Genomic DNA, 72,089 nt, shown 5'->3' on the forward strand with positions numbered 1-72,089 from the left:
ATCAGACACAATATCCTTTGGAACTCCATATAACCTCACAACATTCTTGATGTAAGCTTTTGCAAGTTGCTCCATCTTCTAGTTCTCCTTCTTTGGTATGAACACTGCAGATTTAGTAAGTCTATCCACCATAAACCAAATGGTATCATTTTCACTCTTTGACTTTGGGAGGCAAGTCTCAAAATCCATCGAAATGCAATCCCACTTCCATCCACGAATTTCTAATGATTGCACGGTTCCTTGCGGTCTCTTGTGCTCTATTTTCACCTTTTGACAAGTTAGACACTTTGCTACAAATTCCGCAACTTCATTCTTCATTCTAGGCCACCAATACATCTTTTACAAGTCTTTGTATAACTTTTCCCCTACTGGGTGTACTGAGTATGGTGTATTGTGACCTTCTTCCATTAATTTTCTCTTTAATTCCTCCCATTTTTGTGGTACACACCATCTACCTTTGTACCTTAAACTTCCATCTTGATGAATTTTGAAATCTGTGGCCTTTCCTTGCTTGATTTTCTCACGAATCCTATCCAACTTTACATCTTCTGCCTGATTTTCCCATATCTCATCAATATTATTGGTTGAATGCTTAGATTCGCAAATATACTCGCTAGTACTCCCCATTCTACCATTTCTAAATTCATTTTCCTCATTTCCCTATACAACTCATCAGCCACTATCAAAGTGTTCAGTCCATGATTGGTATTACGACTTAAAGCGTCTGCTACTACATTTGCTTTCCCTTCATGGTATTGTATGTCCAAGTCATAGTCCGTTGTAGATTCTAACCATCTCCTTTGGCGTGAGTTTAGATCTCTTTAGATGAAAATGTACTTCAAACTTTTATGGTTTGTGTAAATCCTACATTTTACCCCATACAAGTAATGCCTCCAAATCTTTAGTGCAAAAATGATTGGGGCTAATTCTACGTCATAAGTAGGGTAGTTTACTTCATGAGGTTTCAACTGTCTTGATGCATATGCAATCACCTTCCCATTTTGCATAAGCACACATCCTAGACCATTCTTGGATGCATCACTATATATATCACAGGTTCCACTATCATCTGGCAATGTAATTACTGGTGTTGTAATCAACTTTTGCTTCAAGAGTTAAAACGCTTCCTCACACCTCTTATCCCACTCGAATTTCCTGTCCTTCTTCATTGAGAGGTCATAGGCTTAGCAATCTTAGAAAAGTCCTTCACAAAACGCCTATAATACCCTGTTAAACCTAAGAAACTTCTAATGTCAAACACCGTCTTTGGCGTAGGCCACCCTTTCACTGCCTCAATCATTATTGGATCTACTTTTATCCCATCCTTGGACACAAAGTGACCAAGAAAAGCTACTCTCACCAACCAAAACTCACACTTGGAAAACTTCGCATAAAGCTTGTTTTCCCTTAAGGTTTGTAGAATTGCCCTCAAATGTTCTATATGTTCCTCCTTATTCTTTGAATACACTAGTATATCATCTAAGAACACCACGACAAACTTGTCCATGAATGGATGGAACACCCTATTCATCAAGTCCATGAAGATTGCTGGAGCATTCGTCAACCCAAATGGCATTACTATGAACTCATAACGCCCGTACCTTGTTCTAAATGCAGTCTTGGGAATATCTTCGTCTGCGATCCTCAATTGACGGTATCTAGACCTTAAGTCAATCTTGGAAAACACAGATGTGCCCCTCAACTGATCAAATAGGTCATCGATCCTTTGTAATGGGTACTTGTTCTTTATGGTGATCTTATTTAACTCCCTATGATCAATACATAACCTTATACTCCCATTATTTTTCTTAACAAACAACACTGGAGCTCCCCAAGGCAAAGCACTTGGTCTAATGTACCCCTTTTCTAACAAATCCTGCAGTTGCTCCTTTAATTCACTCATTTTTGCAGGTGCCATTCGATATGGTGCCTTAGAAATTGGTGTTATCCCTACGACCAACTCTATTGTGAAATCTATTGCTCTCTTAGGTGGCATTCCTGGAATCTCTTCTAAGAACATGTCTATAAACTCGTTCACCACTTCTATGTCCTCAGGCTTAGCTGCCTCTTCATGTTCTAAGTTCCTCACATTACAAAAATATACTGGATTCCCCTTCTTAATATACTTAGCCAACTTCAACATAGAGATGATCCTTGGGCACTTTGTTTCACCATGCTTCCAATATGTCACCAACTCACCCTCAGCTGTACTTATCTGTACTTTCTGCGATCGGCAACGAATCTCTGCACTATACTTGCTTAACCAATCCACTCCCAAAAAGACATCAAAGTCATTTAACCCAAACTTGATGAGGTCAGACAAAAATACCTTTCCCTTGGTTTCTAGTGGCACATCCTTAAAAGTTTTGGTACACTGCATTACCTCTCTCGTACGAATAACTATGGGTACATCTATGTCATCTACGGTTTTCAGACAGTGTGCCAACTTTGAAACAATGGCTTTTAAAATGAAGGAAAAAGTTGCACCAGAATCAAACAAAACTTTAACAGGAATAGAGTTAATAGAAAAAGTACCAGTAATAACATCCTTCGTTGTATCAGCTTCGTGCCTACTGATCACATTTAGTCTTCCTGGAGCTCCACTCTTCACCTTATTATTCCCATTATTGTTGCCTTTCACTCCATTCTGTTGTGCCCCTTTATTCCCTGAATAGTTGTTGTTCCCTTGAAAATTCTTTTGAACCCCTCCTTGATTATTGCCCTGCTTGTTTCGATTAGAATCTTTGGAGAAGCACTCGTACTCCCTGTGTCCCAACTTGTTGCAAGCGCGACAAGTAACCAAGTTACCATCGCAGTCTCTACTAGGGTGGTCATTTCTACATCTCTTGCAGTAAAAATGCTTTGGTCCTTTGTTATTTCCCTGGAAAGAGTTCTTAGCTCCTCCATTAAAGTTTCGCCCACCTTGGCGATTGTTACTCTAGAAGTTATTGTTGTTGTTGAACTTGTTGTTATGGTAGTACTTTTGCTTCTTGAAGTTGTTCTGGTTACCTTGCAGGTTTCCAGAGTTTTGCCCCATCTCTTTTCTCTTTTCCTTCCCTTCCACCTCAGCTAACTCTTTCTTCTTCTTTAACTCCAACGCATAAAGGTGTGTAGACCTCCCATACACTTCATCCAAGGTTTCGAACACTTGTCCACACAGCTTAGCTGCAAATCAGTGGTCAATCTACTCTCAAACTTCCTAGCCTTTTCCTTTTCTGTAGCAACAGACTCTTTGGCAAATCGTGATAGTTCAATAAACTTGGTATAGTACTCAATGACTGACATATCTCCCATTGCTAATTTACAAAATTCATCAGCTTTTTGTTTCTGTAGGAAACTAGGTAAAACTTGTCCCTAACCTTCTCCTGAAACATAGTCTAGTTAAATCCAGGTAGTGCCTTAATAGTAGCCTCATTTTGTTTCCACCAAAGGTCAGCTTCACCCCTGAGGTAATAGGTAGCACAGCCTACTTTCGAATTCTCTGGGCACCCTACTGCCCCAAACAGTTTCTCGAACTCCCTTAACCAGTTTTTTGGCACTGTTGGATCAGGTTCGCCTTGATAGGTTGGCGACTTGCTTTGCGCCACCTTCTTAAATAGCCCTCCCTGAGCATCCCCCTTGTTGGTCGAGTTTCTGCTAACTGTTGGGCGACCACTGTTCAGCTCATTCCCTTCATTATTGCTCCCACTTCCTCCTGCCATCTTTCTTTGCCTGAATTAAAACAAGGGGTCTTTATTAATTATGGTCATGGTTAGCTCTTAAGTTACGCACCCATCTAACTAACTTATACCTTTTATACACACACATTTAATTTTTAAGCTAACAAATTGAGATTACAAAATTACAATTCCCAAAATTACAGCTTGATCAACCAAATTTTGATTGCTAACCAACCATACATTTAATAAAGCATCATTTTAATAAATAAAAAAAATTTCCATGATTTCTAAGAGTTTAGAAATGGATTATTGGGATATTTGAGTAAGAAATGGCTCATTAGAGTAGTGACATGAAATGAATGATTTTGAAATGAAATGGATTATTTGGCAAGGAAATGAATAAAACTTTTAATGCCGAGTAAGAAAATGAATAGAAAGATGAAATGAAATGAGTTCGAATAACCTACGCAACTCAATAGGTTTATTGAGTCACTGTGGCCATGCCACTTATTACTTTACTGACAAAGGAATTAATTAAAATTGCGGAAATAAAACTAAGAATCCTAAAGGAAATGAAACTACAAAAATCTACTCCTTTCTAACATTGTCCTTCTTGTCTTCCGACTGTTTGTTGCTTCCAGGATCGAATTCAGGGCCATCTTCCTCCTCCATTGGTTCAAGTGTCTCTGGATTTTGCTCTACTTGAATGAACTCTTTATCTTCCTCATCGTCAGATGAAATGTCAATTATAATTGGAGTCGGGGGTGGATTTGGATTTGGAATTTCCATAATTGAATAATCAACATTATGGTTACTCTCATCCATTAGCTCTTCTTCCTCTTTCCCTCCATTCGCTCCTACTTGATTACCCCGTGGTGGAGAAGAATTTCCTGATTGATTGCTAGTGGAAGGGGAATTATTCCCTGCTGGGTTATCATAGTAATAATGTAACACCCCAACAATTCTCTCTTTCAAAACCTGTAAATACCTTTAATAATCTGCAAGAGAATTACTGACGTGCTACCGCCACGTGTTCAAACGTTAAGGCTAGTTCAGAATTTAGAGGCTGAATTTGGCCACGAGAGGGTGGTGCTCACTACCAAAGGTATTGAGTTTTGATTAGAGCGTCGTTTACACACGAAAAACATTAATTTTTTGTAAAAATCGGCGAGTTAGAATCTAAACGTGATTAAAACGTCATTAAAAAAAATTAAGAACGGAGATCAAAGTTGATTACGGAAAACTGAAAATTTGTTTTTATGCTTAATTAATCGATAGAAATTCAATAGGAACAAAAGCCCCAAATTAATTGATCATTAGAACCCTAAAATCCTAATTTAACTAAATTAAAACCCTAGGTTTAAAATTACAAATTCTGAAAATTAAAACAACAATTATAATTTAAAATTATTAGTTTAAAACATCAAAAACATGATTTTGATACTAAATAAACTAATTTCAACAATAAAAACCAAAACCCAAAAATCAATTACATAAGCTTGATGAATATAATAAGAAATAAAGGAGGAAGAAAATAAGACTAACCTTTTTGTGTGGGGGAAAATTTGGGGATTCATGGGATATTTATAGGAGAGAATTGTAGGGTAGAATTGGGCCTCATGAAAATAATGGGCCAATTAAATAAACAAATGGGTTAGGCTTGTTTTTATAATAATGGATTGTAGGATATAGGTTCATAAAATAATTTAGCCTAAAATAATTTTTGACCCAAATTAATAATTTGAAAATTAAATTCTGGAAAATACAAATAAACATTATAAATAAAATAAAATTTCATTTATAAAATATTTAAAAATACGGGGGATTACAAATAATTTGGATATGGAATATGTAAACGCTCGCAGTGATACTTCTCTACTCGAACGAGATAAGAAATCAAGTATCTGTAGTCAGGGTACCACTGTCCATAATAATCTTTATATTTGGAATAGTTGGGAATGTCCCCAAGCAAATAAAAATCAGCAAATTTTGCTTTGACAACAAGATATGGTGGTTCGTCAGGAAGCCAATGAATTATCGTAGCTGAAACATAATCAGGAAGGTCATAATGCTTGTCTCCTAGGACATCGCTCAAATGGGAACAGTAAAAACGAATTTTCTTGACATAGTCAAAAGGATGTTCATATTCTTTCTTAATTAGAGTACCAATTTGAGAGTGTTTGCTAGGAAAGATCAGCATCCTGTAAGGGAAAAGACTTAGAAAATAATTCCCTTCCCAAAGAAAATAAAATACACAGTTCTTGCATGAATTTAGATTTAATGTTCAATCAAACAATTTTACTTATTTCTAGTCACATAATCACATGCTTCCAATCAATCAATTCACATGATCAAACATCACAACCTAAATATTAATGCACACAAGAACATGATTATTTCTAACTTATATGCCCAAGTTCTTTCCTACCCAAACTCACCAACATGCTTTTTAAAGCCTTAACACATAATTCTTACCTTAATTCTTCGCTTTCCTGCAAAATGAACAAACTAAAATATTTTGACTCTTCTTTAAAAAAAAAAAATCGGAAATAAATTCTGAAAAATGCCAAAACATTCGGCCACAAAAAAAAGTCGAACACCCTAATCAAAAAAAAATTCGGATGTTCCCAAGTAAAAAACAAAAAAATAAATTCGGATTTTTCCCCAAAATAAAAAAAAAATTTCAGGCCCCTTTTTTTTTAAAAGAAAAAAAAAACGGTCCTTTTTAATTTAAAATAAAATAAAATAACTCACTTTCAAAATTACTTAATAACACTTGGCCAAATTTAAAACAAAATACTTTAAAACACGTTTTTGGCTTTAGTGGTAATAAAAATCTCAACCAAAACTCCTAGATACCACTTTGTAACACCCTAGAAATTTTCATCCTTTAAAATACCTGTTTTACTCTTTTTAAAATACAAATTAGGAAATTCTAAGACATTACCGCCACCGTGGAAACGGCTAAAGCAATTATCAAAGACTCACAGCGGAAGACTCACTTCAAAAATCATTCAAAACAAGTTTATCTTAAAAAGTCAAACCAAACGAAAGTAAAGTCAAATGAAGTCAACCTACAACTTGGAACCATTGTAGGCCCTTATCAATCCAAAAAGAATTTTAAAAACCTTTGTGTTAGTCTCACAAGAAAAATATATGATAATCAAAACAATAAACCACATCATATTCTTATAGTAACTAAGCATGATTCGCTCTTCACTCTTGTTCATCATGAATATGCTTCATCACCTAAAAAGCTTCTATTTAGTTTATCCCCACTACTCGCCATTAGAAATGGGTAGTCGTAGGGCCAAGATAAAGACAACGCCAAACAAACATACAAACACACAATCAGCAATGCTAAGTACATAAGCGTAAACAGTACACACTAACATGCTTTCATCCTATCAACACACAACTTACCTCGTTGTACCTGTTTACAAGCATACAACACAACCAACCAATACATAGCAAAATAAATTGCTTATTTAATTTGATTACGCATTGAACGGGTTTCCCACCAAATCCCTACCCGAAATAAATTGAGGTAAACTACACCGGGAGCTAATCGGGTAGGCAAATGCCACATGAAAGTGACTGGACGTCCTGCGCATAAAATAAATAAAGGAAAATACAACGCGTCCTATATTCCCAATAGAAATTATGGTCAAATATAAAGTCGCATAACTCCCCCCATATGTTTATACTCGAGGTATATACGTTCCAAGAGTTTTGGTGCGTAATCTCTTTCACTTTACGTGATTTACATATTTTTAGACTTGGTGATGACTCTCAAACCATAATACAATTAATCATAATAAATCATTCAAGCAATCAAACACACCAATTTAATTCTTGAATAATTAGTGACCACATAAATTTAATGTTGAACCCTTTTTAAACTACCCACCGCAAATCCTATCCCCCGGTGTTTAGAATACCTTAAGTGCTCTTAAGCCCCGTAACACATTTTATTCCTGTGTACTAAGACACTTAATAGCTCAATTCCCATGCTTAAAGCATCAATACAAATTATATGAACCATAACAAAATTCCCTTTTTACATTCCAAACTAAATTAAACATTTAGTTTACTAAAACATACTCTCAAACATGCCAATAGTAAAAGTGTGGTTCATATTCAACATGCCAACATAATTAATTCCAATCATCAATTCATCACAAATAATTCATACTTCACAAATCAATCACCAACATTAATCCAATCAACAATCCTAACCAATACCTATCATGATACTACCTTGGTATTAATTAAACAAGGCCTAGCATACTTCTATGCACTTAAATAAATACTGAGTATGCGAACGTACCTCGAATATAATCTCAAGATCGCCACGACTACACGAAATCACTCACTTGGAAATCTCCTATAATAACCCCAAATTACAAAGAGATATTAATACCTATTCAATATAAATTTCCAACAATATATACACTCTTTAAATCACTTATAAACCCTCTAAAACAAGCTGAAAATTAATTTAAAACCCCTACTTTTATTCCCAATTAATGGGTAATTAAAAATCCTTTCAAGAAACATAATACTAACCTTTATATAAATATTCCAGCTTTATAAAAACATGTAAAATTGTTGTAATTATGTTTAAAAACACCTATTTCAATAATTCCAACAAACTACAATTAATTTCCATCAATATACATTAATTTAAAAACCTAGGGTTTTCAATTTGGGGCTTTTAAATTCAAAAACCAAATCTGAAATTTATATACATAATATTCATAATCAAACATCATAAAAATCATCACAACACCCAAAACTAATAATTAAATCAAGGATAGATTAGGATTAAAATAAAAAGATTTTTTTTAAAGTCGCACAGCCACACAACGGGGAGGGGGCGTCTACCGCCCTCCACGCCGGCGGCTGCTGGAGGCTGTGGCCGGCCGGTGGGAGGTGGTGGTGGCAACCGGCCACCTTGCGTGTGCGTGTTGGTGTGTTAAAATAAAGGGGAAGGGGAAAATTAAGGGAGAGAAAATAAGAGGAGAGAGAGAGAGTGTTTACATTTGGGTATTCTCTACCTTGGACAAGATCTAACTTGCTCATAAGATGGTTATTTATACACACTCTCAAAACCCTCATATTCTTAAATTCCCTTTCTACCCTTAATGATCCCTTCTCCTATTCAAACTAATCATTTGACTTTCTTTAAATACCATTGACTTTAAAATTTCCTTTTATAAAATAATATGCCCTAAAGTTTCTAAATAATAAATTAAATATTTTCAAAGCAATTAAATAAATAAAAATGGACCTTTAATTAAAATAAATCTTTTTAAATTAATAAAATACCATAAATAATTCATTTAAAATTGTTTAAATGCTACATAAAATAATGATTTAAATTAAATTACGTATAAAAATACGGGGTATTACAAAACCTATGCAACATATTAGGGAGGTATGAATTGAATGGGATTTATGAGTTTTTCCTAATATTCATTGGCAGCTCTTTATGTAGATGTTACACCCAAATTTAGAATTTCTTAACTTTCGTTGACTATAGTGTTTGACCAATAAAGATTGACTCTGAAATAAAGTTATTTTATTGGAGTAATGTGGTCCAGTGATGGAGAATGTAAAACTTAGTGTCAAGGCCCAAAGGAGAAGCCCAAGAGATTGATAAAACAAGGCCGGTTTGAGCAGTTAAGGATGTTTGAATTCAAAGTAAACTAGTGCCAAGAGCAATAATTGATTAGCAGTTATGGAAGTAAGTGGGAGAAAAACTATAAGCCATTTGCCTATAAATAGAAGAAGAGTTCTAGGAATTCGAGATTAGCAATCAATCAACACAAAGCATTTCATTTTCTTTAAACTTTCTTTACAACTTTCTTAGTTCTCCCTTTGCTTAGTAGCTAAGCGATACGTAGTTTCTTTAGCATGTATTAAAAATTTATCGTTTCTTTCTATTGTATGAACATGGAGGTTACCTTTCCTTCAACTTGTTACAATTGTAGCCTTTCCTTTATCTCTCAATTAGTAGAAAGTATTTGCATCTTTTGTCATATGTCTATCTGCTCGTTTCTTTAGCGATCTAACTTGTCTACACTTCTTTAAGGATAACTTGTTTATTGTTTTGTTGTGTTATGTTAGCAAATTTATCAAACTTGAAACCAGTAACAATAGGGCAATCCCTTAATACTCTAGAATAAGGTATAATATTTGACTTGTTGGTAAAAAACAATATTTATTTTAAAAAAATAGACCAAACACAAAATACAATAAAATTTCGACCATGTAAATCACAAATTAAAGATTACCCACAAAATATACCAAACACATTAATTTAAATACAAATCGGTAATTTACAATGCAAGAGGCTCAATTAAGGGAATATCGGCTTTGTTGTGGAGGATTTATGACCAACCACTGTCGTGCAACGTTCAACTCCTTCACATATAATAATTAAGAGTGAGCTTCTTCTCCAACTATCCAAATTTAACACTCTATTACTTCAACACATGTCAACAATACCTCTTGGAAATTCAAAACCAAAAAACAATATATCCATTTTAAAATACTAATAGTCATTTATATATTAACTTACCCTTCAAAATTTACTATAGGAAGCCATATCTAACATACGCACATATAAAAAACTTCAACACAACTAACCTTTGAAAGAATTCAACTAAGGCCCTGTTCAGTTCACCTTAAAAAATAATTTCAGTTTAGTAAAACTAAGTTTAGTTCAGTAAAATTAATTTCAACTCAGTAAAATTAATTCAGTTCAGTAAAAATCATTAACTCTAAAGAAGAAATATAATAGAGAATCAGTAAAAATAATTTTAGTTCAGCAAATTTAATTTAATTTTAATAAAAATTATTTAACTTCAGCAAAAATAATTTCAGTTTTGTAAAATTAATTTCAGTTCAGCAAAAATAAGGTGAAGTGAACGGGACATAAGTAGTGTTAAACTAATGGTGCCAAAATTCATAAATTTTTGAAGGAAATAATATCGTGCGAAGATGACATTAATTACAATTTGAAGGAATTCAACTTCATCGCTTTTGGATGTTTTCAAAAAAAAAAAATCATCGCTTTTGAACCTAACTTGCTTTTTTTTTTTTTTTTTTTTTGTGTGTGTTTTTTTTTAACCTAGCTTGCTTCTTATTATTTAGTGAGTTGTATGTTGTGTTTATTTATTGGGAGTTTCCAATAATGAAATGACGTAACTGAGCTAAGGTCCTGTTCACTTCACCTTAAAAAAATAATTTCAGTTTAGTAAAAATAATTTCAGTTCAGTAAAAATAAGTTCTGTTTAGTAAAAATAATTTCAGTTCAGTAAAATTAAGTTCGGTTCAGTAAAATTCAGTATCTTTAAAGAAGAAATATAATAAAACATCTGTAAAAATAATTCCAGTTCAGTAAAATTAATTTCAATTCAGTAAAAATAATTTAATTTCAGCAAAACTAATTTCAATTCAGTAAAAACAATTTCAGTTCAACAAAAATAAGGTGAAGTGAACGGGACCTAACAATGAGCAATTAGTGTTAAGTAAATTCATGCTCAAAATTTACCTTATAACCCTTCTCTTTTCACAAATATTACCAAAATGTCCCTTGATTAAAATTTCATCTGTCAATCTCATACACTCTTATAGAGTTGTAGAGGTATCAAAAGGTTACTCAACCTAACTTGAAAGTTATCCGATCTAAATTTCAATTCGTATGACCATAATGATTTAGTACGAGGAAGTGTAAATGGAGGGTTGTTAGACAAACAATCCTTGTCTAACAACTATTAAAATATTATAAAGGTACAAGGAAGAGAGATAAAAAGAGTGAAAAAGGTGGTGTGGACCCCACTAATACTAATCAGACATACATTCACGTGTAAAACAGACAAAGAATCATGGGGATACCACTGAGAGTATATTTGGAATTTTTTTAAGTACCATTGAGAGTGTATTTTGAGCCACTAAAACTTTAGTGGTATTATTTAACAGCCCAATTAGATGTCTCTAAAATTACAGCTAAATGACACCTAAAATGACTATATTACCCCTACGAGACATTTCTGTTAAATGGCTCACAACCTTCCGTTTTCACGTTTTGAAGCCCTCGATTTAGTACGGGGTTGAGTCAAAGTTGAATTAAATTCAGGGGGCGTTTGGTATATAATTAATAAAGGTAACGGAATGGAAACAAATTAGGGAGGAAAAGGGTATTATTTAGTGTTACCCTTACTAGTTATTTGGTATCACTAAGGAAACGTAAACGATTACCCCACCAAAATCATGGGAAAAAAATTGGAGGAAAAACACAAAATATCCAGCAAATAAACACAGCAGTCTGCTTATTACCAGGAGAAGCATTGTCACTGTTAATAGAAGCAGAATTCTTAACAGAAGGAATTCTTCGAGCCAAGACTTAATCCAAGTCCTAATTCAAGCTCGTAATCATCAGAAACCTCAAAATTAACATTCTAATGATGATGATGGTAGTTGGTATGGCGTCGAGTATGGTGGTTTAGGTTTGCTGCTCAACCATAGACTACGCTACAAAATACCCTAACTAATTAACTAAATTTGGCCCTAAAAAAACCCTAATTTCTATAAAGAAGCAGTGTAGATCAAAAATAATAGTAAACTCAAACCAAAATGCACCAACACCATGGATGAAAATAGCAATCAACAAATAGATCGAAAATAGCAAACAACAAATAGATCAAAAACTTAGATCAAATAGAAATCGTCAAAATACAAACAATCAAACTGAAAAACATACAAATTCAACCCAAAATTCAACACAAATTCAAAACTCTAGGGTTTCTTTAACAAAATTTTGATAGATAACAAACCTATAATGGTTAAGATTGTTGATTTCTGGAAATTTGAGGTAGGAAAATTGATCATCTTGAGCAAAATCTGAAGATTTGATCTATCAAAGTTGAGAATTTTTTGGAGAATTATGGATTGAGAGGAGAGAGAAAAAGGGTAAAGTTGTGTTTTTTGGGTTAGAGGAAAGTAACGTGAATTGTTTCCCCAATTTTTTTTTTACCGGAAACAAAGTGGTGGAATGGGTTACCACCAAGAAACGGTATTTGTTACTTTACTCCTTAACCAAACACATTTTAACGAAAACGGTAACTTAATTCCGTTTCCACACCCCTATAAAAAAACCCATATCAAACACCCCCTCAACCCGACTTTACTCGGCCGAACTCGATCCAATCACCCAAAAGTAATACCGCCTTCGGTGGAGGAGGGAGTACACAATTAGGCGATTTTCCGCCAATTTCCACATTCTCACAAATTTCATATTTTTGGCCCTTTGGAGCTTTTTTACTTTTATTCCGCTGCACCTCACTCTCTGTCACTCCTCCATTGAAGCGTATTCCCAGACCTCCATTGAAGCGGCTTCTGAGCATTCTCTCCTCCATTGAAGCAGCTTCTGAGGTAAGATATATTCTTTCTTATTTTTCTCTTTCACAATGTAGGGTTTATCATTATTTAATTGCCAGTATAGTCAATTTAGGGTTCTAAGGTGGATTATTGAACTATCGTTTATGAATATTGAAGCATTATAACGAGCAAATTTGTTAATACTCTTAAGCAAGAAGAATTTTGTGTGAATTTTGGAGCCTAATTTGATGATTAAGTTGAATTTGGTAGCTAATATGTTGCAGGATTTTGCTAAAATGGCTCAGGGACGAGCCTATTCGAAAGTTGGAATGGAGGTTCCTTTTATTAACAGTGATTCAATCAAGTGGGTTGAGGCGTCTGTCCCCGATTGTCATGCTTCTTCTTCGAGTTCTCGGTCTATTGCTCCACCTACCGAAGATTGTGCTTCATGTTCTGTTATTGGGAGTCCTCCAACTTACCTCGTTTGGTATTGTCTCTATCCCCTCTTCATTGTTATTTAATATTCCTCTAGTTTGTGCAAGTTCGTTGTAGGCAAGTGTTATTTAACATATTCTTCTGCTACCAATTTGATGTGCTAGTATCTATTTGTTACATGTTACAAACATGGTGGTTCTAGTTGTTATTACAAGTCTTTTTTCATGCTCATTTTTTCCCATGTGTACTAACATCTTAAGTTATTGGCATTGTGGTTCATATAACCAAGTGATCGTGTTTCACCATAATCAAGTTATTCTAATCTAATACTTCCTCCGTTCTTTTTTTTATTGCAATGAAGATTTCCCGATTGCCAATGCACATAATGTACCATTAATGTCCATATATTTTAGTAAAAAGTATAAAAAGCTAATATTTGGAAAGTATACATTACGAATCAAACAAGATCCCACATTCCACATGAATATATTTTTCCAAATGTATGAATCAAAAAAGATGATCAAAGTAGTGTATGTGCATAGAGTAAAGTTTGCAATTAAAAAAGACAAAGTATTTTAGTGCAAATATTATAAGAACATGTGCATAGCTGTGACGAGCAATTACTGAAAGTGAGACTGTTAAAGATTAAAATTTACTAAATTGGCAGCTTTAAATAACATGTTCTTACAAGTATTCCTTATCTGGTAGAATAAGGGGTTTTTAATTGTGACATCAAAAGCAACATATGTTCAGAGTTTCAATGCCAGTCAGGTGGGGTTTGGAATGATAATATTAGTTGACTTTACATGGATGAATGACATTGAATTTTGCGTGCTTCTTAACATGTGTTCACACTTTTGGTTAGGCGTATGTGTCGGAGATTGCCACATGCTATTGAAATATTAGAGCTTAATGCTGATAAAGACATCCCAAGGGCTGGGTTGCGCATCTTGTTCCCTGAGGCATTGTCCCCGTTTGCTTATATTTGCGAGAATGAGGTTCATCACTTTCTTTTTTACTGATTTTATGTGTCCAACTGTGCGTTTGTGATAGTATGTACCAAAAAAATGCTTAGAAGTTCTTGTATTTGTAAGGTAAATGTTGCTGATTGGTTTTTCATATGCATGTGAACAGATAAATTCGGCTTATGGCAATGTTTATCTTCTGTATGTGTTATCTGTCTCGGGCATTGCTTACTCTCTCCAACTCAAAAGTGTCTCTGCTTATGCTGCTTCTTTTATTTTCTCATCCAATGAGATTCTACACTTTGATACAAATGTCTCCCCTGATTGCTCACCCATAACTTCTGCCACTGCTACAATCGGTTGTTTTATTATTGGGAGAGATGATGGTTCAGTCATTTGTTTCAAACTTGGTGTACTTGATGAAAATGCTCCAGGTAGATGTCCTTTTTTATTCCATGCTATGTTTTGATACAACTTTGTCAAACATAAAATCTTCTTTTTTACCCACTCATAATGTGCATGTTTTAATTCCCAGGTTTCATGTATGAGTTGCGTGATGAGGCAGCTTTAAGTCGCTTGTGGGGTCTAATGTCCAGGTTATCTTTCTGCATATTCTACTCATCTGATTATTATTGAACGTTGCACTATCGAACTGATTGAGTACCTAAGAATTACTATTCAAGCTACCCCCCTAAGCCTAATAGTAAAATCCTTAACGATGATCCAATGATAGTTATGTTAGATTTTCCTTCTATGGCTTGTATGGACTGTGAAAAATGAAATTCATGTGGCTTTTCTGAATGATGTTGCAGAAGCAGATTAGCTGGGTCTGTGAAGGATTTGGTGGTCTCAGATATTCATGGCAGAAAGGTTGTGTTTGTGCTCCATTCTGATGGAAGTCTACAAGTTTGGGATCTTCTCCGTCATAGCAAGCTTTTTAGTCAATCTTTAAGTAGTCCAGGTATGCTTTTAAATTTTATAATTTTGTAATATGAACAACGGCCCCCCTCCTTCCTAATGGTTTCTCCTTTGAATTTAGGAAGAATATTGAGTTGTGAAAAAAATTACTAAATCTGTCATAAATATTAAGTGATGGTTACTTGTGATCTCTGTAATTTACACATTATGTATGGAATCGTTATGGCTGGAGAGAAATATGTGTCAAAGTTGATAGTGGGTAGAGTAATTTTCTCCCAACTTCTGAGGCTTTTGTTGTTTACATCGTGGTATTTTGCTTTTGATGCTTTTGTAAAACATTAGGAGCAAAACGGCTGATATATATGTATTCAATAGCTGAACTTTTATTTTATTTATGTTAATGAACTCTGATAAATTAGTCCCATTGATCTCTTTGGTGTTTAAGATCTTTATCATGCTAATGTGCTTTTAAGTATAAATCATAGCACTTTAAAAATTAACCAAGTGTAACTGACTTTTTCCTCCTCAATTTTTCACATTTGACTTCATATGGCCAAGATTCTAAGTTCGGTCATTATTGCTTCAAAAAAATTTAGATTTATGTTTTAGTTAGATATGTCGTACATCTCAATCAGAGATTTTTTAGTGCCTTTCTAATTTTTTGTTGTTTGGTTAAGAAAAAACATATTATAGAAGCTCATGATTTGTAAACTCAAAAGTCGAACATGTATAGTTATTCTATACAAAGGGAGTAAGACCTTACGTGAATGCCACCCTCTCTTGACAATGCAAGTAGTAAAAGATAATAAGTGGAGCACCCTAAGGGGGTCATATAATATTACAGAATCATGGACAAAAAAAAAAAAAAACAGCTGGTTACTCCGTTATTTTTATTCTATTATCTTGCTATCATTAAGGTTCTAAATGATGACTAGCGTATAGTGAAACATTTTGCTCCAAGTACATTACAAAATAAGCAGTTAAGTACTAAATTTGTGACACTATCTTTCATTTGTGTGTTTGCCACCCCTCTTTGATAGTTTTGCCCCTTTCCTTCCTTTCAAGCGAATACTGTGTCCCTGGCTAATATCTATGATTGATTTGATGTGAAGCCAACAACCTAGAAATTCACAAAGTTGCACACTAGGGTGATCTGCCATGAACAGATAAAGGATTCTTCGTCATGTTGTTTTGCTAAACTTTTGTATGTAGAAAATCTTACGTATGGATGTGTTTCTAGGTGACTGATTAATCAAAACTAGCAAGCTCTTTGGTGGATTACAAAATATGATGCTCTCTGCTTCCTAAATAATAGACCTGCTTTGATACTGTATCCCCACAAAAGCTATCTTCTTTATGACACACCTTCCCAACTACATTTTAATACACTCAAATAGGGTGATCAAAAATAATTCTTTGTTACATATTTAATCACTTTGCGTCTAGGTATCCCCTTCCAGTCCAAAATGCGTATTCTATTACCAATGAGTAGGTGCTTTATTATCTGGTAGAGATTGCATTTCCGCAATTTTCCTTTAATCAACCAGCAATCTTTGCCTGTATCTTCTTTGAGAGCCGATGTCACAGCTGATATTTTGTTCCACATTTTGCCTAGACCTCTCATACTCGCATCTTGAGTTACAGAAGTCAGAGTTGTAGGCCTGTAAACCTTAATGTAGCCTGACAAAGAAGTTCAGAGAGTTTGATCTTTAAGGCTCTTGAAAGGAATATGTGCTGCTATCATGCAAATAATATTTATATTGACACCTCCTTTTAATATTAGTGTTGTACATAATATCATCTATAATTGCTTTTGACTACCAGTCCAAAATTCACCACTAAGGCGACACAGTCTCCTTGAAAGGTATCATCTTAATAGACGAATTGTCAAAGGTTGATGTTCACGTTGAATATCACGCCAAGACTGCAGTAGACATCTAAAAATAATCTTAGGTTAGGTGTAATTCATCAATTTGACAACTGCCATTGGTTGATCAACACTTGCAATAATCTGTTTTCTCCTTAGCAGAAAAGCTACATTGTGTCCATGTATATTATTCTTTTTAGTTAGGTGTTATTATTACCCAAGAATTATTTCTATCATGTAGAGTATACACCACCACCCCAACCCCCCCCCCCCCTCCCCAAATCTTTTATTTCAGGTGATAGTGTTAGTGAGGACTGCAGTAGGTTTTTTGTATTGTTGTGGCATGCTATCATAGTTTGTGGTGTTTACAGGAACTGTTTTCTCTCGGCTATGGGTTGGACCTGTAGATGTTGATGCAAATGCAATTCCTCTGGCAATCATGTACACACACTCCATGGTATGTGGTTTAATCATGTCAAGCCATAATAGTAGATTGTTAATTTTCCCTTTTTTTTTTTTTGAGGAGGATAATGAGTTTTCCTATGTCTTCTATAAGTGGAAAAAAGTACATGGCATGTGCAAAATTCAATGGTAAATTAGAAAGTACAATAAATAAAGTTAAAAAAGTGAGGGTATAATGGTCTTTACATACTATTCAAAAATAGAAACAAGAACACTATTTTGGATTTCCAAAATAGGAAAATAGGAACTATATTATGGGACGGAGGGAGTACAGTTTACTCCATACATTTGGTTACTTTCTTATAATATATTGGCATCTCTACTGTGAAGGGAGTGAACACACAGGGACTTGGTATCTGTAATCTCAATTTTTCCCCTGGAGAAAAGTACATTTTGTCCATTGGTTCATCGATGCAGTATATCCCTTTTGCTCAGGTAATAAATATCATCTTTTCTTGACTTAAGGAATATCAATCTAGTGCTGATCTTTGAGTTTCTTGAAAGTTTTAATATCTTGTGCTGTTCTTGGTCCTCCTTATGTAAAGGGCTGCATGTCCTTAGTGCCTTTCTAATTTGTTGCTTTTTTACTTATCCCTTTCCTTTCCCCAAAGAAAATTATTGGTATCTTCTGGCTATAAGATTTCTTTCTTTTCAGGTTTCTTTAATGAAATGCTCTCTTTGTCTAATGAAACCTTTATCATGTTTAGGGGAAGGTGTTTGATGTAAAATTTTCACTGAGCAAGATATGGGTTCTAATGGAAGATGCACTGCTGCAACATGACTTTGTTTCTCTAAATGTTGATACGTAAGTTGTACTTGAGTATATTTCTCAATTTATCTGAGATAACTTGTTCTTTAAATTTCTTTCCTTCATCCTTCATTTCTGATTTCTTATAGCTATGTCCTTGTTCATGTATGCTTGATAACTGCAAACTGCCCTCTCTTCCCTTTCATGCATGACTTTGAATTATCAAATTAGAGAAGTACCGTAAAATAGGGAAATGGCTGAAGCTGTTATATATATATATATATACACACACACACACACACACACACACACATATGACAATTTTTTGGAGTGGAATTTATGTATTGCTTCTGATTTATGTTGCAGCAGCATAGATTAGAACATATAATAAATGGAACACTCAAATTTAAATCTCATTATAATCAATAGGTGCTCTAATGTAAAATTGTAGTTTACATTTGAGAATGTGAGAATAAAGTTATTATGATCACTTATCTGTCAGTGATCAATGGTAGCTAATTTTTTTTTTACTCAAATTGCTAACCTAAATTAGCTGGCATGCACTCCTTGAACTTTTGTTCATCAATAATGTGAAAACAAAGTAAGACTGATTGCTACATTTATAATTTACCCAGTAAATGTAAATCTATCTCTTACTCACGTATGCAGGCATTGAGGTGATGTTGATGCTGCATGTTTTTTCTCCCCTACTCATTCTCTCAAAATTTTATCTTTCCAGTAATACTAAACTAAGGTGCTATATTTACACTTCATCTGCCTCCTTAGTTCATGTGCAAAACCTTAAAGTGATACATATTTAGTATGGGATGGAGCATTTATAGTATCTGCAGAATGCACACCCAAAAGCTCCAAAAGGATTGGTAGTAATCTTAAAGTAATTAATTTCACTTTAAATGGGGAAATTCCCATGATTTGATGTGTACTGTAGCCCTGAACCTTTGATTTGTTAAGGTTAACTTAGGTGTTCTGGAGGGGTGACAACTACTATGAGATGCGTTAATAGATCTCATTAACATTACATTCTATTATATGTATGTCTTCTGGCAGGGAAAAAGGACAATGTTACTCCCTGCAGGAAGCTTTCATTGCAGAGCAATTGTTCCAGAGTTGTGAGCGTTCTCTAGACGATCTTTACCAAACCACTTGCTCAATCTTTTCATCGTCAAAGGTATTACATAGTTTACATTATATTATGGATGCTATATCATATATCAACTATTTTGTGCTGGTCTTTGTTAGTTCCCATTTGACTCTTTGTTCATTCCTATTCACTTTGCCAATTTTTGGCACATGTATTTAATTTGGCCATCTAATATATATATATATTGATGAAAAACCTTAACCTGGTAAAATATTGCCTAATCACCAAAGTAGGTTGCAAACTAACTAAAAATCAAGTTGACATAGTGACTTTTAGTTTAACAAAAAAAAAAAAAAAAAAAAAAAAAGGTGCTAGTAAATTATTAATTAAGATTGAAAATGAGAGATGGTAAAAAATATATTGCCTAATATCCTTTTTGTTCAAAGCCAAAGCCTTATTCTAGCAACTTAATGCCAAATTATGAAGTCAATGTGAAAACCAAGGAAGCACGGGTACTCCATCTTTGAGCCGTATCCCATACCAGGGACGAGTACGGTACGGGTACGTCCCAGGTATGTCCCCTGGGTGTATCCATGAAAATGGGGACGACATCCGTTTTTGGGTACGGCTCAGGTTCAGACGTCTCGGATACGAAGGCCCCATTTGAGACCAGCCCATTTTTTTATAAATAAACAAAACCCAATTACTTACCTGTTGGAAATCAATGAACCCTAGATATAACTTCTCTCTCACGATTCCTTGAAGACAAGCAAGCACCTGACCACCGGTGACCAGCGAACCAAATCAGCACCAGCGAACTTTTAATCTCTCTCTTTTCTCTTTTTCTGTACTTTAATCTTGCTGCTAGAGATAAAATGTTTGCTCTTATTTTAATTTAATTTTTTTTTTCTTTTTTCATTTGGTTCTTGCTGGTGTTTTGACTTGTGATTAGCTTTTTTCTTTTTTCATTTGGTTTCTGCCGTTGGAGGGTTTCGGTAGGCCAGTGATAGCAAGTGTAAAACTTTGTCACATCCCATGACATGAGCCAAACTGATATTTTCGTGGGGCGTTCCCTATTCAGCGACGCGCTGCACATCCTAGACCCAGGTGTAGTGATAAGTATTCAAGGTTTGCTAGGTCGTCGCCCAGAAGCGACGTGCCATATTACCCGAGTGTGGTGTCAAATGAGCAAGGGCGTGCCATTGGGGCGTTCCCTACTGAACGACGCGCTGCACTTCCCCAGTGATAAGTATGCAAAGGTTGCTAGGTCGTCGCCTAGTGATAAGTATGCAAGGGTTGCTAGCCTAGTGATAAGTGTGGTGTCAAATGATCAAGGGCTTGTAGTTGGGAACATGAGGAAGCGTGGTACGAGTGAGTGTGTTATGAGGGAGCGTGGGAGATAGGACTCTAGTTTGCGGATTGGTTCTTGGAATGTGGGGTCTCTTACGGGGAAATCAGCAGAAGTGGTAGAAGTGATGAAGAGAAGATGCGTAATTATCATGTGCCTCCAAGAGACAAGGTGGATAGGAGAAGGAGCTCGAGGCTTGATTTTGGGGTATAAGGTATGGTACGTTGGACAAGAAACGAGCCACAAGACTAGGATTGGTGGAGCTAGGAACGGAGTTGGTGTGATTCTCGATGAGAGGTTGTCGAAAGAGGTAGTCGAGGTCTATTGGAAGAATGATAGGTTGATAGGGTGAAGTTGCTATGTGGCAAGGAGATTGTAAATGTTATTAGTGCTTATGCTCCCCAAGTTGGTTTGGATGCAGAAGAGAAACGACACTTTTGGGAGGATTTAGATGAGGTGGTACAAGGTGTCCACTACTCAGAGAAATTATATATTGGAGGTGATTAACATGGGCAGGTTGGGACGAGCCGATATGGCTATGAGAGTGTCCATGGAGGCTTTGGGTATGGGCAGAGGGACGCAGGTGGTGTAAGTGGCCAAAGAGGTCTTAGGGGAATCGAGGGGAAGAGCTTCAATAAGAGATACTTCATGGTGGAATGAAGAGGTGAAATCAGTGATTAAGCAAAAAAGGGAATGCTATCTAGCCTTTGGAAAATGTAGAAGTGACGAAACCTTTGCAGCGTATAAAGAGGCTAAGAGTAAGGCAAAGGCAGCTGCTCGCCAAGCAAAAGAAAAGGCTTATCAGGAGATTTATGAAAAGCTTGATTCCAAGGAGGGAGAAAAGATCATTTATAAGATGGCAAAGAGAAGACTAGAGACAAGGAAGGATATTGGCATGGTGAAGTGTGTCAAAGATAAGAACCAAATGAACCTAGTACAAGAGGAGGACATCAAGGACACGTGGAAGGGGTACTTTGATGAATTGTTTAATGGAAGTAATGTAGTTTGACAGGAGATACCTCCGTGAGTGACGAAGAAATCAACATGGAGTATGTGCGGAGGATTAGGAGAGTAGAGGTGGAGATTGCACCGAAGAAGATGAAGCCTAAGAAGGCGGTTGGCCCTGATGGTGTACCGATAGAGGTGTGGAGGTGTTTGGGTAAGATTGGTATTGATTGGTTAACAAACCTTTTCAACAGGATATGGACGACTACAAGGATCCTGCAAGATTGGAGGAAGAGCACCTTGGTCTCGGTCTATAAAAACAAAGGAGACGCTCAAGATTGTCTAAGATTGTCTATGAAGCTGTAGGAAAGGGTTATTGAACATAGGTTGAGGGCATGCACAAGCATTTCTGATAACCAATTTGGTTTTATGCGTAGGAGATCTACTATGGAAGCAATCCATTTGATAAGACAAATGATGGAGTTTTATAGGGTAAAGAAGAAGGATCTTCATATGGTTTTTATTGATTTGGAGAAGGCATATGACAAGGTGCCAAGGGAGGTGCTTTGGTGGGCAATGTTGAAGAAAGGTATCCCACGAAGGTACGTGGACCTGGTTAAGGATATGTATCGGGATGTGTAAACAAATGTGAGGACATGTGGAGGGTTGACAAAAGATTTCCCTATTACAATCGGATTGCATCAACTGCATTAAGCCGTTTTCTTTTTGCAATGGTTCTAAATGAAGTAAGTAGACCAATTCAAGATGAGGTTCCATGGTGTATGTTGTTCGCAGATGATATCGTTTTGGTGGATGAAACTAAGGATGGGGTTAATGTTAAGTTGGAGCAATGGAGGCAAAGGTTGGAATCTAGAGGGTTTAAGCTAAGTCGGAGTAAGACTGAATATTTGGTATGTCGTTTTGGTACTCTGAGGGGGACAAGCAATGAAGTGGTGAGTTTGGATGAAAAGGACCATGAGTGAATGCTTTAAGTATCTTGGGTCAATCATCCAGAAGAAACATTGATTAAGACGTGGCTCACATGATTAAGTCGGGGTGGTTTAAGTGAAGAGCGGCCACGAGAGTATTATGTGACCGAAGCATTCCCTTAGAGTTGAAGGGAAAATTCTACGGGATTGCCATAAGACCAGTGTTGTTCTATAGTATAGAATGTTGGGCTTCTAAGAAGGAGCATATTAAAAAGAGGGAGGTTACAAAAATGCGCATGGTAAGGTGAATGTGTGGGAACACTTTAAGAGATAGAATCAGAAATGAGGTTATTCGCAAGAAAGTAGGTGTGGCTGACATTGCAGGTAAACTAAGGGAAAATCGCCTGCATTGGTTTGGGCATGTAAGACGGAGACCCGAAGGTGCACCGGTGCGAAGAGTGGGACCATGGAGGGGTTAAACGAGGGAGTGGGAGACCAAAAATGACTTGGTTGGAAGGAGTTAGGAAGGATATGAAGTGTATGGATTTGCATGAGGATGAAGCATTGGATTGTAAGGGATGGAGGAGGAAGATTTATGTCGATGATTACATGGAATAATCAAATTTGGTTCATGTTAGCCGACCCCACTTATGGGATTAAGGCTTTGATTGATTTTTTTTTTTTTTTTTTTTTTGTTCTTTTTTCTTTCGGCAGAAACAGGTCTGTGGTTTTTTTCTTTTTGATTCGATTCTTAGCTCTGATTTTATTCTAGGTTTTTTTATTATTATTTTTTATTATTTTTTTAACGTTGTTATGTTTTGTTATGTTGTGAGTTATGTGATTTTGGGTTGTTTAAGACATTACATTAGATGGTTTTTCTTCTCATTTGTGGTAGTGTCAATTGTATTGATTTTTTTTTTTGTTATTTGAAACATTGTAAGAATTTAAATTTAGCTTAATTTTTATTGCCATATCAATGTCGTACCTGTTTGTTGGAATTTTGATTTTGCCGTTTTCCGTCCATGTATCTGTATCCGTTTCCGTGCAACCTAGGTGAAAACTTGGACAACTAAAGATTTATACGTTGAAGCTTAAAATTTATACTGTCTTATTTCAAATACAATAAGTTTTGATACACTCGAGCATATAAGTTTTGACACACTCACTATGTTATAGTTCTAAAGTCTAAACACATTCCTATACTTCCTCTGGTTTTTGGTTTTTTTTTTTTTTTTTTTGACTAAAATTCCTTTAATGGAAATGTCATATTACTTGACCTATACTATAAATGGAATGTTTTTAGTACAAAAGTACATACTAGCCCTTATTCAACCAATGTAATTTTAATAATCACTCTTCTCCTACACTTAATTCACCTAACCCCGTATCCTAATTGTATCGTCAACTCAAACTCATACCCACAACCACCAATACACCACCGACCACACTCACCGAAACTTTGCTACCTCACCAAAAACACTACCTTCTGCACCAAAACCTCACCTCTTACCTAGCAAAACCAATTAGTGTTGATCTGAAAACCAACGCCACCACCCTCAATGAGTTAACGCAATCTTTTCTTTCTTCAATGTATGTCCTCCACCAGATCTATAATCCACTGCCACTCTCACCCTTCAAAAATCACATATGTTGGTGTTTCGGAGATAAAGAAAGAAAGATGAAGAAGTAAGAGCGAGAACTTGGGAATCAAAGAATTCAGATCTAGAGGAAAAGGATGAGAGAGAGGTAAAAAGATAAGAGGGTTGAAGATGAAGTGGAAGGCCAAAATGGGTGTTGAAGATGAAGATTCATAATCAACAACGGTGGAGAATGAGGCGGTGGAAAAGGAGGTCAAGGGAGAAAGTGGTGGTGGGAGTGGTCGGCCGACTGTTTGGCAGGTGGGATAATGGTGAAGTATCAATTTGTGCCTTTGTGGGGGTTGTTAGAGGACTGGTAGATTAATTAATTGATTACTTTTTAAGCAGAGACTAATTAAGACCCACTACACTCTCTCTCTCTCCTCTTCCTTACAAATCATGCCAAGGGCTATAGGTCACCTAAATAGAAATGTAGGAAGTATAAGTTTTGCTACAGGGAATATAAAATTTACTATACCATGAAAGTAAGTTAAAGATATTCGTTGTGTTTCTAAAAGATATTCTTGTTTCACTTTATGCACAGTTTCCAATGTAATAATTTAACATACTCATTATACAGAATTGTAACAAGTCCAAATTGTAAATTTAAACGGTGAGTCAAATCTTACATGAATACAAGATCTTGCATATTCTCATAGATTTATCAAGAGTATTAGATTTCATTTTAATTGGAATCTATTAAAATTCCAAATAGGACTATTAGTCATAAGTGGATGGGGTAATTGAGTAATTTAAGCTCACATAAGTTAATATTAGGTTAGACATTATATTTTGAAACAGAGCTTAAACATGCTAACACATGATGTGGAATAAGATTATGTGGAACTATCAAAGTCGTGTTACGTGAAGGAATTTTTAGTTGCCTTTTGTTAAGAGTCATGTTTTAATAAGTGTTATCTCACGTTGACATTTTACATTGAACCTATGCTAGCTGGAGTCAGGTTGGTATTAATATCTGTGGATTTATGGTCAAAGTTCAGAGTGTTTTTTCTTACAATATATGTAATTCTAGGACACTGTTGTAAGTTGCAGGTATGTGGAAACTACTTTGTACTTCTAAAGAATGATGATTTTGTATACGGAGTAAACCATTTTTACATCCTCGTGCCAGATCCCTAAACAAAAGGACAAAAAAAAAATTGTAATTCTCCGCGGAAGACAGCTAGATAAATGTTAGAATCGTGAATGCATTTGGTAATATATATAGTCACAGCAATGCTTGTGAACTATTGGATTTAGAAAAGCAAGTTTGTTTTCAATTTTCAAATTCGAGCTTTTTTTCCCTTTTTTTTTTTTTTGCTTAACGATTTTCTGTTCACTGATTTCCTTTTGGTATTATATGCAGACACAAATCATTGGATTTGTTTCATCTATAATATTACGCAGGCTGCTACATCCAGGAGTGTATAGTAGCAATGTTTTGCGTTTAACATTAGAAGATTATGACAAGTGCTGGACAGATTATGAATTTCAGGCATTGACCATTGATGAATTGAGCAGGGAAATCCTGTTGCTTATTGAACATGAGGTTCTTATACTAACTATTTGTCTAATTAATTAATTTCTCAAAAGGAATACTAAGTTGGAGAAAGTATTCACCATTGTCTATCTCATTTATTTCTGAGGTTGGAGGGGTCAAAGTTGTAGTTTTTCTAATGAATTTTGTTATGTACTAGGCCATCAATGGAAGTTCATTTTCAGCCTTTAAATGTTGGAAAGAATTTTGTTTACGGTACTTCGATCGATGGTGCAAAAGCAATACACCGTTCAATTTGCTTGTTGATTCAATAAGTGGAGCTGTTGGAGTGATAAGAGAAAACACTGTATCTCTATTTCGTTCCTTAGAGGATATTGAGTTGCTTGTATATGGTTGGTATCTGCCCTCATTTCCTAGTTAATTTATCCTGGCATTATCTGTTAAAATTATTTGCTGTGCAATTTTTACATTATCTAACATTTTGCTTACATTCTTGTATACTTTAAATGTTTTTGTTTTGCTAGGCACTTTTGAAGAGCTCGAAGATTTTCCTAAGTTTGGGGTTGATTCGTCTAACTATGGTCTCGAGCGTGAGATACTATTTGAAGTGCTTCGCAGCTCTAGGCGTATAGGCCGAAGATTAGGCCCAATCATCTCACCTATTGTTTATGAATCAGTTGTCGGCGAATCAATGTCCTCTTCTGAGGATGTAGTGACTCGCTTGCTGAGTACTGTGAAATGTGGTTATAGCGCATCTGTTGTGGCATCAGTATCGGATCTTGGAGCTGATTTTATTTGGAAAGAGGAACTTTTGGAGCATAAAACTTTGAGGAAATTCACCATGGATACTTTAATATCCATTCACGGTTTGTGCAAGAAAGCCAATGGATGGGGTGGCGTATTGAATGTCATTGAGAGCTATTTGAATCTTTTAGTACCTCGAAAGCCCACAGAAAGTCTGAATTCAGATATGATGTTGAGTGCCAACATATCCATCATGATTCAGGCCACCTCACAAGTTGCTGAAATGATGTTCGAGTCTGCATTGAATGTGCTTTTATTTTTAAGCTATATTTTGGACATCAGTGCCCAGGTAAAATAAGCTATACATATTTATTACTACATTCGTTCAATCACAAATACCTATATGATCTGATGCATATGAATTTTATTTCATTAATAATTATACTAGTCTTGTAAGAGTTGTAACTCATGAAATTGTTTCATAGGGTTGCTTTATAATATGCATCCTATGTACTCTTCTGTTCCAATATGTTTGCATCATTATAAATGATTGAAAATAAGGAGATACAATTCAACTCTATCTTGCGACCAAATCTCAGTTGCATAATAAGAGGTAGACCTGTATTGGTACAGCCAAAATTTTGAACATGACTTGTGTACTTATAATATTTTCTTTTCGGAGACTCAGTCTTTTAAGTGCTGTATTGTACCTTTTTATTTATTAATCATTAAATATATTTTTTGATCTGTAAATTAAGGTGTAGGTTTCTGCTTATGAAACGAGATTATCATTGTTCATTTGTTATTGTTGTTAATCTGCGCTGTTTGACTCAGGCTGCCATGAATATAAATTCTTAATACCATTGCACTTCCATCTGTTTGTAAGATAGATTGGATTTAATTTTGTCTGCAATAATCTAAGTTTTTATCATTATTTGAATTAATATTAGCAGTTAATTTCAGATCACAACCATCTTACTTCATTTATAATAGTTGACATGTTTTGACTTTAGGCACTATTCACATAAGTTAGTTTGACTTCCCTTTTATGATTTATACTGAAGAAAAAACATAGTCTCGTGGGTTCTTGTTAGATTTTGTTTCACTCTATATTTTCCAAATATAAACTTTTTAGATACTATTTTTTCTTGTCGATAATTGAAGATATAAACATTTGAATTTTGAAATCATGCATTGGCAAAAGTACCTTAAATCTAAGCAATTTAAGTGTAAAAGTCATATGTTGCATTTTTGTTTACCAGTCTGGTTGGAGGTTGTTATTTTTTCAACCAATTTGGCTAACTATCCTATCATAAAATGATGTTCTACCTGCCCTCCCCTCGATGTTTGAAAAAGCGTGTCTAAGGCGCTGAGGCGCAAAGCGACCAGGGGTGAGCGCTTAATTTGGTCTGGGGGAGGTGTTTTGGGTTAGGCGCACAAAAAGCTCCCGAGGCACACCAAAAGCGCACGAGGCGCACCTGAGGCGCACTTGAATCAATCTTCAGCCAAATTTGTTAACTGCCCATATACTGCGCCTCACTTCAAAGAGGCGCACTGAGGCGCGCCTCTAGGCGCAGCAGAACCCCTCTCGCTTCAGTGCGCCTTGAGCTTTTTTATACATTGCCTCCCCTCCATCCTCTCCCCCACCCTTGAGTTATTTTTCACCAAAAAAAGTAAAAAGGTTTGAAATTAATACAATGAAAAGTTGCAAGCTTGCTACATTGTGCTAAATTCTTAATGTGCAAAACATGATCTTTAGAGTTCTGATTTTCCTTAGTATTTGGGTTATTGGATCAGCCTCTAGCCTTTAGCGAGATCTCTATTTGATTGACAGAAATTATTACCAATTGATTGGAAAATTCAGCCTATAGCCACTTATTTTAGAGTTAAGCCACTTATTTGAGAATTAAATGTGCAAAACTAATTTCTGTCTTTTAGGGAATATGACTATATGTGTTACAAAGAAATTACTCCTGCTTAATCATTTAAGTTTTATAAAAATGTTAAAAGATTCATCTTCTGAGTTTGAAAGTTTCTTCCTCTTGTTCAGCTTTTAGCTTATGTGAGGAACTTTGTTTTTGTATGGCTTACTATGCCTTAGATTTGTCATCCCCCCCCCCCCCCAAAAAAAAAAAAACAAATAAGAGGGGAAAAATCTTGAACAAGAAACTTCTATTGGCAACTTCTGAAGTATTCTGATAAATCTTGATTGTGCTTCTTTTAGGTTCATATGAAACCTGATGATATTTCTAGAATCCAGCTTGAACTTATTCCTATGATTCATGAAACAATAGCTGAGTGGCTTATCATCCATTTTCTGGCTACTATGCCATCAGAATCTCATTCAGCAGAAGATTTCAGCTCTCAATTATCATCGTTAAATATAGGTATGGTAATTTTGTACTACTGTGTATCACTACATCGGTCTTTTAATTTGTAAAATAGTATGCCAAGGTATGTTTGGTTGATGGTGTGGGTTTATAAGTACTTAAACAAATAAACCCAAATAATCAGTGGGGTCCAGCTCTGAAAACCCTCGAGGTATTTGGGGGGGAGGGTAGATATGCTTCTGTCACACCCCCACCCCTATAATCAAATTAAAAAATAACAGAAGGTTAATTTACACTTTAGTACCACCCCACCTCCATCCCCACCATTGCCAACAGCATAACCACTGCCCCCTCCCCCTTCAAATTAAAAACCACCAACACAGACATCATTACCCTCTGGCTCTCACTACCATAGCAGCCCTTAAGTTCATGTGTCTTTCTGTCTCCTGAAAAAATCATCTCTGAAATATGACCGATTCTCTGCCAACGACTGCCATGTGGTGACGAAAAGAAACCTGAAGAAATTCCCCTACATTTAACAACCAAATACCGTTTCAAATATTTCGATGACTGGTGATGTTTGCTCATCTTTTTCTGAAGTTGCAGTGATCTTCCTTCTTAGGTGGAGGAAGGGGATGTTTGTTGTTTGTAATAGCTGCGGGGTTAGTGGTATTGAGCTCTTTACAATGAGCATGGTGAATGTCTTGGCGTAGGAAGGGAAAAAGTGGAAGGAGGAGAATTTGAGACTTTGAGGAAGGGCGAGATGTGGGAAGGGGAAAATGGAGGACAGAGGAGCAGATTTAGATTTTGTTTATTTATGGAGCTCTTTGAAGTTTTATCATGGAATGGTAACCAGGAGTGTTAGAATGATACCTTTTTGAGACTTCCAAATGAATTGGAAGATAAATTGGTCTTGAGGTCTTTTGGAGAGTAATGATTAGATGTTTTAGTAGCGTGGAAAATTGGCAAGAGTGGCTCTTACTTTTGGTATGGCTTATGGCTTTTGCAACTTCCTGTGAAGGATGAATTTGCTGTCTGGAAATTTAAGGAGATTGAAAGTTGGCTTGTTAAAGCATGGAAGATGGTTCTGTAATTCTGTTGGCTATTTGGAGGCCTACTGCAAAAGAAAGAGTTTAATTGTTTAGTGTTTTTAAGGTTGTAGTTTCTTTCTTGTCTAGGCTTCAAATTTAAATTTTGAGAATTTTGTATATCTGGAGTCCGGTATTTCCTTATCAGTGTTTTATATATTTATGCTGTAGATAGATTGCTTTTCTAAAGATTGTGAGTCAAGAGCATGGGCTTTATTTGTCTATAGCTTTCCTTTTGTATACGTGTGACACCCCCTTGGTGTATTTCCTATATAATGTTGTCAGCTTATTGCTTTATGATCATCATTGTCTATCTTAATGCTTTGGCTCTTATGTGGAAGTAGAGGCATTGCGGCGGATAAAAATTAGAGATGCACTGTCTGTTCATATATATGCTGACATGTATGATGTTAACAGATGATGGATATTAAATTATTAACTATATGGTGCTGTCTGAAGAAGATTTGTACAACCATGTATACTTGTTGGGGTTTAGTGGAGGATTTCGTATACTATTTCATAATGTTATTTTTATTAATTCTGGGTCCTTTTGTTTATTTCTTTACAGATAGTGATAATGGTAAAGGATCATGGATTGCAAAGCTTGGTTCAATTGACTTCACCTTGGCTTTTATTCTGGTATTGGATGGACAGGGTTCATCCGAAGGGTGGAGTTATCAGTCTTTAAGTTGTCTTCCTAATCCAGGCAGCTTCATTAATTTAGTTAAACATTTCAGTGGTTGGCTAGTTTGGGGCATGTCTAGTGAACCTCCTTTATATATTTTTGGGCATTCAACTGAGATTGCTCTTAGCCTACTGAGACATGGCCAGTATAATGCTGTTCAGGTTCATATTTTTTTTTTGTTATTTGTTCATTATAGTCAGGCAGTCTTTTTTAATTATTTGGCTAAATCCAATCATTACCTGCATCCTCCTGGTAATAGAATTTGCTTAAGATTGTGGACGCACATTTGAGGAATGAGAAGTTGTCTGGAAGCATTCAAAATAGTGATGGTCAGTGGTGTGTACTTCATCATCTTCGAGGATGTTCACTTCTTGCTCAGGCTCAAAGGGTACCATGTGGACCTTCAAAGGAGAAAAAAGTTAGTGAAGCCATGAGATGCTTCTTTAGGTAAGATATTATTAAGTATATGAGTTTTACCTGTATTTTTCTATATTCATTATTGTTTTTTCCATCAGTTGAGTGGGATTGGGAAGGTTTTTTTGGATTTATAGTTAAGTGGCTATTCTTATGACTCCTAAAAACTTGGGAAATTTCTTTGAAACTCATTTTTCCCTACCTTAACTTACTATTGCCATTCAATCTTCTGAAGAAGGTGAAGTTTTTTGTTAGCTTTTTATAAAAAAATAACTTCAAATTTGGAGACAATAGACTTGCTTGTATGTGTGTATGCCATGTTGTTATTTGTCTCTATTTGAGGTTCCTAGACAATAATTTTGTTGAAAGTGGGATGTGTGATTGTGACTGTGACTGTGACTATGACTGTGTGTGCGTGTGTGTGTGTGTGTGGGGGGGGGGGGGAGGGGGAGGGCCCTTGTGAGAACCCATATGCGAGAACCCCTCATTTGTCTAAATTTTTATCCATGTGCTCTAAAATTTTACTCATATGTTTTAAATGGTTTACTCATGCTCTAAATTGTTACTCATATGTTTTAAAGTTTTACTCATATATTTTAAGCTGTTTACTCAAATGTTTTAAATTTTTACTCATATGTTCTAAATTGATACCCTCTTTTTTTTTTTTTTTTTTTTTTTTTTTTTTTTTTTTTTCATATGTTCTAAATTGTTACTCATGTGTTCAAAATTGTTACTCCGGTGTTCTGAATTGTTTACTCAAATGTTCAAAATTTGTACTCATATGCCCTAAATATTTATTCATACATTCGAAATTTTTTACTCATATGAGTGTTAATTTTTAACCACGTGTTTCTGAATTTTTACTCTTATATTCTGAATTTTCAATCATATGTTTTTAATTTTAAATTATTTAAATATTTACTCACAAGTTCTAAATTTTAACTCATTCTAAATCTTTGTCACATGTTCAAAATCTTAAATTAGATTAGCAAATTTACACACATTCATTTGAGCAAAAAAAAATATACTACATATTTCAATCACTACAATTTTTGAAATCATATCAATTATTAATGTTCAAAAAGAAAATTAAAAATGAAGAACATCTTTGAAAAAATAATTGCCGGAAAATCCAAAATTAATAACTATAAATTCGAATTGTTCATTGATTATCATTGAAGCTCATTGATTATCATTGAAGTTAGTTGATCATGTTTGCAAACTTCAAAAACCTTGGTTTTATATGTTGTAATTGAACTTTTTTTTTACCAAAAATTAGAAACATAGAAGATTATATGAAGAATTTGTGAAGAAATTAGTGAGAAGGTAGTAGATCTCTAGTTCTCTACCAAATTTTGAACAAATTTGGGAGAAATTTGTGCCTGTATAAAACCAGAGGAGAGAGAAAGTGTTGATTTTTTATTAACGTTTAATCTCTCGGCATTGAACAAGAGGATAGTATATCTGGTGTCCTAATAAAAGGACAAAGTTTTACTTTTTACAGTCTTGCCATTAATGGGGCACGTTTGATGTGAGCCGTTGATATTGTTTGATCATATGGCCTAGATTTGTTCTCATATATATGTAGTGTTCTCACATAGGGACCTATTCTCACCGGATCCCTATATATATAAAAGACAATATTTGGCACTTTGAAGGATGAAGTTTTTTGGTAAGACCTCATTATCCATCGTCTGATAGACATTTGCTGATGCTGCTCTACTTTCAGGGCTTCATCTGGAGAAGGGGCTGCCCAAGCACTGCAGAAATTGTCAGCTGAGGCTGGACTATCACATTTGGAATTTTGTATGTAATTAAGATTCTTTTCAGCCTTAGTGATGGATCTTTTATTTTTTTTTGCTGATCATCAATGCATTTTCTTAAATACAGCCAAATTTGCCTCTGCTGCTGCATGGAAGCTTCATTATTATCAATGGGTTATGCAGAAATTTGAGCAATATACCATCAGTGATGTTGCTTCTCAGTTTGCTTTGGCCGCCCTTGAGCAGGTGGATGAAGCTGTTGAAACTGATGGTAATACTTCTAAGCTCTCTTTCTCTGACGAATCAACAACTTCTATTAAGGGGAGGCTCTGGGCAAATGTTTTCAAGTTTGCCTTGGACCTTGATCAATACTATGATGCATATTGTGCACTAGTTTCAAATCCAGATGATGAGAACAGATTTATTTGCTTAAGGCGGTTCATAATAGTTCTTTATGAACGTGGTGCAACAAAGGTTGGTAGTCTAAATATTGGTTGTGTCGAGTTGATTTTTTCTTTTTTTTTTTTTGGTCATGAATAATTGTTTATCTACTTTACAGTTTTTCCTCGAATAACAGTTTAATTTATTTTTATAATTTAATTCTATCATGTAGACTGTGAGCTTGTAGCAATTAAAATAGCAGTCAGATCCACATTTATTAATTTGCTTTCGCTTTTAAGGCAGACAATTTCCAAGTTAATTATCCTTTGGCATTTATCAGTATCTCTATGCCTGTATATAATGTGTGATTCTAGCTTATTATAATTGAGGCCACTTACTTTCATCAAATAGAAAGAAATTTGATGTGTACGTGAATGTTTTTGCAGATTCTTTGTGACAGCCATCTTCCCTTTATTGGATTAAATGACAAGGCTGAGCAGGAGTTAGCTTGGAAGGTATTATTATACTGCAGAATGTCAGAACTTTGAGATCTTAAAACTGGTTTATGGCATGTCTTTGACTGTAAATTTTATCATTTATGCAGGCAGCATGTTCAGATATTTCAGCAAGGCCAAACCCTTACAAATTACTGTATGCCTTTGAGATGCATCAACAAAATTGGCGAAAAGCAGCAACATACATATATATGTATTCAGTTCAGTTGAAAAATGAACTAACTCTGAGAAGTCACCAGAATACTTCTCTTGCTCTTCAAGAAAGGCTGAACGGAATTTCTGCTGCTATCAATTGCCTTCACCTTGTTCACCCTATGTATGCCTGGATTGACTCTCGGATGGGTGGATGTCATTTGCACAGTGTGTCTCATCCAACTAAAAAGGCTAGAACTATGGAAGAACAACGTAACCTTCACATTTTCCCTTCTGATCTATAATTCTTAGCCACTGGCTCACATATTAAATAATGTCTTATTAGTCTAATGTTGATCTTACATTTTGTTTTATCTCTCCTAATTTCAATTTTTTTCTAATTTCTTTGTCTTGTTGATGTTTTTTAATGGACCTTCTACTCTGTGATGCATAGTTCTGTTCCTTTCCTGTTTCTGGTTTTAACTTTTCTTATTTTTAGTGGAAAGTGAACTAGGACTATTACTTTGGAAAGGTTGGGGTTTATTATGAATGTAATTCATTTTGACTATTATGGAAGTGTAGTAAAATGGCGATATTTACTTCTTTCACTTTGATATAGCAGGTGGTGTTGATGACTCAGCTCAAAGACAGGAGTTGTATATTAGTATTGAAAAACTTGAAGACGAGTTTGTGGTGACATCTGCAGAATATTTGCTTTCCCTTGCAAATGTTAAATGGACGCATACTAGTAAGAGCCTTGTTGTTTATCTCTGAAATCTGTGTGCTGGTGTGAAAATCTGTGCTTGTCTGTATGTCCATGTCCTCTGTAACCTATCTTACCAGGGTAGGGGTAGGTTTATATCCATGCAGTTTCTGATCAAATGATTATGTTTGTAACCTTATTCTAACTTATTCGTGTCTTTACTTTCATATACATCTGTAGTTCGTTAGGTTGCTGCAAACTTGTGAAGTCTGTTTTCGTAAATCTGATTGAGCAATTTGCTTAGAAGCAGAGAGCTGGGGAAGGGGAATTTTACAATTTTTGGAATCAGGGGATTGAGATGTTTGGGGAGAATCTTTATCACCAAGGAGGTTTCCTTTTTTTTATTTTTTTTATTTAGTATTATAGGTCTACACTTAGTCTTATCTTTGGGGGGGGGGGGGGGGAGCCCTTATACCCTAAACCTCAGGTGTGGAAGGAAATTGGCTGATCAAAAAGCCACTTTACTCTGTTCATTTCATGTCTTTTATTATGATGATTCAAGAAATTGATTCTTTTCTTTTTAAATTAACTACATTAAATAAATGTACAAGAGAATATTACATTAGTAAAGGCAAAGTGTAATGGACACGGTACAAGGAGCAACACTAAGAGACAAAATTCATTAAGGAAGCACTAAGGGGAGGTGTGGCATGAAACGGGTCTCTGAATTTATTTGCAGCAGTAGAAGTCAAGGGTCATTAATGCTAGGTTAATGTTGTAGCTTTTGGCTTGTGTATATATAAAATGGCAGTAGTCTAGTAGTAGTTAGGCATGAATTGGGTTATTGATCATGGAGTGTGGCAACCTCAAGTTGCTAATAGGAGAGTTGTAGGCTAAACCTACTACCTTTGTACGCTTTCAACTATTTTCAATCAAATTATCTAGTCTTCATCTTTATTAATCCTTAGTATTCACACAATATTTACAATCAGAAAATCAGTCTATAACACAAAGGGGCCTGTTCAGAAAATTAATGGTGAAGTTGTGCATGCATATAATTTCATTAAATTATTAACACAAGGCTTCTTGATGCAGACACTATTTCCCCATAATTCTTAATAACCTCTTCCTAAATTTGGGCCCTGTTTCCTTCACCAGATTTTCACTGAAGCTTCTTCATTTTTTTTTCGTAAAAGCTACTGATTATTACTGAATGGAACTGATATTAATTAAAAATCTAGAGTCGGCAGGTGTAAGAGTCAAAATTAACTTTAACTTGATCCTTGAAGATATCTTAAAGGTGGCTTATACTGTAATTGTTAAGGAGGGACAAATATTACAACTGCCAATTTTCACTTAGCCAATATATGATTTTTTTATCAGCAAATGTTGACCTATATTTTAGGCGTATGACACATTTTTTATGATCTTTGGTAAAACTTGGTCATTTTCCCCCTGAGTCATTATCTCTTTTACAGAGGGACTACTCCTGAATTTTAACAGTGCTAATTGATGATTTGGATGGCGTATGATTTCTTGCAAATAAAATTTCAAATTTTGTTCTATTTGTGTCTTTCTTGTGTTTGTGTTATCCTTGCATTTCGTTGCAAATTTAATGTGCTTTCTTTGATATATATATATATATATAGACTTAGGCTCACGTGAGAAGCTCTCTTAAGGTGAGAAGGGTGAGAAGTAATCTCAACCCTTAAATATAGATATCTACGGTCATGATTGTAGGAAGTTTAAGTTTTTTTTTTTTTCTTTTTTTTTTAGGATTAAAATATACACGCTATCCATCAGACCAATTTCTCTCTCCAGTTCCTAATTCTCTCCTCTAGTTCATACTCCATCTCTATCACTCTAGATCCTTCATATTTCTATCACAGTAGCTCAAAAAAAATTAATTTGTAAATTCGTTTGATTTTTGTTCCTATATATTGACATGAATACGAAGACGAATTTGGAATATTTTTTTATCCATTCTATGGAGTTCGATCGAAAGGTTTATGATTAAGATTCAACTATCGCACGGCATGTGAATAATATCATCGCTTGCTCAGTGTATTAATTAATTATCGTTGATTTTTTGGTGGTGATTCTTCGTCCATGATGAAATAGTGTTAATCGGTGCTCAATTTTGATGACTACAGTACATGCATGTACTACCTCTCCTCCATTGTCGCCCAAGCTCTGCCTTGCCACTTTCTATTGATTTTTTTTAATGTATTTATAATTTACTTTTAATGTACCTATAATATGTATCTATTATATAGATTCAATGTATCTGCATATAATGTATTTTTGATGTATCCATAATGTATTTACAAAGTATCCAGAATATGCTATTATTGATGTATATATAATGTATTATTGATGTATCTATGACATACCTTTAGTGTATCTATAGTGTACTCTTGATGTATTTATACTTCTCACCGGATCCCAACCCTATATATATATATATATATATATATATATATATATATATATATATATATATATATATATTTTACATGAGGTAATAATTACAATATTAATTTTTTATCCAGGAAATGAAAAATATCCATCAGATCTCATGGACCTTTTAGTTGAGTCAAATTTGTATGATATGGCATTCACAATAGTGACACGGTTTTGGAAGGATTCTGGATTGAAGAGGTATATCTTCTCCTGATTCTCTCAAATATTGTTTGGCCTTTTTTGGTGGGGCTGTTCTTTCTGATTAGGTCTTTATGCTTTCTTTGCACTGGTTCAGGGAACTTGAAAGAGTCTTCTCTGCTATGGCCCTGAAATGCTGCCCAAATAAAGCCAGTTCTCCAATGGTTGGGTAAGATGTCTCTCATGTTTGCATCGTTAACCTTTTTTTTTTTTTTTTTTTTTTTTTTTTTTTTTTTTTTATAATTTTAAATTGTTTTTTAAAAAGAATATCAGTACTTCAAAACAAGATATCTTACCCTGTATATTTTTGTTCTTTCCAAGTCTTCTTGCTTTATTAGTTACTATTTTGTATAACTATACTTTACTCATGAATGTAGATCACCTGGGCTGTTATTAACATATACAAAGGATGAATTGATGATGGAAGAACCATTTAATGTGGGCTCTCAATCGGTACTTACAAAGAGAAATCAGTGGGAAGCGCTTGAGCAGTATCTTGTGAGTGTTTTCTCTTCTTTTGATGTCACGAGACTATTGGCATTCCTTTGAAGACATTAAAGTTGTTGATCTCTCTGTCTGTTTAAGTTGAATTATGGCGGTGATCAAATATTAGTTTTAATATTTATTGTAAATAAGTTCTGGATTTACCTAACACGGTAACACCTTTTCACTCCTTATACACATAAATAAAGAAGGTCATGCAAGTGAGAATAAATTTTTTTATGGCTAAATGTAGTAGAAACACAGCTCTAGCCATGGTTTACATCCTGCAGGGAGATGTAGATTGGTGGAAATTTCAAACTTTGCTTCTCCTGAAACAAGGAACTGTTAGCTATATAGTTTTAAAAGCGCACAGTGAGCTGCGAGAGCTTGCGCCTTAGTTCTACGAGGCTCAAAGACCTACAAAAGGCGTCCGTCTATGCTGTGTTTTCTAGGCTGCTTCTTGCACCTTATTTTGTAAAGCATCATGAGACTTTGTGATAGACATTCTAGAGAGAAATCCCATATCCCCCAATTCAATTTGAAGGACCCTGGCTTTTGATCACATGATCTTTTCACCTTTTCTCAGAATTCCTTTATTTAGACTTATTCAATAACATTTATTTATTTATTTATCTTTTCTATACAAATATAGTGCACCTCACCTACCAAAGGCGCGCGCCTTGTGCTATGCACCTAGTGACCTAGGCTCCAAAGACTTTTGCGCCTTGGTGCGCCTTGTGCCCTTTAAAACTAAGGTTAGCTATTGGATGCTTCTCATGTGTATGATGTATGCGATTGCTATGAGTTTGTATGTGGAAGTTTTGTTTTGACTTTGTCTATTTGGTGAATGAAGGCCCTGTTTTTAATGAAGATAATATAGCTGTCAGTGGGCTAATAAGATTTTGAATTTTTGTCGGGGCTAAATTTTTTCCCTAGCAAGTAATAGAGATAAAGATACCAAGGGAAAATAACTAAAATTCGCAGTACCTGAGTATGCCAATTGAGTGATTTTAGTCAGATGAATATATATTGCCAAATAGAGTTTCTATTCCCTTGCAAAATGTTGTTAACTTGTTCATCCTCAACTTTTCTGTGTTACGCATAAGTCAATAACGCAGCTCTTCTCCTGTCACTCTGTGTTGATTATTGCTTCCTGGTAATTATCAATTTATGTTCTGCATGGCAGTTAAGTTTAAATAGATACTAATCAGAAATGCTAATTAGTATACTTCAAATCCAACCTCTCTAGTATACTGTACGACCTTTGTTCCTAATTGATGGTTAGAGTAGCAACATAAACCAGTGAGAGTGAAAAAGAGAGTAGAAAGCAGGGCATTTGTAAGTAAAAACAGGAGAGAGGGTTTGTTAGTAGGTTTATATAAGAATAAGCTAGGAAGGGAGCATTGTAAATGAGATTCATGTACGAAAAAAGAAAGAGCGTTACCATTTAAAAAGAACATACTAAAGTAGAAAACGTAACAAACAAACAAGAGCGGAGGTAGTAACTACATACATTTAAACAGTTGCAGCTGTAGATTAAACAACTGATTCAGGTAACGATAAATTACTCCTTAATTGGGTTTGATGTGGTCGATCAATGTATAATACGATTAGTGATTGTAAATACTATTTTGTTTTGCACTTAAAATCAAACTAATTTTAGTATGAAAAAATAATGGTGCATATTGTTATTATACACACAGGATATCTTTAAGTTATTATCATACTTCTTACAGTCTTCTTACATTCAGTTAAGTATTTGGGACAAAATCTTAGCTTATGGAAATAGTGATGCTAGCCTTACAATATTACTTACAATACATTTCTTATTCTTCTTTTTTGGTGGGGTTTTACAGGAGAAATACAAAGAATTTCATGGAAGACTACCTGTAGTAGTTGCAGAAACTATCCTCCGCTCTGATTCTCAGATTGAACTGCCTCTTTGGTTAGTTAACATGTTCAAGGTAATCTTACAGGCCACCAAATACACTATACAGTTTGACTTTCAGACTTTTGATAAGTTTTAATCTGAAAGTCTTATATTTCTTTTATCATTTGATTAATTTTTCATTAGAAGTCAGTGTATGCACTTTTTCTAGACCCACTCCCCTGCCTTCAGGGAGCAGGAAAATAGTTAACTGCTGGTCCTTTATATTACCCTTTATGTCTTGCTATACCACTGAATCATTTAGAGGATGCTTTATATTGCGTATAAACTAAAGTTTTTTGGATTCTAGTCTTCCTCCTCCCACCACCACCAACCAATACCCGGGGTTATCCTTCCCCTGCCTCTTGATGTAAAATTGTAAAGAGGATCTCTTCTTAAACAATTCTTCACTTGTCATTTTGAGGGAACTAGGGACTGGAAAATTACCTATATGCAAAGTTTTCTTTCAAGCTGACAAAATCAGCTACAGAGATATATTGAGGGTGGTAGCAAGCTACTAAATTATATTAAAAATGTTGATTCTGAATATGAAAAGATATGGTGAGTGTTTCCCCATGTTATGCCGAGATGGAAGTCAAGTTGCTGGTTATGAAGAGATGAGCTTCTATCCAAATGGAAGATCATACTCTGATGTGTAATCGTCATTGAATTTATGCAGGGTGCACGTAGGGAAAGTAGGGGCATGACTGGCCAAGAATCAAATCCTGCAACTCTTTTCAGGTTATATGTTGATTATGGACGATATCCGGAGGCCACAGAACTTTTGATTGAATACATAGAGGCCTATGCTTTAGTGGTAGGTTTTCTTCTTGTTAGGCATGTTTACGTGCTTAGATCCTGATTGCATTTGAAGTTTTTGTGTCATCATGTGCTTTCTATGCCTTTATTCAGTTGTCTATCTTCAAACATTTTTATTATTGTTTTGTTCTTACCTTAAGAAAAACAGACATATGGGATCTTATTAAATCCGTCTCAGTTTATGCTTAGAGCTCACAAAAACTGACACGACACGACAACACGACACGACAACACGACACGAATCGAACACGAAAAAAACGGGTTAGTGTCCAGGGTTTTCAACATGTTTAATTAAACGGGTCAACACGACACAATACGTTTAATTAAACAGGTTGGGTTAGTGTTGAAATTCTCAACACGAAATTAACACGACCCAACCCGCCTAATATAAAAACCCAATAATTTATGGAATTATTGATAAATATATTGAATAAGACCAATATTTTTCGCTCGAAAAAAGCGGGTTAGTGTTAAGGGTTTTCGACACGATTAATTAATTGGGTCAATACCACACGACACGTTTATTAAATGAGTCGGGTTAGTGTTGACCTTTCCCAACCCGTTTAATTTCCAACACGAAAACGAACACGACACAACACGATTGCCAAGTCTATTTATGCTTTCATAATACACAATTTTTTATAATATTTTTTACACATTGGTAATTAAAGATATATGCGATTGAAGTAATCCATTGGCAACGTGAAATGTGAAGTGTTGTAAATAAAAAGAAACAGAAGAAGTATATCTATAAGAGGAGAGCTTAACTTGAAGCTCAATCAGAAGAAGTATTTGTTTTATAATTTCTTGTCAATGAAATTATCAATGCTATTTAGTTAAATTGTTGAGTTGGTCTGACGCCAATACCCGAGTAACATTGGTGATAGCATATGATATTATTTTTTTAAATTCTAAAACCAACGTGAAATTGCAAATTTCTAAATTATGTGCACATTAGGAAAGAAACATGTTTTGCAATGGCATAGTAGCTAATTGTATTCATTTAAATAAACAGTAATGGAAATAAACTCTCTCTGATAGGAAGTTTGACTGAGCATTTGAGTATTTGACCTTCCCTTTCCCTAAGCAAGATTTTTAGTTGGGACATTGGGTTGATTTTGATTGATTACTTTTCAATTATCCTTTTAAAGTATTCTGTAGATATAGGGATACACACGACGGACATGACTGTCTTCTGAGATACTTCTTATCATCACAACTAAAATTTGTGAAATTTAGTGATAATTAGTGTTTTGTAGTGGAAGCCAACAATTACCATGAAGTTTAGCTTAAATATATAGTTGATCACTTAGTTTGTCAAAGTAATGCATTGTCAAAATGTGCATAGTCAAAATAGGAAGAACATATAGGATCAAAGGGAGTACTAAATACATCCTGTTAGGAAACAATTGCATTCTTTTCAAAGATTTTTTCGAAGCTGAATATTACTGGTTATTGGCCTTATTGCTTTATAATTGCGTTGACTAAATTATAAGCTTCAGGCATGATAATCCATTGTTGCATTGTTTCTAGATAATATAAACATATCCTAACTGCTTGGTGTGTGGTGTGAGCTATCTGGTACCTACAGTGGCATAACAATGCTTCCATGAGAATTAAAATGAGGCTATTAGGGGTATTGGTGTTGGTGATAGGAAATATGGTGCTTAACTGAGATAGTTAAGTGTTGAGGTTGGATTATTTATACAGAATGTGACACGTGTGATCGTAAATGGCATATGCCGTATGGTATTTGATTTAACTTAGATCGAATGGGGCTAAATTTAGGGATCGTAAGGAGTCACCAATTAGCTATGAAAACTTATAAACTGTTTATGGATCTAGTGATTAAGTGACATACCGAAGGCAACTACGAATAAGGGACAATGGTCTATTCAGATTACACCACTTACATCCTGTAAATAGGCTATGAGATTGTTGACTCATGTATAGAAATGGCAATGGGTAGGGTCTAGTAATGCCCGGACCAAACTCGGACAAGGCAATGGAGTGTAAAGGTCTTGGCTTTTGCTATTAGATGAAGTAAATAAGAGTGTGTTCTTGCTTTGCCTTCTTAATTAATGTTCTGGTTTGGGGTTAATGGTGGGGTCCAAGGGGATACAGTAGGGAAATTCTCTCTTACTGTGGTGCTTGTAAAATAATAAAATGCTCTATAGTAATATTTTTATTGGATAGAGAATTATATTAAGCATGGTCCAAACTTATTGAAGTGTTTGGTAAATTCACGTATTCTAAATAACCGTTGAGTTTGGGTAAAATGTCTGGTGTTATATGTAATGTTTTGCTTGCAAGGGCTTGAATATCAAATTAGAATGTCGGACAAATACTCCATTTTTATGCAGCTTATGCCAACTACCAACAATCTTTGGGCCTCTGATATGATGATATTTCATGCCCTACTTTGTGCTATTTGATTGGTTCATAGATTTCCTTCTTCCATTTCTGCTCCTTTTCCCGAACACGTGGTCTGTTGTATATACTTAAAGGTTTATACTCATGCTGAAGAATTCTATTTTTAACTGCAGCGACCAGCTGGCATAGTATATAGGAAAAGACCCTTTGCAACTTGGTTCCCTTACACAGCAATTGAACGCCTGTGGTGTCACCTTGAAGAGTCAATACGTGTAGGTCACATGACTGATAAGTGTGAAAAATTAAAAGTTCTTTTGCATGGAGCCTTACGGAGCCATCTCATACTGGTATGCTTATTATTTCATTCCCACTGATTTTACTGGTCTAGTTGCTTTTCTAGTGTATTAATATCTTGTGTTTTTTTTTTTTTTTTTTTGTTTTTTTTTTTTTTTTTTTTTTTTGCTGTGTTTGTTTAGTTGAAAACCGACTCGGAGGATACTATTTCTTCTGATCTTTGAGAAATATCATTTGCATTTGACTTGATATGGCATAATATAACATCATGTCCAGAGTTGGGCATCCTTTAACAATTATTCCCATGAGAAAAGGTGCCTTTTTTTGGTCGCAGAAGCTGCTTTCACAGTATTGATTTAATGATCGTGGATTGAGTTCAATGAAACCTGTACATGTTAAGAAACCAGCACTCTGCAGCATATACATTATCAATGTAGAATCTGGGCAATCACAAGGAGCTGAGCACAAAAGAAGCAATATCAAGCTGTGTAATCTTGGAGAAAGTGCGTTCCTTAAGCCTCAGTAGGGAAAGACTTGTGGACCTAGCCTGATTGCAAGCATGGCATGCATCCTGTGTCTTGGCAGTCAGTAGAAGCATGGTTTAGCAGCTGGATTGCCTGGAGAAATTAGCTGTGTAAATGCAATTAGCATATAGCAACTGCCAGCATGTGCAGTCATTAGGAGATTTCATATATGTTCACTGCTGACCTCTGCTGAGATTTTTTTTTTTCATCGCGGCTCAAATGTATATTCTGTTAGTAGAAATCAGAAGGTATATGTTAACGTTAATTATTCCTGGTTAGGAGTGCATTACTACTAATTAGCATTCATCAATAGCCAGCTAAAAAATGTGCTTTTCCTGATTGTTTCTGCCTTATGCTTGCCTTTTGTTTCCATTGATCAATAATGGGTGTGGACATGAAAAGCTGTTAAATAGAGGCCAGAGGGTCAGTATATGCCTAGACATAGCAATCAGATTGGTTCAATATTGTTGATAATTGGGCAAAAAGGGCATATTATTTGTGGGGGAAATAGGGTGGAATAAATTGTTTTATTGAAGAATTTCAGCTTCATTCGCTAGGAAACCTACGTTTAACGATGGCTTGTTCATGAGGTGTCTGTTTTGAGTCTGCTTTAGAAATTCTCTTTTATATATATATATATATATATATATATATATATATATATATATATATATATATATATATATATATATATATATACTAGATGAAACTCGTGCGATACACGATTTGTTTGTATTTTTTGAAATAAATATTTGTTATTTTTATGTGATAAAATTTGTTATTTTATTCGTTGTATATTTAGATAAAATTCATAATCTCAAAAGATATTATTTTATATTTAATTAATTTAAATTTTAAAATCTCATTCGATAATTTTGTTTACATACTACCTATGTTTCGCATTACTCGCAATACTTACCAAAAATGGTTGCTTCACATTACTCGCAACAAAGTGATTGCTTTCTTTTTTAGTAAGTTTTTTTTTGTGTGATTTTACAAAATTACCTTACTTTTTTTAAAACACCCTAATTAAACTACTGATTTTATCTTATTAACTTAAACCCTAATATTGATTAACTTAACCATTTCTACCAAAATCATTCCCCTTCCATCTAAATTCATCATCATCCCAACAACCTTCATCATTAAATATCTTCATCTTTTTCCTCATCCCTGTTATTTTTCTCTCTTCCTTCATCATTAAATTTCTTCATCTTCTTCCTCATCCTCATTATTTTTCTCTCCTCCTCCAATCCCATTCTCATGGTTTTCTAGATCTTTGGGTTTTCGTGGGTTTATGGGTTCGCTCGATTTGTTGGGTTAGTGGGTTCGCTAGGTTGATGGGTTTGTGGGTTCGTTGGTTCAAGGTTTTGTAGGTTCAAGGGTTTTCGTGGGTTAGTGGGTTCAAGGGGTTTCCAAATCCGTGGGTTTTCGTGGGTTGGTGGGTTTGTGGATTTGTTCGGTGTTTTGTGCAGTTGGTGGTGGTTGGTTTGGTGTTTTGTGCTTGGTGGTGGGTGGTGGTGGTTGGTTTGGTGTTTTATGCGGCTGAGTGGTAGGGGGTTTCGGTGCTTCTAGTGGTGGTGGTGAGTGGTTTTGGTGCCGTTAGTGGTGGGTGGTTTCAGTGTTGTGGTGGTGGGTTTTTAGTTTAATTTTTGTAAATTTGTTTTTTTTGGGGGGGGGGGGGGGTTGGATTAATACTTAGTATATGCCCTTATTTTTCAATAACTATGCTTAAGATTTTTGCCTAGGAGTCCGCAAAACTCCTCTTTGTTGCAAATGATAAGAAGCGGAGGTAATAATTCTACATGGCGCCTTAAATAAAATTCCTGATCTCAAAAGATATTATTTTATATTTAATTAATTTAAATTTTAAAACTCATTTGCCAATTTTGTTTATGTGGCATTTGAATTATTTAATTCTAAAAGAAATTACAAATCTCTTATTTAATTAGCTATAACTAAAATTTATAATCTTACATGCGTGTTAAGAAAATTTAATCTTAAGTGGTTCTTTAAAAACTCGGGAAAAACTCCCCTTTATATATATACCAGTTTTGTGCCCAGGCGATGCCCAGGTTGTTAATAAAATTTTCGGATAAATTTTTTAGCTTGAATGTTAAATACGATCATATAATTCCTTTTGATAATGCAATATATTTAGACATACGATATCATACCGCTAATTTATACTCCCTCTATTTTTTTATAAGCTAATGTTGGATTTGCACATTTGCCAAGACACAACTTTGACCATCGAGATCTTTAATTAGAGATTAGTTAAAATTATGAAAAAATTAATTTATAAAAGTAGACATTATGATAAATCCAACAACATATTACATGATCATATTTATATATTATATATTGGTAAAAAAATTAAGTTAATGATGAAATTTGAATAGTGTAAAATTCCAACTCTAGCTTATAAAAAAACGGAGGGAGTATAATAATATACTTTTTGTATTTTTGTTAAATAAATAGATATCCATGTTAATATTGAATTGAAATTATTTTCTTTGAACTTAAATTATTTTTACTGAACTAAATTATTTTTACTGATTAAAACTTATTTCTACTAATTCTCTATTATCATTGTAAATAAATTAAATATATTATAAATGGATCTTATTTATAGAACTTTTTAAAAAGAATTTTATGATGGAAATATAATTGAGTTATAGGATATTTATTAAAAGTTATGATTAATTTTGCATATATAAAATATAAGAAGCTAAGTATATTGATAATAAAACTTTATACGACAATTTTATCTTTAAAAATCTATCCAAAATTCGCTTACTTATCATCATATGTGTCACAATAATACCTATTTGTCGCCTTTATGGCGCGACACTTGGCAAAAAACTGGAATGTCAAGTGTCATTGTCTCGTGGAATGGCTGCGAGATCCAGCTTCATTTATTAGTGATATGATACAATATGATATTATATTTTATTTAAATTCAAATAGGGCTTTATGCTGTATCATTTTAAAGTGTTTTTCAAGAGATGTCCATTCAAATTTATTGCATAGAAAAAATAAAAAAAATTTGTGAATAAAATAAGCCTAGTTTGTAGCTAATGTAATGAAATTGAGTAAAAGAAAATTGGTTAGGACTCGGTCTTATGGATTATACAGGCTTGGAATGAACTTTGATATAGATTTTAAATCATTTGGGTTAAATTTTAAAGGTTCATTAACATTTCTTAAGTCCATCTTCAAATTCAAACCAAAATTAGATGGGTTGTACATACTCATCAAATATTTTGTGGAAACATGATTTGGTATCTAAATATAACTAAGTTTTCATGTGTTGTCCCATTAAAAAATTTCCATGTATCTCTCAAAAACAATTTTATATTGCCCTTACTGTTCTTAGTGGAAATAATAAATTCCTTCAATGTTTATTTTTTACAATTGAAATATTTGGAAAGTTAATTCTAATAACAAATAAGTTGATGATGATCAAATAAGCCTTGATGGCATCTTCCTCTTGGCTATTTAAATTTGCATATCCTTGTTAAATATTTGGCAATTTAAATTTAAAGTTGTATTGTTTGTAAGAGGATTGTAGATCTTCTGTTGATGCGGAAGGCAAAGGGTCGTAGTGATGTGCTTATGGAACATGCGAGACAGAGTACTAGGGTAATTTTAGTGTTTATGTTCTTATTCTATGGTGGATGTGAGGTATATCAAATTTCTAGAGAGAGAATGTAATACCCCGCATTTTTATATGTATTTTAACTTAAATAAGTATTTCTTAAAGTATTTAAATAATTCGAAATGAATTATTTATGGTGTTTCATTAATTTAAAAAGAATTATTTTAATTAAAAGTTTATTTTTAATTATTTAACAATCTTGAAAATATTTTATTTCATGATTTGGAAACTTTAGGGCATATTATTTTATAAAAGGTAAATTTTAAAGTCAATGGTATTTAAGGAAAGTCAAAATACTAGTTTGAATAGGGGAAAGATCATTAAGGGTGGCAAAAGAATTTTAAATAGGAGGGTAATTGAGAGAAGGCATAAATACCCATCACAAGAGCAAAATAAAACTTTACCCAAGGTGGAGAATACCCAAAAATAAACTCTCTACTCTCCTCTTATGTTCTTTTCCCCTTCCCCTTTATTTTTATTTTGTTTCATCACCACCCACACACACCACCGCCGGCTACCACCACACACCACCGGCCGGTCACTGTAGCCACCAGCGAACACGCCAGCAGCAGCGGCGACACCGGCGGGCGCGAAAGTAGGGGGCCTAGCCGTGTGTCGTGGCTTTTGGTGTACGAACAAAAAAAAATTATTCTTTTTGGTTTTAATCCTAATCTAGCCTTGATCTAATTATTGTTCTTGGGTTATGTGATGGATTTTATGATGTTTGATTTTAAGTATGATGTATATAAATTTTCAGATTTGGTTTTGAATTAAAAAGCCCCAAATTATAAACCCTAGGTTTCTAAGTTTATGTATATTGATGGAAATTATTTATGGGTGATTTAAATTATTGAAATAAATGTTTTAAAACACAATTACAGCAATTTTAGATGATCTAATAAAGCTGGAATTTTTATATATAAGCCATAATTATGTTTCTTGAAAGGATTTCTAATTACCCATTAATGGGAATAAAAGTAAGGGTTTTAAATTAAATTTTAGCTTGTTTTAGAGGGTTTATAAGTGATTTAAAGAGTGCATATATTGCTGGAAATTTGTGTGGAATAGGTATTAATGCCTCTTTGTAATTTTGGTTTGTGGGAGGTTTCCAAGGGAGTGACTTTATTTAGTCGTGGCGATTTTGAGATCATATTCAAGGTACGTTCGCGTAATTGGTAATTATTTGAATATGTAGAAGCATGCTGGGTTTTGACAAATTAATTCCAAGTAGTATCATGACAGGTGTTGGTTGAAAATTTATTGATTGGATTGATGTTGGTAAATGCTTTTTGATGTATAAATTATTTATGATGAATTGGTGATTGAAATTAATTACGTTGGCAAGTTGATTATGAACCACACTTTTTTTATTGGCATGATAGAGAGCATGTTTAATTAAACTAAATGTTTAATTTAGTTTGGAATATGAAAAAGAATTTTTATTATGGTTCATATAATTTTTATTGATGCTATAAGCATGAGGAAGGAGCTATTTAAGTGTCTATGTACACGAGGATTAAATTATATTTTGGTGCCTAAGTGCACTTAAGGTGGTTTAAACACCGAGGGATAGGATTTGTGGTTCTTTATGCGCTTAAGGTGTTATTTAACACCGAGGTAGTTTAAAAGGATTCAACATTTAATTTATGTGGTCACTAATTATTCAAGAATTAAATTGGTATGTTTGATTGCTTGAATGAATTATGATGTTTGATTGTGTTATGGTTTGAGAGTCATCACCAAGTGTTAATATGTAAAGCAACGTAAAGTGAAAGAAATTACGCACCAAAACTCTTGGAACGTATATACCTTAAGTATGAATATATGGGGGGAGTTATGCGACTTTATATTTGACCACAACTTCTACTGGGAGTACAGGATGCTGTATATTCCTTTTTATTATGCGCTAGGATTCCGTCACTTACGAGTGATTCTTTTATACTGGCACGGTTAGCTCCCGTGTTAGTACCCCTTTATCGGGGCAGGTTAGGCGGAAACCCGTTTGATGCGTAATGAAAATTAAATGGACATTGGTATTTGTCTAGTTAAGTGTTGAATGTCTTGTATGCTTGTTTACCAGTGCAACAAGTTAAGTTGTGTGATGATAGGATGAAAGCATGTTAGTTTGTTTTATTACGCTTATGTACTCAGCATTGCTGATTGTGTGTTGTATGTTTGTTTGACCTTGCCTTTACCTTGGCCCTACGACGACCCATTTCTAATGGCGAGTAGTGGGGACAAGTAGAGAGAAGTTTTTTAGGTGATGAAGCATTTTCATGATGGGCATGAGTGAAGAGCGAATCATGCTTAGTTCTCATAGGAATATGATGTGTTTTATTTGCTTTGAATATTATTTATGTAAATATGCTCATGAGACTAACGTAAATGTTTTCGGTATTGTTTGGTTTTAAGGGCCTATAATGGTTCCAAGTTGTAGGTTTGAATTTGTTTGATTTTACTTTCGTTTGGTTTTAATTTTAAGTTGACTTGTTTTGAATGGTTTAAAAGAAAGTCTTCCGTTGTATGTCTTTGATATTTGCTTTAGCCGTTTTCACGGTGGCGGTAATGTCTTAGATTTTCCTATTTCGTATTTTAAAAATGGGAAAACAGGTATTTTAAAGAAAAAGAATTTCTAGGGTGTTATAAAGTGGTATTTGGGAGATTTGGTTGAGATTTTTATTACCACTAAAGCCAAAAACGTGTTTTAAAGAGTTTTGTTTTAAACTTGGCCAAGTGCTTATTTAATTAAGTTATTTTAAAAGAAGGTTATTTTCACTTATTTTAATTTTTGGAAACCGGAAAATTTATTCATTATTTGTCTGATTTTTTTTTTATTATTGTAGAAAATCCGATTTTTTTTTTAAATGAAGGACATCCGAAATCTTTATTTTTATTTTGAGGTGTCAGAATTTTTTTTTATCTGGCCGAATATTTGGGCATTTTTCGGGGCTTATTTTCGAAAATTAATTTTTAAAAGGGAGTTAAAAATATTTTTAGTATGTTCATTTTGCAGAAAAGCAAGGATTGAGGTAAGTATTATATGTTAAAAGCTTTTAAAAGCATGTTGGTAAGTTTGGGTAGGAAATAATTTGGGCATATAAGTTAGAAATAATTATGTTCTTATATGCATTAATATTTTAGGTTGTGATGTTTGATCATGTGGATTGATTAATTGAAAACATGTGATTTTGTGATTAAGAATAAGTGAAATTGTTTGATTGAATATTGAACCTAATTCATGCAAAAACTGTATTATTTTTTTTTTTTGGGAAGGGAATTCTTTTCTAAGCCTTTTCCTTTACAGGATGCTGATTCTTCCTAGCAAACATTCCCAAATTGGTACTCTAGTTAAGATAAACAATGAACATCCGTTTGACTATGCATGAGCTATGTCTTAGGAGACAAGTTCTATGATCTTCCTGATCGTGTTTCTGCTATGATTATTCACTGTCTTCCAGATGAACCCCCATATCTTGCTATCAAAGCAAAATTTTCCGATTCCTATTTACCAAGGGATATCCCAAATTACTCTAAATACAAAAATTTCTATGGACAGTGGTACCCTGACTACGGATACTTGATTTCTTACCTCGTTAGAGTTGAGAAAGATCATTGCCAACACTTGCACATTCCATATCCCAACTACTACTATGAAAATCCAGCAGGGAATAATTACTATGAAAATCATTCATTTCGTTCCCAAATCATTCATTTCGAATCACTACTCCAAGAAGCCATTTCTTACTAAAAAATATTCCAATAATTCATTTCTAAACTCCGGGAATCCATGGGAATTATTTTTATTTATTAATGTGTTGCTTTATTAAATGTATGGTTGGTTAGCAATCAATATTTGGTTGACAAAGCTGCAAATTTTGGGAATTATAACTTTTGTATTCCCAATTTGTTGGCTTAAAATTTAATGTGTATGCTTCAAGGGTATTAACTAGTTAGATGGGTGTCTAACTTGAGAGCTAGCCATGACTATATTTAATAAAGACCCCTTTGTTTCAACTCAGGCGAAGAAAGATGGCAGGGGGGGTGGTACAACAACGATGGAGGAGAGCTAAGTGAAGTTGTGAGACAGTAGGCAGCTGTTGCCCAACAATTAGCAAGGAACTCAAACAATAATGTAGATGCTCAAGAAGAGCTATTTAAGAAGGTGGCGCAGAGCAAGCCACCAACCTACCAAGGAGAGCCTGATCCAACTATATTGGAATTGGTTGAGGAAGTTTGAGAAACTATTTGGGGCAGTAGGGTGCCCGGAAACAAAAAGTAGGTTGTGCTACCTATTACCTCAGGGGTGAAGCTGACCTTTGGTGGCAGCAAAATGAAGCTACCATTAAGGTACTACCTGGATTCAACTAGACTATGTTTCAAGAGAAGGTTAGGGACAAGTTTTACCCTAGTTTCTTACAGAAACAAAAAGCTGAGGAATTTTCTAACCTTGCAATGGGGAATATGTCGGTCATTGAATACTACACCAAATTTATTGAGCTGTCACGATTTGCTAAAGAGTCTGTCTCTACAGAAAAGTCTAAGGCTAGGAATTTTGAGAGTGGATTAACCACTGATTTGCAGTTAAAGCTGTGTGGGAAAGTATTTGAAACCTTGGATGAATTGTATGGGAGAGATGCACACCTTTATGTGTTGGAGCTGAAGAAAAAGAAAGAGATAGCCGAAGTGGAAATAAAGGAAAAGAGAAAAGAGGTGGGATTTAAACTCACGCCAAAGAAGATGGTTAAAATATACGACGGATTATGACTTAGACATACAATATCATGAGGGGAAAGAAAATGTAGTTGCAGACGCTCTAAGTTATAAAACCAGTCATGGACTGAATACTTTGATAGTGGCTAATGAGTTATGTAGAGAAATGAGGAAAATGAATCTAGAAGTGGTAAAATGGGGAGTGCCAGCAGGCATACTTGCAAACCTAAGTATTCAACCAAAAATATTTGATGAGATAAGGGAAAACCAAGCAGGAGATGTAAAGTTGGATAGGATTCGTGAGAAAATAAAGCAAGGAAAAGCTACGATTTCAAAATTCATGAAGATGGGAGTTTAAGGTACAAGGGTCATTAGTGTGTACCACAAAAATGTGAAGAGGAAAAGAGAAAGTTGATGGAAGAAGGCCACAATACACCGTATTCAGTACATCGAGGAGGGGACAAGCTATATAAAGACCTGAAAAAGATGTATTGGTGGCCTAGAATAAAGAGTGAGGTTGCGGTATTTGTGGCAAGGTGTCTAACTTGTAAGAAAGTGAAGATAGAACACAAAAGACCGCAAGGAACTATGAAATCATTGGAAATTCCTTGATGGAAATGAGATTGTATTTCAATGAACTTTGTGACTTGCCTCCCAAAGTCAAAGAATGGAAATGACACCATTTGGGTAGTGGTGGATAGACTTACAAAATCTGCAGTGTTTATACCGTTGAAGGAGACCTGGAAGATGGAGCAACTTGCAAAAGCTTACATAAAAAATGTGGTGAGATTACATGGAGTTCCAAAAGATATTGTGTCTGACAGAGATTCTAGGTTTCTGTCAAGGTTCTGGAAGAGTGTGCAAGAAAACTTTGGTACAACACTTAAGATGAGTGTTTCGGGGTTTATTGATGTCCTGAGGGAGAGTTACCATTCCGGGATTGGTCTCCTTGCGCCTGTACCTGCAAAATAACGGAGACTCCTTGTGGTGGGAGTTCCGCCTCCGACGGTCAAGTTAGTACTTGTTTGAGGAGTAATAAGTGCGGAAAAGTAAAGGTTGGGAGATCTGGTTCCTCTAGGGGAGGAGTGATCAGTGTGTTTAGGTTCTCTAGGTGAGAGTAATTAATTGCTGAATCCTATTTAATGAGGATTAATGAGGGTATTTATATGCCTTGGGATGTGTGCCAGTCCTAGGTTTAGGTCAACCTAGGGCTAATTGGGCTTCCACAAGACTTTGGGCCTAGGTGGCCGGTTTTCCCATTTGGCATGGGGGAGGCCACTGTCGTGGCATAAGAGGTCCAAGGTGGAATAGTCAACACTTGACACGTGGCAGGCTCCAATTGGTCCATGTGGCAGACACTTGGCAGAGCCTGAATGGTCCATTTGTCAGATGGTGATTGGTAGGGAAAAATCCCCTAATCATTTGCCCCTCACAGGTGGCACGTGACTGTTCACATATCACCTGTGACAGGTGTCGGCCTGTAACAGGCGACGACCTGCTACTGGTGTCGCCCTATGACGGGCCGAGCATTTTTCCCGCTCATTTTTTGAATTCAGAAGTGACCCTTCGCATTCTCATTCTACCCTATATAAGGGCATGTTGACCAAGTCTTTTGTTCACATTTGCGAACTTTTTCAAGAGAACTCTCGGACCCCTGAACTTGAGCTCTGACTTTCTGGACGACTGCTTTTACCAACCGCCTGTTTTTGTTGGACGCTTGTTCGATCAAGCTTTCTTTCAAAACTTAAGTTTCAGGTAACTGCCTGTTCCTTTATCCTTTTTCTGTTTTGCTTTTGCACTTTTTATTTCTTTTTTGAAAATGAGACCTCAAAAGCATCCGGCACGACCTAGGTTAGCAATCAGCCGGTTACCGAGGACGGCTGAGTCTAGGATTAGGGGTGCCGACTGCCCTGTGGTACTTCAAACTTTGCGCAAGTCCCGGAATCCAACTGTCTTTGTATCTATGCAAGACAGTATGGCAAGAACAAAAAAGACAAAGAGGATTGAAAACTCTAATGGCTCAGATTAGTGAACTGTCAGACCAGCCGCCTGATACTGCAGGGACCCAAGGTGGCCCTTCTGCCGAGATCTTTGAGGAGGGAGCTAGGGTAGCCCCTTCCCACTTCACTGTTGACCTGGCCAGTCAGTAGACGACCCCTGAAGAAGAAGAGGGGTCGGCCCCCTCAGGGAGAGGGGAGGAGTCAGACTCTTCTGATAGCGAGTCTGACTCTAGCTCTTCAAGCCGCCTCTCTATAAACTCAGAGGAAAGGTATTCTCGTTTGCATGAGGCGAGACTGTCTCATGCGGCTGAAAAGGGGGACGACTGGTCGAAACCATCTGCCTCTCATAGGGAGTTGAATACTCCTTATTATTGTCATGTCCCAAAGGGCCGCATCAAGGCCATGAAAGAGCGAATAGACTCTTTTCTATCGGACCATGTGATGGGTCTTAATTTCCAAGTTTTTGCGCCGGATGCTGAAGATGCCGTCACCTGGCCAGCTGGAGCCAGCTATGGGGACGTCTGCTTTGACTGTTATGAGGCGGCCATTAAGGCTGGTTTGCGATTTCCCTTGCATCCGACCGTTCAACAAATCCTCGATGGATACGAGGTGGGGCTATGGAAGTTAGCCTCGAATTCCTGGTTCAACATCCTTGGCTATGTAGCCGGGTGTGAAATGCATGGGGTGGAGCCGAATTTTGAGGTGTTCACCCATATGAATTACCTCAGCCGAACCCCCAAAGCAAGCGGTACCGGCTGGATCAAACAAAGGCTATCTGATGACGAGGGGCAAAGAAAATAAATGGAAGGATTGGAGAAACACCTTCCTCATCATTGCCAGCCCTGACAAGCTGCTGAACAAGCGCTACAATAGGTGGAACAAGGATCCGCCTCTTGTAGCAGGCGGTCGCAGCATGCCGCTTGTCCCCCTCAAGTCTAGGGAAGAGATCCTTGATCGAGGACTCTTCGAAGTAGAGATTAGGGCAAACTCTACAACTAGGGTACGAGAGCAAGTGCCCCTAAACTGCGTCCCAAAGTTTTAATGGCTCTATGACGAGTACTTTTTGGCCGCCTGTGGCCTTAGCAGTCGGTCCTCCAGAGGTAGCCGACCTCTTGAGCAAATGTACACATCTTTGGCCTTGCTTTCGAATTTTTTCTAACTCTTTGCGGTTTTATTTTCAGCTGAAGCTATGGACCACATTTCTGCGTCAAAGAAGGCGGCCGCCTTGCTGCGGACCTCGATCATGCAGCAGAAGCGGACCTCTTCTGATTCTCCTGCCAAGGAGACATCCATAGTGAGTTTCTGATCTTTCAAACTGTGCCTTGAAAATCTGCTATTAGTAGTATTGACCATTTCGTATTTTTCGCAGGCGGGCACGTCCAAACCCTCTTCCTCCCAACAGCCGGACTCAAAAGTTCGGAAGACGACTGCTGGGAGTACGCCTGGATCTGCCAGGAAGCAGTCGGTTGACAAACAGTCGATCACCCCACAAAGTGTGGGTAAACCATTACAAGTCCTTAGGGACAGTCGGCCGCCGAGAGGTATAATATAGCTTTGCTAGACTTAAACTTTTTCTTCAATGTTTTCTTCATTATTCTGACCTTTCCCTTCTTTGGATGCAGGCGGCCATCAAGAACCAGACTTGGTCGAGATGGCCAAGTCAATGATCAAGGCTATCCCTCTAGAAGAGAAGGATGCGGTCAAGGGAATCGACACCCTTGACTTAGACGACATTATGGGTCTCCTATATGAGGTATACTTAGAATTTTATAATATCAACCTTGCCTGCCGCATGTTATTTTCAAACCTGGCGCCTGTTTGGTTATTTTCAAGTCTGACTCCTAGTTTTCTCTTTTTCAGACCTTGCTGCGTGTACACGGCCTCCGTAGGCCGATTAGCGCTAAGAATAAAGAGGTAAAGGCTGCTAAAGCTATGGCCGCCTCTGACGTTGATAAGGCAATGTTTCAAATTGCCTGAAATGAAAATTCGACAACTGATATTCTTTATTATCAGGCGCAGGCCACTTCCACTATCCGCGCTGAGTTGGAGGCGGCCAAGAAGAAGAACAACGAGCTGGAGCAGGCGGTCAAGAGCCTCAAAGATGATCTGCGGCCCCTTAAAAACATTGCCCATAAGGCTGAAGGTCTGTAGACGTCTCTTGGCACACTCAAGGAGCGTCTGGAAAAGAAGGAGGCGACCACCATCAAAGATCTTAATACGAAGGCCGAGGCTGAAAAGATGGCTTTAGTTCAAGCCATGATGGAGGACTCGGCTCAGATTATGAAGATGACCTGGACAGCCCTCTTCCCAAAAGCTCACTATGCCGCCTGGGAGAAAAAGTTCAACGCTTGTACTGAAACGTACAACCAACAGATCATGAGGCAGGCGACTGAGGAAGACGAGGCGGTTGACTCCAGCTCAGAGGAGGAAGAGGAGGTGGCCCTGCAACTGATTGAGGTGGATGCGCATAAAGCTTCTGCCCCTGAAGGCGAGTCGTCAAAAGAGGGGGCTTTGAAGAATCAAGCACCCGACGCTAAGCTCGACCAGGCGGCAGTTGAAACTCAAGCTCCTCCCAATGTTTAAAGCTTTCATTTTGTCAAACTTTTCTCCGGCCTGCGTGCCGTTTGTTCTTGTATCACTTTACCCGGCCAGGGGGCCGGGGTATTGAATATTTTGCTTGTCTTTATGGCTGACTGTTTATATGAATTTGGCGACCATCTTTTGGTCGTCTTTGCTCACAGAATTCTGCTTTAAGCTTTATTTTTGCAAAGTATAGCATCCTACTATCCGCTTGTATGTCATACCGACTGTTTTGGTTAAAATGTTTTAAAATTTGTAACTTATCGTAAGCCAAAGATTGCGAACAGGTACTAGGTACCGACTGCCTATGCCCTTGGATGACTGGTTGTCTTGGTTCCTGGTTAGGCAATCAGTCGGCCATTTACCCAGTCGGACCCCCAACGTATTTTAGGAAAAACGTTAGGTAAGTTTAACTTTTTCAAGTAAGAAAGGAACAGGCCGCTTATAACCAGCCCGCCTGTTTGTTAAATAGGAATAGTTCTTGAGTCCCTGTTTGCCAAAAACCAGTCAACCTATGAACCATATTTTCAAACATGTTTGGTTTGAAAAGAAATCATCTTAGTAAGGGTCGTGGTACGAGAGCTCTGGTTCACCTTTAGACAGGCGGACTCGTCATACCTTTTTGGATCCTTACTAAGTATGAGAGAGTGACTTACTCGTCAGCTTTTATGCTTGAGTAGTAGAGGTACCAGGCAGCGGAGGCCGGCTGATCCCCTTGATTCACCTATTTTTGTTGGCTATTTACTCAATAGGTACCGACTGTACTTATCCCAAGTAATACAGACGGTCATCCGACGCGGATGTTAACTGCTAACACTTGTCTGGTTTAGTGTTAGAGTTATCCTTGTCTCAAAAATGGCTACGTGGTTGTCCTTGGGGACAATCGTCTGGGTGTCGTGTAATTATTTTATAGAACAATGTTCCACCCAAAAGGGAGCTGCTCTCTGCGACGAATTTCATCCGGAGGGATGCCGCCGGACGCCTGCTATGATGTTGGGATAGGTCGTATTAGTTTAAAGATTGGATCAGTTGGCTGGGCGCCTGGTCTAACCATTCGGCCATAGGCCTTAGGTAGTTCATGGTGAACTAAGTATAGTAGAGTAGGCGATTGTATAGCTACAGGCGGCGTGCCCCTCTTAATTGAATGCATATTTTCAGTGAAATGGAGAGTAGCCGACTGTTTTACCAGTTGGCATGCCCCTCAATTGATGAGAAGATGGAGAGTAGCCGGCTGTTAATAGAGCAGGCGGCATGCCCTTCATAGTACAAAATAGATGAAGCAAAATAGCAAACTTTTATTAGTAGCTCTTGGCTATTTACATCATTAAAAAATAATACTTCTTTAGATTATCTACATTCCAGGTTCGAGGCAAGGGTTGGCCGTCTGGTGTTTCCAGGCGGTAGGTGCCGTCCCGGACCTCTTCATAGATTCGGTAGGGTCCTTCCGAGTTGGGAGTTAATTTTCCTGACTCATTAGCCCTACCGACTGCTTCCATTTTTCTTAGTACAAAGTCCCCCACTTTGAGTGGACGTCTGTGCACTCTTTTGTTATATGACCTTTTCATTCTCAGGCGGTAGATTACATGGCGCAGGGCTACATTGCCCCTTCGTTCTGGAAGTGAGTCCAATGCTAGACGCATGGACTCCCAGTTTGCCTCTTCGTCATACAACATTATTCGAAGAGTCGGCTCGTAGTGTTCAATTGGAAGAACAACTTCTGCCTCATAAGTTAGGAGGAATGGAGTTTCTCCACGCGACCCTTTTTCAGTCGTCCTAATGGCCCAGAGAACATGTGGTAGTTCGTCTGCCCATAGGCCGCCTGCTCGTTCAATCTTCTTCTTAAGACCGTCTGAGATGATATTATTGGAAGCTTCTACTTGGCCGTTTTCTTGAGGACGGCCAACTGATGCAAAGCAGTGTGAGATGCCTTGGTCTCCCAGCCAATTTTTGAGAACAGGCATCTCAAATTGGGGACCATTATAAAAAACCATAGACATGGGCACCCCGAACCGAGTGATGACATTTTTCCAGATGAATGAGATCACATCCTTCGTCTTGATTCCCTTAACAGCCTCTGCCTCTACCCATTTGGTGAAGTAGTCGACTGCAACAAGTATATACTTCCTACCGCCTGTAGCAGGCGTATAGGGACCTAGGATATCCATGCCCCACTTAGCAAACGATAGTGGGCTATGGATGGCCGTGAGATTAGTAGCTGGACGGTGAATTAACTTGCCAAACCTTTGGCACTTGTCACATTTTTTCACCATCTCCATGGCGTCTGCTTCTAAGGTAGGCTAAAAGTAACCTTGCTGCCTTGCTCGTTGAGCAAGCGACCTGCCGCCTACATACGAAGCACAATACCCTGAATGCAGGTCTTCTAAGACCTCTCGTCCTCTTTTTGGGGTCACACACTTTAAGAGGGGCAGAAGATAACCCTTCTTAAAGATCTCACCCTTGCACATTTCGAAGTTGGCCGCTCGTTTTTTCAGCAGAGCCGCCTGGGAGTGATCATTCGGCAAGGTGCCGGATGTTAAATATGCTCGGATGTCGTCCATCCAAGTTGTCCGGCCAGTAAAGCTTCATATTCCGCCTCGTTGTTCGAGGCTTGGAAGTTAAAGCGTAGAGCATACTCGTACCTGTCGCCTTCTGGCGACTGACATATGACGCCTGCCCCACAACCATTCGAAGTGGAGCTCCCGTCCACATAGACCTTCCAAACTTGGTCTGGAATTTGAGAATTAGAGGGCCAAGTCATCTCCACAATAAAATCAGCAAATGCTTGTCCCTTTACTGCTTTTCTTGGCTCAAAAGTGATTTCAAGGCTCTGAATCTCTATCGCCCATTTGATCATTCGGCCTGACAACTCCATGGTTGTTAGTGGCCGCTTGATTGGCTGATTTGTGTATACGACGACTGAATGTGCCAAGAAGTAAGGCTTCAATTTTCTAACTGCCATGAACAGGGCAAGACCGAATTTTTCCACTAGGGGGTACCTCAACTCGGCATTTTTCAATACATGACTAACAAAGTAAACCGGGATCTGGCAGCCGTCTCTTTCAGCAAGGAGGACGACACTTAGAGCATGGTCAGACACTGCGAGATACATGTAAAGAACTTCTTTGGGCAAGGGACTAACCAACCTTGGTAAGGAATGCAGATGGACTTTTAGCTTTTGGAAGGCCGCCTCAGGATCCGGCCCCCATTCAAACCTGAATTTCTTCTTTATTGCCTGAAAAAAGTAAAGGCACTTGTCGCCTGACCGGCTGAGAAATCTTCCCAGGGCCGCCAGACAACCTGTTAACTTCTGAACCTCTCGGACTGTTCGAGGCGACTGCATGTCTATGACCGCCTGTACTTTCTCAGGGTTCGCCTCTATACCTCTCTAATTGATGAGAAATCCGAGGAACTTCCCTAACTCAACTCCAAACACACATTTCTTGGGATTGAGCATGACATGGTACCGCCTGAGTGTGGTGAATGATTTTCGGAGGTCAGCCAGATGGTCCATCTGAAGCTTGGACTTTACAATCATATCATCTATGTATGCCTCGACATTCCTTCCAATTTGGTCAAAGAAGACCCTGTTTATCATTCTTTGGAATGTGGCCAGGGCGTTCTTCTGACCAAACGGCATGACCGTGTAGCAATACAACCTTTGATCAGTGACGAAGGCCGTCTTCTCCTGATCTTTCTTCCACAAAGGAATTTGATGGAAGCCAGAGTAGGCGTCCATGAAGCTCATTAAAGCGTGGCCGGCTGTTGAGTCGACCAGGCAGTCAATCTTAGGCAATGGATAGCTATCCTTGGGGCACGCCTTGTTCAAATCAGTGTAGCCCACACACATTCGCCAGGTACCATTCAGCTTATTTACTAACACAACGTTTGCAACCCAGTCTAGGAAATAACATTGCCGAATGAACCCTACATCAAGCAACTTTTTAACCTCGGCGGCGACCGCCTGGCTTCTTTCTTCACCATGGTTTCGTTTCTTTTGCCGGACCGACTTCTTTTTTGGATCTACAGCTAGTTTATGCACTGCCAAGTCTGGACTGATGCATGACATCTCATGTACATCAAATGCAAAGATATCCTTGAATTCCTTTAAGAGTTGGTGAAAATCTTCACCCAGTACCGCAAGAGCAGTCGTCCCAACTTTAACTGTTCGGTCAGGACGTGAGTCGTCCAGGACGACATCCGTATGCTCACCATCCGGCTAAGGGCGGAATTCGTCTGACCGCTCCCCTGCCAGTGATTGCTATCTTTTTTCTTTTTTCTCGACCCCCAGTTGGGTGGCTTTTCTTTTCTTGGCGCCTGCTGCTTGGGCAGGCGCATCCTCCTTGAACTTGTTCAAGGTCATTGTTCTCTCCACTTAGGCCAGCAGCCGCTACAGTGGGTTTAATATCAGAGAGGTAACACTCTCGTGCCATTTTTTGATCTCCCCTTAGAGAGCCGACTGTTCCATCATCCCTCTCAAATTTGAGCAGCATGAGAGAGGGAATAATGACAGCTTTAGAGTTGTTCAGGGTGGGTCGTCCCAAGATCATATTGTAGGCCGAGAGTTCTTCAACAACTAAGAACCAAACCACCATGTGGCGGCCCTCCCCCTTCTCACCCAGATGGATGGGTAGGTCCACCCGTCCCACTGGGTGTACAACACTTCCTCCAAACCCTACTAAAGGGTGAGATATCGGGTGTATGCAATCGATTTGTACTTGAGCTTTTCCAAGAACTTGTTGCTGATGAGATCAGAGGAACTGCCGGTATCTATGAGGATCCGGCCGACTCTTTGGTTGGCCACTTTACATTCAATGACAATGGGGTCGTCATGCGGCCCCCTAACACCTCCCTGATCCTCTTCTGTGATGACAATTTCTGGGAATGAACTCTTGGCGGTTCGTCCTTGGTGAACGGAATTAACATCTAACCGCCTGATGTTGTCTTTGTTGCCCCTGATAGTGGGGCCGCCTCCTGAGAAGCTGCCTGCTATAGTGTAGACAGTAGCGTCGTTAGTATCTGAATTGTTGGCCGGTCGATGATTCTTCTTGGTCGACTGCTTTTGTTTTAGAGGAGCCTTCCCCTTGGACTTCTTGACATAGGAGTCAAGATCACCTTTTTCAGCCAGGCGGTCCAGGTAGCGCATGAGACTAATACACTCATTGGTTTCATGACCAATGTCCTCATGAAAATTACAGAATTTCTTTTGGTTCCGATTACTCGCAGAAACTTTCATGGGGGGCGGCTTCTCAATGGTCATCCGGCCTTGGATTTCGTTGAGGATAGCTTGGCTATCCTTATTGAACTCATACTTCGGGGAGTATGGTTTAAACTCTTTTTTCTTTTTCTGGGACGGCTGATTAGAGGAGTCGGCCGCCCAGACTTCTTTTCTCTTCTTCTCATCTTTATTGGCCGACTGCTTTGGTCGGCTCTCTTTTTTGTCGAACTTTCTTCCATCCGACTGCTTCCCAGTATTACACAAGTCAGTCGCCTGTATGTAGGCTTCCGCCTCAATTAATGCTTCTTGGAGAGTAGCGACTCTCTTTCGGACTAGGTCAAACTTGAAGGTCGACCCATCCTTTAGACCTATGAAGAAGTCAGTATAGGCTACCTCATCCGGCAACCCTTGTATCTGGATTCTCATCAGGTTAAACCGCATGATGTAGGAACGAAGTCCCTCCTTTTCTCCCTGCTGTATAGTCCCTAGGTCAAGGGTCGTCTTCTTAGCAGGGATATTCATGGCGAATTTGGAGGTGAACAAGTAGGCGAGGGTCTTGAAACTATTCACACAACCAGTCGGTAGGTTATCGAACCACTGTTGTGCAATGCCCTTCAAAGTAGTTGGGAAGCACTTGCACCATGTGGGATCATCCAACCCTTGGAGGTACATAAGGTTGGTGAACGCCATTAGATGATCCTCTAGGTTAGTAGTGCCATCATAGGCGCCTATTAATACATTCTTCACTTTGGCCGGCTGGGCGGCCTCTATAATTTCCTTGGAGAAGGCGGACGGTTGTTCTCCAAGTCTTAGAAACCGTAGTTGCCAGTCTAAAGGTTGGACGTTTCTTGTCGCCTGTCCTCCAAATAGAGGAGGCTGCAAGAAAAATTGTTGTTGCGGCACGTATGGCTGGCGTGGCTCATGCGGAGCCGACTGGTCTTTATGGGATCCGGACCGACGGGAGGTGCCGCCTGTCTGGCTCTCATAATTTGATTGTGAATACCTCATGGAGGTATTTCGCAAACTGTCTTGAAAATCTGAAGTAGAGGCCGACTCCGACAGTCAGTCGTTCTTCTTCTGCTCTAGCAACAATCGAGCATTTGAGTAAGTTTTCTTTGATCCATCTGCCTGAACATGACGGATGGGCTTTCTCTTTCCTGGTGAAGGAAAATGATACTTTGTTAGTTCGATCACAGGCGGCTCCCACTTCCTAGACTTAGGATAAGGAGTCGCCTCTCGACCCTATACAGGTTTCTTCCTCCCAGAGTGAGAAGGACTTCTAGCCGACTGCTCCTTGGACGGAGCAGGCGTCTTCTTATTGATGAGATCATGAATCTCCCCTTTGAAGCCATTCATGAAAATCATGAGTTCATTTCTGGTAATGGGAGCAGATCCATCGGCCGCCTGTTGGTGATCAAGCGGCTGGTCGGTAGGTTTACTAGAGCCAGCCTGGAAATCCTTTCATTCCTTCTTTTCAAAGGAACGAGTTCGTCGGGCTCGTAAGGTCCCGTCTAGGGCCGTATGAGTCTCAACCTCGACCTCATTGTCAGTGTTCTGGTCACTATAGACCTGAGGGTCGTCCATAGGACGCCTCTCGCTCTTATTCGATACAGACTGTGATTCCACCTCGAAAGTACTCTCCCCACAGACGGCGCCAAAATGTTTCGGGGTTTTTTGATGTCCTGCGGGAGAGTTACAATTTCGGGACTGGTCTCCTTGCGCCTGTACCTGCAAAATAACGGAGACTCCTTGTGGTGGGAGTTCCGCCTCCGACGGTCAAGTTAGTACTTGTTTGAGGAGTAATAAGTGCGGAAAAGTAAAGGTTGGGAGATCTGGTTCCTCTAGGGGAGGAGTGATCAGTGTGTTTAGGTTCTCTAGGTGAGAGTAATTAATTGCTGAATCCTCTTTAATGAGGATTAATGAGGGTATTTATATGCCTTGGGATGTGTGCCAGTCCTAGGTTTAGGTCAACCTAGGGCTAATTGGGCTTCCACAAGACTTTGGGCCTAGGTGGCCGGTTTTCCCATTTGGCATGGGGGAGGCCACTGTCGTGGCATAAGAGGTCCAAGGTGGAATAGTCAACACTTGACACATGGCAGGCTCCAATTGGTCCATGTGACGGACACTTGGCAGAGCCTGAATGGTCCATTTGTCAGATGGTGATTGGTAGGGAAAAATCCCCTAATCAATGAGTACGACATTTCACCCTGCCCCAGATGGGAAAACTGAGAGAACCATTCAAACCCTGGAAGACATGTTGAGGGCTTGTTTTATAGATTGCCAAGGGGGATGGGAATATAGCTTGGACTTGATTGAATTTTCCTATAATAATAGCTACCATGCAAGCATTGGTATGCCTCCATTTGAGGCATTATATGGAAGGAAGTGTCGTAGTCCGATCTGTTGGAACAACATAAGTGAAACAATGATTTTAGGGCCTCAAATGATCGAGGATACAGTTAAGCAGGTAAGGGAGATTCAATCTAAGATTCAAGCGGCGCAAGATCGCCAAAAGAGCTACGCAGACTTGAAGCATAGAGAGGAGTAATTTGAGGTCGGTGACAAAGTATTTTTAAAGGTGTTACCAATGAAAGGTGTAATGAGATTTGGAAAGAAAGGAAAGCTTAGCCCAAAGTATATTGGTCCATATGAAGTATTTCAATGGATAGGCAAAGTAGCTTATAGGTTGGCCTTACCTATGGAGCTAAGTAAAGTGCATGATGTATTTCGTGTATCTCAGTTAAGAAGGTATATCCCCGATAAGTCACATGTGCTACAACCCGAAACCATTGAGTTAGAACAAAGCTTAACTTATGAGGAAAGACTTGTCAAGATCCTTGACAGTAAAGTGCTTAGTACACGCAATAAGGAAGTTAAGATTGTTAAATTGCTATGGTCTAACCAAGAGTATGAAGAAGCAACTTGGGAAGCTGAGGATGAGATGAAAAAGAAATATCCCGAGTTGTTTAAGGTATGGTGAGTTACGGGGACGTAACTTGATTTCAGTAAGGGGGGGTAGAATGTGGTAGAATTTCGCGCTTTATCCCTATATTTTTCAGGTATTTTTGTGCTTTTTGCACATTTTTGACGGTTATTTCGAGTAATTTTGATTTCAAAGAGACATTAAAGACAAAAGTACGACAAAAGAGTATAACAATATTATACAAAGTGAGGAAAAATTTTGAACTTTGTAACCCAAGTTTCGGGACGAAATTTCATTTAAGGGGGGTAGACTATAATACCACGTATTTTTATACGTATTTTAACTTAAATAAGTATTTATTAAAGTATATAAATAATTCGAAATGAATTATTTATGGTGTTTCATTAATTTTAAAAGAATTATTTTAATTAAAAGTTTATTTTTAATTATTTAACAATCTTGAAAATATTTTATTTCATGATTTGGAAACTTTGGGGCATATTATTTTATAAAAGGTAAATTTTAAAGTCAATGGTATTTAAGGAAAGTCAAAATACTAGTTTGAATAGGAAAAAGATCATTAAGGGTAGCAAAAGAATTTTAAGTAGGAGGGTTATTGAGAGAGGGTATAAATACCCATCACATGAGCAAAATAAAACTTTGCCCAAGGTAGAGAATACCCAAAAATAAACTCTCTCTCTCTCTCCTCTTATGTTTTTTTCCCCTTCCCCTTTATTTTTATTTTGTTTCATCACCACGACCCACACACACCACCACCGGCCACCACCACACACCACCGGCCGGTCACCGCAACCACCAGCGAACACGCCACCAGCCGCAGCAACACCGGCGGGCGCAGCAGCAGCGGGCCCAACCGTGTGTCGTGGTTGTTGGTGTACGAACAAAAAGAAAATTATTCTTTTTGGTTTTAATCCTAATCTAGCCTTGATCTAATTATTGTTTTTGGGTTACGTGATGATTTTTATGATGTTTGATTTTAAGTATGGTGTATATAAATTTTCAGATTTGGTTTTGAATTAAAAAGCCCCAAATTATAAACCCTAGGTTTCTAAGTTTATGTATATTGATGGAAATTATTTATGGGTGATTTAAATTATTGAAATAAATGTTTTAAAACACAATTACAGCAATTTTAGATGATCTAATAAAGCTGGAATTTTTATATATAAGCCATAATTATGTTTCTTGAAAGGATTTCTAATTACCCATTAATGGGAATAAAAGTAAGGGTTTTAAATTAAATTTTAGCTTGTTTTAGAGGGTTTATAAGTGATTTAAAGAGTGCATATATTGCTGGAAATTTGTGTGGAATAGGTATTAATGCCTCTTTGTAATTTTGGTTGGTGGGAGGTTTCCAAGGGAGTGACTTTATTTAGTCGTGGCGATTTTGAGATCATATTCAAGGTACGTTCGCGTAATTGGTAATTATTTGAATATGTAGAAGCATGCTGGGTTTTGACAAATTAATTCCAAGTAGTATCATGACAGGTGTTGGTTGAAAATTTATTGATTGGATTGATGTTGGTAAATGCTTTTTGATGTATAAATTATTTATGATGAATTGGTGATTGAAATTAATTATGTTGGCAAGTTGATTATGAACCACACTTTTTTTATTGGCATGATAGAGAGCATGTTTAATTAAACTAAATGTTTAATTTAGTTTGGAATATGAAAAAGAATTTTTATTATGGTTCATATAATTTTTATTGATGCTATAAGCATGAGGAAGGAGCTATTTAAGTGTCTATGTACACGAGGATTAAATTATATTTTGGTGCCTAAGTGCACTTAAGGTGGTTTAAACACCGAGGGATAGGATTTGTGGTGCTTTATGCGCTTAAGGTGTTATTTAACACCGAGGTAGTTTAAAAGGATTCAACATTTAATTTATGTGGTCACTAATTATTCAAGAATTAAATTGGTATGTTTGATTGCTTGAATGAATTATGATGTTTGATTGTGTTATGGTTTGAGAGTCATCACCAAGTGTTAATATGTAAAGCAATGTAAAGTGAAAGAGATTACGCACCAAAACTCTTGGAACGTATATACCTTGAGTATGAATATATGGCGAGAGTTATGCGATTTTATATTTGACCAAAACTTAAAATGGGAGTACAGGATGCTGTATATTCCTTTTTTTTATTATGCGCAGGGATTCTACCACTTATGAGTGGTTCTTTTATACTGGCACGGTTAGCTCCCGTGTTAGTACCCCTTTATTTGAGCAGGTTAGGGGGAAACTCGTTCGATGCATAATGAAAATTAAATGGACATTGGTATTTGTCTAGTTAAGTGTTGAATGTCTTGTATGCTTGTTTACAAGTGCAACAAGGTAAGTTGTGTTGATAGGATGAAAGCATGTTAGTGTGTTTTATTACGCTTATGTACTCAACATTGCTGATTGTGTGTTGTATGTTTGTTTGACCTTGTCTTTACCTTGTCCCTACGACAACCCATTTCTAATGGCGAGTAGTGGGGACAAGTAGAGAGAAGTTTTTCAGGTGATGAAACATTTTCATGATGGGCATGAGTGAAGAGCGAATCATTCTTAGTTCTCATAGGAATATGATGTGTTTTATTTACTTTGAATATTATTTATGTTATTATGCTCATGAGACTAACGTAAATGTTTTCAGTGTTGTTTGGTTTTAAGGGGTTATAATGGTTCCAAGTTGTAGGTTTGAATTTGTTGACTTTACTTTCGTTTGGTTTTAACTTGTTTTGAATGGTTTAAAATAAAGTTTTCCGCTGTATGTCTTTCATATTTGCCTTAGTCGTTTTCACGGTGGCGGTAATGTCTTAGATTTTCCTATTTCGTATTTTAAAAAGGGGAAAAAAGGTATTTTAAAGAAAAAGAATTTCTAGGGTGTTACAGAGAGGCTCTGCCCTCTCTCTAGAATTTTTATGTGCTTTTCCACCGCCCACGTTTTGCCTCTTTCTTCTTGCTTTCTTTCTTTCCTTCTCATGGAAATAAATCTACAATTTTTCTCGTCTCCTTTGCCATGGTAGTTGTTGGCCTCTTCCTCACGCCACCTCTCCTTGTTCTTTTTCCCTTTCCCTTAAAAGGGTTTAGACAAAAGTTTTTTTAGATCTTTTGCTTCAATAGGATTAGATCTATGAAATTTCATAATCTTGCTTCGGTTCTCATTATCACCACCGGTGTTTCCGTCGTGCCGCCCATTGTACGATTTAAGTCGGGCACGACAGTTGCCGCTTGCTGCATGCATTTGCTTATAGTACCGTGAAGCTTGATTCTCGCCTTGCCGCCGAACTTGGTTGTGGTTGCCTCGGTCAACAGGGGTCATATTTGGTGGTTTAGATTTGATTTACATTTGATTTAATTTGAGAATATAATATGTGAATTAGGGTTCTTGGTGAGTAGAAATTGGGGAAATTAGGTTTTTGCGATTTTGTGCGATTTGGGCCGGGTAAATTGAATGGAATTATTCAAATTAGAGTTAATTAATTGGTTGTTTTCCATGTATTCGCAATACTGTTGCGAATTGAATTGAACCATGTCCAATTCATCCTATGAATAAGCTCGTCCTTTTCCTCTCAAATGCTATTGTGGAATCCCCTAAAGTGTAGAGACTTCATGGACCAGCACCAATCCAGGAAGAAGGTTTGTTGCCTGTAAGTTTTATGATGCCTTTATTGGTAGGCGTTGATGTAAGTATTTTGAATGGATTGATGAAGAGATTGTGGAATGGCAAAGGGTCATTAATAAGTTTATTTTATATTTTTATATACTACCTCCATTACATGTTAAGTGCAACAAAGGGGTATGCACATTTCCCAAGAAAAAAAATGGAAAGGGTGATTAAATAAGATAAGTGCATGTGATTAGGTTGAGGAGAGAGAAAAATAGGGCTTGTTTTTTTTTTGGTTTACTTATAAAAAGTTTACCAAAAAAAATTGGGGGAAAAGTTTTCCCGCCCCACGTTTCACAAAAATTTCAAATTGAATTTGAAAAGTTTAAAATTCTCTTCTTTTTTCCCAAAAGACAACCCCCTTTATAAAGAGGCAGCCCCTTCCCCTCATTATTCCATTACATAACATTAGTCACCATGAGTTAAACTCCATTACAGACCAAGTTTTTTTTTTCCAAAAATAAACATAAAAAAAAACACCTACATCAGCATTCAAGCTCAGCTTCATCAGCATCCAAAAAACAACTTCAGATTCCTTCTGCTTTGTCGAACAAATCTGAAAACAAAAAACATAACCAGAAAAAAGACAAAACGAATGGAAGAGGCCATTGATGATGAATATTGGGGTATTGAACAATTAAATGTCAAACGATGAAGAAAATCAAGAGTATGATGATATGGAAACATATGAAGAAGAAATAAATCACGGGCATCATATAATAAACAAGAAACAATTAACTCTCGAGCAAAAGAGGGGCATTGTTGATCATCTTTTAGCAATGCTAAAGGATGATGACAACTTACCTCGTGGCGCCCAATAAAAATTAGCAGCCAAGTTTCATGTTCACAGATCAACAATCAACCAAGTTTTCAAGGACATGATGAAACAAAGACAAAATGGAGAGCTAATTGATGTCAGGACAAAGAAATTGGGGAGGACAGGTCCAAAACGAAGAGAATGGTCAGATAAAGTCTTACAGTCAGTCTCACCAAGGTTGAGGACAATCGAAAGAAGGTACATGGCTGCTTTGGGAAATTCACATGTCACACTGCATAGGCTGATTCAACAAGGCAAATTAACGCCACATACAAGCAACAATCATCCAGCTCTCACTGCAGATCACAAGATTGCAAAGATGAATTGGGTTTTATCCCATATCATCCCTGCAAAGATGAAAAATGGTTTTATTTAAACCTAGAGACAAGGAAGTTTTACCTTTGTCCAGAAGAAGATCCATACAGATGTCAACAAAGTAAAAGGTTCAAAGTGAAAGGAATGTTCATGGGACTTATTGGCAGAGTACTTCAAGATCAACAAGGCATAATAATTCATGATGGGAAGTATGGAATTTGCCCATTTGTGTACCAGCAACTGGCTAAAAGAAGTAGCCAGAACAGGCAAGCAGAAATATTGGAAACAAAAGCACATTAAAGTGTCACAAAAGAGATCATCAGGGACATGCTTTTGAACAAGGTTATTCCAACTATTCTTGAGAAGTGGCCAAGATAATTAGGGAGGAATGTGTACATTCAAGGACAATGCCAAGCCACACAAATTACCAACTGATGTAGAGTTTGTAGCAGCAGCAACCCAAAATGGCCTCAACATTTAAATGGTATATCAACCAACCCAATTAATGTGTTAGATTTAGATCTATTTAGGTCAATTCAGTCACTTCAATGTAAGATTTTCCAACTAATTTGTCTAAGTTAATTAAGGAAGTTTAGGATGCATACAATGAGTTTGACCCTATTGTGAACAGAAACAGTTGGCTGAATTTACAAAAAATAATGCTTAAGATTCTAAAGCATAAAAGGGGAAACAACTTCAAACCTCCACACATGGAAAAAGAAGGGTTAGAAAATGCAGGTATTTTGCCCAGAAATGTTGCAGTGGACAAGGAAATTCTGGATGAGGCAGTGCAGTACCTTAATAAAAGGTTCAGGCCCTCAAATTAACCAAATCAAGCAAATACAGAACAAGAAGGAGGGAATGAGGTGGATGCAGATTGAACGAAAGCTACCAACACAACTGGAGATTGCCATTTTTTACCACATTTTGTGCATGTAATTGTTGTAGGGTCTTACAATGTGGTTATGTGTTTATGCTCTTTTGTATGTAAATTTAAGTACAGGCAAGGCAATCAAGTGACAATGAAGTTGTACCAATTGTTGATTGCCACATTTAACCACATTTTGTGAATGTAATTAGTGTAGGGCCCCTTGACAAAATAGTTATGTGGTTATGCCATCTTTTGTGTGTAATCAAACTGAAGGCATGTAAGCAATCAAGAAGGGACTCTTTGTTTTGTAATCAATTTAATTGTTTTTTTTTAAATGGTTTCCATCAAAAGGTATTTTTTTCAGTTAATGATGCATGGTTTGTTACCTCAACATCAAATTAAACACAATTTGATGGAGCAAAGTCAAACACATGTACCATACTTGTCAATTGAGTCCCTTCATCATTAGGAAGTCCAGACTACTAAACCTGATCTCTCAACTAATTATCACTGAGATCAATTAAGGAGTCAAACTAATCAACCAAATTAAGACCGATATGCATTACTAGGACCTCCCCCATTCAATGACACACATGCATATAAGCCATCATTCATCATTCATCAACCAACTTCTCCAACTTTGTTCACTAGGGGACTCAGTAAACCCAAAAGCACAAGAGTACAAGGTACTCAATTCAGGCAAGAGTATCACAGTAACATGAACTTAAATCACCAAGAAAAGGGACAGAATTCAACAAGAATAGGTACTGAAATCAACCAGAAAAGGCAATCATATTCACAATATGAACATGATCTAAAATAACATGATCTCAACTCAGTCAGAATATGCAGTCATATATTCACAATAGGATCATGAACTAAAATCAACCAAGATAGGGACTCGAATCAACATGATCTCAACATGAACAAGAACTCATATAAGGTAGAATAGGGAGTAAATCAACATGATCTCATCACAATATAATCCGGACAAAACATGATCTCATTGTAGTAATAAAACTCACGTAAAACATGTAATGAAGAATATAACAACCAGAGTAGGGACTCAAGCAACAAGAGAACTCAAAAAATCAGAAGTAGAAATTAAATTAGGGTGAGGAAAATTGTACGCTGCCCATTCACTCAGAGGGGTGAAATTTTCGATCAAGTACTTCATAAACCCGAGGTATGCTGGATCAGTTTGGTCCTCATCAACCACAATCCCAGATCTGATCCTTTTGTTTCCATCTTTTGCTTCTTCAAAGTGAAGATAATTTTGGTTGGGGGATTTATCATTGTATAACCCCGGAACTCTTCCACACCAGAACCATCCTCCCCTTTTTCCACTCCATTTCCCTTCTCTTTTCCCCTCCATTTCCCCCTATCTTAGTTTCCTTCCCCTTTCCCCGTTGTTTTCCCCCTCCATTTCCACTTGAACCTCCCTTCTTCCCGTTTCCCCTTTCATCTTCATCACAAATTTTCACCCCCTTCCCTCTAAGCCTCCTCATAATCATTGCTCTGCCTAATTTTGGTGGTTTAAAGGTGGGACTTGTCGGTTTCACAATTAGTACGCTAAAATGGCAG

At 36.8% G+C, this 72,089-nt stretch overlaps 1 protein-coding gene across 3 annotated transcripts; it reads left to right on the top strand.

Moving 5' to 3' along the window:
* The first annotated feature begins 12,618 nt into the window (after nucleotides 1-12,618).
* On the top strand, nucleotides 12,619-44,077 carry LOC110688582 (nuclear pore complex protein NUP160-like). 3 transcript variants are annotated; one of them, XM_021865353.1, is made up of 28 exons: nucleotides 12,619-13,100; nucleotides 13,317-13,533; nucleotides 14,347-14,479; nucleotides 14,616-14,880; nucleotides 14,982-15,042; nucleotides 15,259-15,407; nucleotides 17,603-17,688; nucleotides 18,024-18,128; nucleotides 18,401-18,498; nucleotides 19,510-19,630; nucleotides 25,769-25,951; nucleotides 26,100-26,292; nucleotides 26,425-26,993; nucleotides 28,869-29,031; nucleotides 30,631-30,908; nucleotides 31,007-31,194; nucleotides 32,891-32,967; nucleotides 33,052-33,398; nucleotides 33,752-33,820; nucleotides 33,910-34,225; nucleotides 34,572-34,700; nucleotides 37,208-37,316; nucleotides 37,414-37,485; nucleotides 37,694-37,814; nucleotides 39,656-39,763; nucleotides 40,406-40,543; nucleotides 43,092-43,265; nucleotides 43,395-44,077. In XM_021865353.1, exons 2-28 carry the CDS (start codon nucleotides 13,322-13,324, stop codon nucleotides 43,434-43,436), a joined length of 4,506 nt encoding a protein of 1,501 aa, XP_021721045.1. In that variant the 5' UTR covers nucleotides 12,619-13,100; nucleotides 13,317-13,321; the 3' UTR covers nucleotides 43,437-44,077. The 3 variants fall into 3 exon arrangements, with proteins under 3 accessions (XP_021721045.1, XP_021721051.1, XP_021721055.1); XM_021865359.1 differs by having other exon boundaries at nucleotides 34,575-34,700; XM_021865363.1 differs by having other exon boundaries at nucleotides 13,331-13,533.
* The last annotated feature ends 28,012 nt before the right edge of the window (nucleotides 44,078-72,089 follow it).

The sequence above is a fragment of the Chenopodium quinoa genome, unplaced genomic scaffold (genome assembly GCF_001683475.1).
Source record: "Chenopodium quinoa cultivar QQ74 unplaced genomic scaffold, ASM168347v1, whole genome shotgun sequence".
NCBI classification, from domain to species: Eukaryota; Viridiplantae; Streptophyta; class Magnoliopsida; order Caryophyllales; family Amaranthaceae; genus Chenopodium; species Chenopodium quinoa.

Excerpts from the sequence above, each read along its gene's own strand:
- LOC110688582 (XM_021865353.1), top strand. The coding sequence starts at position 13,322 with ATGTTGCAGGATTTTGCTAAAATGGCTCAGGGACGAGCCTATTCGAAA. Across the intron at positions 18,129-18,400 it reads AGTATATCCCTTTTGCTCAG|GGGAAGGTGTTTGATGTAAA; the intron begins GTAATAAATATC and ends TATCATGTTTAG. Across the intron at positions 33,821-33,909 it reads AGCAGGAGTTAGCTTGGAAG|GCAGCATGTTCAGATATTTC; the intron begins GTATTATTATAC and ends TCATTTATGCAG.